This window comes from Onychostruthus taczanowskii, unplaced genomic scaffold (genome assembly GCF_017590055.1).
Source record: "Onychostruthus taczanowskii isolate IOZ18803 unplaced genomic scaffold, ASM1759005v1 scaffold59, whole genome shotgun sequence".
NCBI classification, from domain to species: domain Eukaryota; kingdom Metazoa; phylum Chordata; class Aves; order Passeriformes; family Passeridae; genus Onychostruthus; species Onychostruthus taczanowskii.
Window position 1 is genome coordinate 4,010,458 of NW_024503568.1, and position 72,089 is coordinate 4,082,546.

A 72,089-nucleotide genomic window follows, 5' to 3' on the forward strand; every position below is an offset into this window, starting at 1 on the left:
GCTGACTCTTGTCCTGTGCATCATCTGTAGTTACACTCTAAGATTATAATATTTTATGTAATATAAATACTACATAGTACTGTAATGTCCTGATAGTTCTAAGGATTCCTAATACCTTTCTGTTGGAATGAAATAAAGATGAAAAATGATGCTGTGTTTACAACCAATAGAACATGAATGTTTTCTGTTTGGTTGTAGCATAATGAAACTCCTAAATCAGGGTCTTAATTTTGCCATTGCAAGTAGAGTGAACATATTACTGTGTGATAATACTGCAAGGCATAGCTTATTCTTGACTGAATTTGACTGTGTACAGATCTGCAAAATTTTTTCTATTGTGAAAGCAAAGCAGATAGGTTTGACATGTGTATTCATAAAGTTAGGTGCTTAAATATTGTCTTGAAAACAGCTTAATCTTTAACATCTCCAAGCACTCATAGTCCATGCTGTCTGTCGTCCTTCATTCTCTTCTTCTTCTTGAGGGAAAGAAATACATCTTTGTGTCTACTGCACACATATTATGAAAAATAAACTTCCTCACTGGCAAGCAAACCCAAGAACAATGTTGCTAGCAGCTGTTGTGCTTAAAACCCAGTGGAGAACACTGTTCCCTTATGAGCTCTCAATGCTCTTCTCAACATCAGCAATCACCATGCCAGAACAATGTAGTACAAACTCAAAAGCCCAGGCCAGGAGACCACAAAAGCTCCTCTGTCTTGTGTGAGGGAACTGAAAAGAGGCTTTCACAGAGCTGGAGAATATGCTGGCAGACTGTGCCAGTTCAGAGCCCTCAGTGTCCCAGAAGATGTTTATGTACAAGAAGGACAAATCTTGTCTAATCCTTGGTTCAGAAGCTACCATAACTGTTATTTTTCAAAAATGAGAAGAATCATGTGTATGTGTTGAAGTCGACAATCAGATAATTACAGGCTGCTCAGTGGCTGAGCCATTGAAAAGGTCTTTGTGCTCCTTCCAGCAGAAGGACATCTTATCTACTCTCACAAATAAAAAGCAAGATGTATCCTTTAAAAACAAACATAAACCTATTTCCTCCTATTTTATTAAGTAGTTATCTCTGTACTCAATTATTTTTGCAAGCAAAAAGTTATAAAACCAGAGAGTTTGATTAACAACAATGGTGTTTTTTTCTTAAAGATGAAAATAACAACCTAATAAGCATCCAGTTCTTTAATTTTCACTTAGGTTTGCAATTGTCAAGTTGGTGAGAAGAGTTAAGCTTCCATTGGGTAAAATGGCACCAAAGTCAAAACAAGTACTGTGGACAAGTGGACTGCAGTGTCCATTTAAAAGGAAGCTCCCTACTTAGGTTTTCAGGAAATCTTGCTGGATGCCAGTGGAAGCACTTCCCTACAATATGTCAGAGAGAGGAGGATCAGCTTGCCATACAGAATACTGGTTTCTGTAACTTTATTTTAAATGAAATCACATTCAGATAGAGCCCAGCTACATTAGCACACATTTAAACAAATGTTTAAAGCTAACTCCTATAATTAATCTCTTAGCTTCATGATTATTTTGTCATTGATATTATGAGGTCAGACTAAATTCGCTCTTTTGCATTACCCTGATTTAAAATCCCAAGCATGTTAAAAAAATACAAAAATGTCTAAAATTTCACTTTCCAACCTAACTTACAAGAATAATAAAACTGCTGAAATGCTGTCATTATAAAGCCACATTGGTATGATTTACAGCTGTACAAACTGTTGTTTAAAACAAGCATTACTGGATAAGTGATCAAAGCAGTGCTAAAGATCTGAAGAAGTTTTCCCACTGCCCTTAAATAGATTTTCTTCTGGCTAAGTTACAAATAAAAGTACGTTTGAAAACGTACTTTTAAATTCACCAGAATAAAAAAAAAACCTCAAGTAAGTGTGCCTGAGATAAAAGAGAAGGCCATATTCTATGGTGCATACTCACATTCTAAATTCCCAGAAATGCTACTGAAACCAGGGGTTTCCTTGCTTTTGACATGCTTGATATTTATCTAACACTTGCAGATAAAATTAGAAAGACATCCTGCACCTGACAAGGTGAACAGTGCATGCTGAAGAAGAACTGAGCACTGCTGAGTAAGGCAGCTGAGGTGAAGTATGGCTTAAGAGCAATCTGGTTAAGGCAGAGTACGTGTTTTCGAAGCTGTTACTTCTAAGCACTAGTGCACTACACCGTGTTTAAGAGCTTTAGTTAGAAAGACCTGGTGGAGCTGGAGCTGGTTCAGAGATAAAGCTAAAGGAATTCATTACAATACGTTAGACAGTCCCTCAATAAAACCTCTGTCAGTTTCATTCATTCATTCTGACAGTATTCAGTGTAAAGCTCCACGCATCTAAGTATTAACAGGGTAAACAAACACATTAAGCACAGCTTTCTCCAAATATCCATCCATTATTTGCCTCCTGTGAGCTACAACTCCCACTGTGGATCAGACATTATCTGAAATTTTCAATGAGTATAGTAATAGATGGGCCGCTAACTAATTCAGGTGCAGTCCTTTCCTTGAAATGGGTAGTTTTATTCCTCCATCAGGCCAAAATCTGCACACTATTATCTTGACCTTAATCTAAAGGAATTCCTGTGGCACTAGTTTGTATTTTGAAGTGAAGATGGAATTTGGTCCATTTCAGCACATTAAAATAAACTGATCCACAGCTTCTCTTTAAAAGAATCAGTAGATTAAAGAGAAATGTATTTCTTTCTTTTAAGATTAAAGATTGGTAGCACTTTCTGTATTTACTACTAGAAGAGCCCCCCTCATCCCATTTGGCCAGTTTACAATTATCATTTATCCTTTCCAGTGCTAAGAATTTCTAGGTTATTCACAGAAACACATCAAAGCTCAGGAAAGTGTAACAATAAATGCATCATGTTGTTGCATAAGCTTATGCTTAAAAATACTAGAAAGTAGCTGGGCTCTGGTCATTCTTTGGCTTGAAGCTGGAGTCTCCTTGGAGAGATCAGTTCTTCCATTTGTTTGAGTCCCAAGCCAGGAACCAGCCTGTGAATGTGGGGGGTTCATGCCCTTGCTTCACAATTACAATGGGAGTTCCCTTATCTCTGCCAGAAGGATCTGTTTCAATATAACGTTTGGCTAAAAACAGACAGCAAATAAAACATGGCATGATTAGTTAATTCATTTGGTATAAAAAATACATTAAAAGCTACAGTGAAAGAACACAGGGCTGCTATAATACAGTATTCAATTAATTATTTCAAAGGCAATGAGATGATCAGGTAAAGGCTGATTTTTCCCAGCCGGCAGTGAAGGAATTTTCCATGAAGTTAGGACAGAGGGATTGCTTTTCTGAGCAGTTTGTTGCCATACAACTGGGTTTTGGCTCTTAAACAGGAGAAAGCACTTGCTGGTGCTGTGAGGATGCACAGGCTTCGTTCCCAATTTGTCCATGTAAAAGCCAGTGAGTGTAGTTTCCCTTGACATCTCAACATGACATCAATACATATGGAAACACAGCCAGGTAACCCCAGCTGCTCCAGGGAAACACATGCAAGGGCTTTCAGCATGCACTTTAGAAGTTTGCCAAAATAGCTCAGCTATATTAAGTCACACTAGGGATGACACATGATTTTTCATGGAGGTACGTGCACATAAATTGTCTTGATTTGTTCTGTTTGTTCTGTAATTGGAATTTCCTCCTGCAAATTTAACTGATGAAGGATGGCACTATAAGGACTTGCTGGCAATCCTTTCTCTAGATACATTATTGAGTGTGCAAGTCAGTAGGGACCTCCTTTTAAATTCCTTCTCTTTTCAGTGCATTTACTTTTCTTAGGGCTCTCCCACATATTATTTAAAAAGCTCTGCAGCCCAATAACTGTATCTTGATTAATTTTATCCTTCATAAACTTACATGTACATTTCACGTACATTTAAAGGTGAAAATAGTCATCTTCTGTATGAAATCCTAATAAGCTCACTAACACTTTGAGACACTGTAAACATAACTAGATTTCTTCTCCATCATATTTTCCTCTTTGTTAAGTAATACTGATGCTATTTCACTCAGAAATCTGCCAAATTGATTTGATTTACCCGATTTAACGGATTCCTGTCGCTCAGTTTCATTTGCGTCCTTCCCAATCCAGATGAAAACCTGCAAACAAAGGAAAGACTTAACTCCCCTGGCATTAAAAGGATGTTGTGTACAGCTGGTAAAGTACAAAATAGTTCATTCCTCTAGGAGAAAGAATATATGCTATGAAAAGACTGCAGAGATACAGAACTCTCACAAACCACAACTGATGGTTTTTTTCTCCCTTGTGAGAAAGTTTAGTTATGCCCTCTGAAATCTCACTGCTCTCTGTGACACTGGAAGGCCAGACCTTTATTAATTCTGATTAAAGGATCTCTAATTACCTTTTCCATAGGTATCTTTTACACTTTTACAAGGAAATTTCTTTTTGGGTGCAGGTAGTAATACTGTCCTTGGTTTGAGCCCTGTGTGCACATCAACACTTGTGCCCTGTGACATGTGCTACCCTGGGTGCCTGCTAGATAGCCAATTGAAAAACCCAGCAACCAGAGCCTTGATCTGCAATATCCCACACCCTTTTTTTTTTTTTTTCTCTCCAGGATTTGCTTGGGAACCAGCTACACGTCCCAAGACTTCTTACCTGAGTCACTGTGTCCCAACTACTTTCCATCCAGCTCTTCCCCACCACCCCCCATCACTCCTTTTCACATGAACCATGGACATTCCTTCTATTTCCAAAAACCTCAGCCTTTTGTTCCTTAAGGGTTAGGCTGAAGAAGACAAATAGGTGTGGGCCTTCTCCTCTTTCCCTCGAAGAGAAGAGGAAGGGTAGAGAGAATATACTGTGAGAAACAGATGTGTTCTCTAAATCTGCAGTGAGTTTTCCTGTCATTCACAAAGCTCTCCACATTTTCAGTTTTCAGTGAACTGGGTAATGATGGAGATTATTTCTGTCACTCTCCATTCACTTTCTATTATGAAGAAATTTTTGTAAGGGTCTATCCAGTGCTGGTCCCTTTTTCTACTAGGACTTTTTGTAGGTGGCTCCTGCTACAAGGGTTTAGTGGATTCTAAATACATTTAATGAAGTAACTTTTTAAAAAATTAATAAATTTTTGTGATGAAGTCAAAACACTATTGAGAACCTTTCCAGAACATTGCTGGGGCTTATACTCTTGCAGCCTCCATTGGTTTAAATAAGAAGTGCCTGCCATGGTCTCACATGCTTGGCAATTCAATGGTATGTGTGAACACCAGCACATCATACAGCTCAAAAAGTATAGCTCCTTTTGGTATAATTTAAAGAAAACAAAACATCTGTCAAGATGATTATTCCCATCTTACGAACCAAGTGATTAAGAATAACTTATCCTTACTATCACAAAAAGCAGTGATACACAGCTCACCTGCTCCCAAACATCCAGCAACATGACATCATCTTCAGCCAAATCATCCTGAGTGAATTCTCCTGGGACCTCTTCAATCTAGAAAGGATAACACGTTTTGAGGGTGTTTTTTTTGTTTTTAATGATTCATCAAGGCACACAATTTTGCAAAGATCTAACCTATTTTTATAAGGTTAAGAGCAGAGGTTGATGAACACTTCTTTTGGCTCCCAAAAGGATCAAACCCATAAACTGATTTGATGAATGTGTTAAAGGTGTTTCTTGCAAACAAAACAAAGCACATAATGGCATGTCCTCTAAAATCAGCTCTTGGACTTTCAGAGGAGAGGCAAAGATCTACATTATAATTGTTGACGATTATTAAGCTGGGACTGAGGTCTGCCAGGAACCTTGAACCAACCAAGCTGATTACATTCATGCAGCTTACATTCATTAGTTAGGAAAAGAAACTGCTTTGGTTTGCAGTGGGTGAGCTCAGAGATGAAATACACACCCAACCAAGCTTCTCAGTCACTTGACAATGGGACATTACAGTTGACTAAGCCATTGAGGATTCGTCCCCAAAGAAAAGGCAGACTTCTTACTTCTTCCAAGGACATGCAGGAAGATAGAAAGCAGTTTAATATTATTCTGTATGAGAAGGAGAGATAATAATGGAGCTAATGGTTCCTACTTTTAAAGGATTGTCAAGGGTTTGACTATGTGTGGTCATGTGGGAGTGCTAAAGGGATGATAACCAGATGGTGAAAAAGACATTCCTTTTCCCCACCCTGTGTTACGGCGGCCAGAAGGTCAGAGTGGTCTCACCTGCCTCTTCTGGGACCTCTAATGGTGGTGATTCAGTTACTAGAGAAAGGCTACAGGAAAGAGGGGATTTTACAGAATTTGGAGGGAACTCAAAACAAAAAGTAAATCCATAGCTCCCAGCAGACTACTGCATAGAGTTTGGTTCCTATTACTGTATTTCCCAGAAGTATTTTAGAAGCTTGTTAGAAGAATACACTTTCCTATTCTCTTAAGATTTTGAAGTCCTTATTAAAGGATCCTATTTGTTTTATCCCTCTCCAAATGACTGGGCTGTGCCTTAAGGAGACTGCCAGCTATGTCCCTTACCTAAAAATGAGTGTGTCCTTGCCAACTGGTGACACAGCATTGCCCTCCAGAACACAGTAAGTAATTAAGCCTGAATCACAGACTTAATACCCAGTACATAGCTCTGGGCATTTCTGCCACGGAAGTAGGTCTTCCTACCTCCCTGAGCACAGGCCAACACCTTAAAGGCATAATTACACATCTTAAATCTCTGTGGAAACTTTCAGACAGCTAGGGATTTTTGGCAAGCAACATTTATTTTCCTCGCCACCACTGTCAAACACGTAAGGGGCAAGGCACTGACCTGCTCTTTCTCAGCAAACTGATAGCAATCTGGTGATGCTTGCAAGAATTACACTGCTTTTGACTAGGCAAATTTTGCATCTGTGAGCCTCTATTTCCAGGCTGGAGCAGGTTCTGGATGCAAACTTCTGCAGTAATAATTCTGTTCATCCATTGTATTTGGTTAGCTTAAAGCATCAAACATCCACTCTCTAGTTCATGCCAAGGCTGGCTAACTAAGCCAGATCCCCAAATTCATTTAATGACCACTGATTTCCAAGGCAAAATATACCAGAAACTGTATACTTAAACAGAAGGTATCCATAATATACTCACAATAAATCTGCCTGTCTTATTAGAACAACCATACAAGCGAGGGGGATGATCTTCAGCCTTTGTCAATAGTTGGGATGAAGTCTGGTAATTTTTTTTACCTCCAAGTGCTTTCCAGAATTCCTCTAAAATACATAATATATAATTTATCCACCAGCTGATTTAACATTTGATGTTTTAGCTTTTTAGATAGTGTTTCAGAAATCCCCAAAACATCTCTGCTGTCTCAAAGATTAATGACTTTTCTTAACAGTACTTCCTGCAGTTTGTCAAAATATCAATATCAATTGCATACCTAGGAAGAATCATAGAGTTGGAAGGGACCTTAAAAATCATCTAGTTCCAATGCCCCTGCCATGGGCAGGGACACCTTTCAGTACATCAGGTTGCACAGAGCTCCATCCAAACCCGCCTTCAACACTTCCAGGGATGAGGCATCCACCACTTCTCTGGGCAACCTGTTCCAGTGCCTCACCACCCTCACAGTAAAGATTTTTTCCCTAATATCTAATCTAAACCAACTGTCTCCATGCAGTGCTGTGTATTCTCAGCTGTCTATTAGTAGCCATGTGGCCTCATACAAACCTGGCTCCTGGCCTTCATTAATCTTAGCAGTCTGGCATTTGAGAACATTGGCAATGTACTGAGCTCCTTGTTCCTCTTCTTTACTTGCTCCTTTTCCTATCCATGTGTAACCAGAGTTGTTTGGTAGTTTCAGAACAAAGACATCATTAGAGTTTAGTGACACTGCGTCAACATCAACCTAGATAAAAAAAGAAATTGTTTTATTCTTCAGATCTTCAATAATGTAACTACTATTTTGCATATTTATACATAAAATGTGTAGACATGTTAATCTGCTATGCTTTTGGTCTTCAGTTTTTCCCTAGTTTTATACTGACACAAATTAGAGAAGGATTTAAGACAGGGAGCTGACTTGCAGGGCAAAACTTAGGACTGTTTGCAGTAGGGAAAGACCATCTCATACTGTTCACTGTGTGTATTCTTACAGCTCCTCTGAATGATACAGACTGATTCCAGCCAGCTACAGCATATTCTCTTTGCTTTATTGGATGGTTTCATCAAATAGAGCAGTGGGTTGGATTTGGAGTTCTGTGTTCCTGCCAGATATGACTACCCAACAAGATTACTCAGGGAAGCTCACAGCAGCTCTCTCATTTCCCATTGGGAATGGCTGCTTTACTTAGCAGGTGACCTTACCTCTGCAATCCTAGTAATGGATGCCAGGTTCCTGCGGATTTGGAAGAGTCGCGTCGGTGGAGCAGGTTTCTGACCTTCCTTCTTGGATGTCCCATCCTTGTAGACTATAAGTGGTTTGTTTTTGAACAAGCTCAGTAAATGTGCAGGCTCTTTGCCTTGACTGACTCGGATCTGTACATATGTAAAGAAATGCAGTAAAATAAACAAAAGGACACAAGTGGTTATTTTTGGTCTTTGCCGAATAGCTATGGGGATCTTAGCCAACAATGCTAAGTGTGTTAGCAAAAATGAGAAATGGCAAGTTGAAAAGATCTAAAAATATACCTTCAGACATACAGAGTTAGAGCATTTGTGAGATTTTTTTTTTTGTCAATCATGGTGACACAAAGACAAGATTCAAACTTCCAACACAATATTTAGCTGATTAAAATGGCTGCTATAAAAATCACTCATTTTCAAAAGAACTGTCATTTCATAGTGTTTTATAGAATGACTTAATTCTCCTGAAAAACTGTCTTGGAAGTTTAAGTGGCCTGTATTTAAGCAGAAGAGAATGGTTGTTCATTTTATTCATTATTTCTATATGTATTTTATCTGCAAGAGGATGAAAAAGACTAGCATGAATTTCTCATCCAGAGCATAACATGGATGATGAAAATGGAACTTCCATTACAGATGTAAAAGATGCTACTGCCATCTAAAGAAACCACACTGCACTACGATGAATGACTATTATAAAGTTAATGTATGATAGAAGTTATTATTTGTATGCAACCATTTAATTTTCCTTTATAACAGTACCATTGGCCAAGGTAGAGAGCTGCAAGTCCTTGCCTTTCATTCCCAGAAAGAAAGGGAGAAGAGGGAATGAGACATGCTGTGTAGCCAGCAGAGGAGAAGTGGAGAGACCTCAGTCCTCAGTGAGGCCTGGGGCAGCTGAGAGCTGGGGTGCCAAGGGGTAGCTGCAGGTGGGCAGAAGCAGGTGCTTTTACTTATTTCACAGGTAGATAGATGTTGCAGTTATCTAAGGATAACCTAGGACACATACGCTTGTAAGGGACAAAGTGCAGCAGGATTTTTCAAATGGGAAAACAAAAACCCCGAACCACAAAAAGACTCCCAAAAAAACAACCCAAATAAACTCAAAAAACCCCAAATGACCCAAACGGCACAGTGAAACATATTCTTGCAAGCCCAACCTTTTAATAGTCACTTGTACTGTCGTGCCATCTAGTGATCACACAAAATAGCACACTTAAAGCTTCCCAATAATGCTGACAGACATGTTAGGCACAGGTAATATATTCTGTTTGCATAGAAATGCACACATATGCACACATATGTGCATATATATACACATATGAATACATACAGATATATATATATTCCTAAACTCATTACAGGCTGAAAGTACTTTTAAAGTATCACGTCTACTGCAGTGAAATGGAACTTCAGCTTTAATAAAAACACTTTTTAAGCACCTCAATTGCAGCAGTAATATTGTTAACAATGGTAGTAATATTGTTATTACTTTAAGATTAACATTAGCCTTAGGTATGAGGCAGGACCACATTGGGCTGGACAAGGTCTAAATATAGAGCACTTGTTAGGAATATTTCAAGCAGTAATTATCTAAACGTGTTCTAATCCTTCCTTAGTATAATTTCAATCAGAAACCATAACTGATTAGTGGCTAAAGTATGGGCTGCCGACTGAATTAACTCTATCTTGGTGGCTAGAGGAAGCCTTTTGCTTTTGTAATTAAGAAATAGAAATCACAGAACTATCTTCTGCTGCATAGAAAATCTCTGCTTGTCCCTTGTCATCTTACAGCTCACTCTCAGGACTTTACCTACCTGCCCCTTCTCAGTAGTGATATAAGGAGAACACACCCGATCAAGCTAAGGACTAGCTTATCTACTCACACCCAGTTTCCAGTTTAGTTGCTTTGCACATCTCATTTCTGCATGTGAGGATGTGCATCCTGCTTTCATGGAGCTGCAAGCACTATGGGATGGGAAAGCCCAAGCTATGTTTCTCAACAAGGCAAGACCCTGTTGCACAATTCCAGCAGGCTTTCCTCTTCTGTCTTTCGTGTGGCTTTCAGTTCTCCCAGTTTTGGCCCTCTAAAAGTCAGGAGTCTTGTCTCGGCTAAATATCACAACTTCCTCCACAATCAAAAGGAGACAGGGGAGCTCCCACATGGCTGTTGACCTGCCACACTATTGACCTGTTTGGAGTGAGTTGCCCCGGGACAGTCTTATCATTCAGTCTTCACTGGCTATGCACAGGGTTTGTAAGTCCTAGCAGGATTGAAACCTAATTTTAAAACAGTGGAAATCAAAGGAAACAAAAAGGCAGTTTTAAGTTCTGGCATATCTGTGTTCTTTTGGACAACTGCATACAGAAAGGACAATTCAAATGGGCAATCTCTGACAACTTTAACAGGATCCCATGGTGCTTGGCTTGATACAGACCTGAACAATTGGCATTTCCAGTCTTTAAATGCTAGCTCCTCCTTTCAATTCTCATCAAAATTTGCAAGTATCACATGCTCTGTTGGATTTTATCCAAAAGAGACTAACCTGCACAGCCTGATCATTTAATGACCGATCTAGCTGAACAGTCAGAAATGCAGAAGCAGTCAGTTCATCTTTTGTAGCATGGGCTCCTTGCCTGAGGAAGACAAGGAGAAAGACAATGGTTAAATTTAGCTTCAAAGTAACCCAGAGCTTGTGCTGTATGACAAACTCACAGTGAACAACCTTATATTTACATATGTTCTACTCAAAAGGACATAAAGTCAACATAAAATAATATCCACACACTGCAGGTCTGTGCAAAGGCAACCAAACATACCACGTGTAGATGATCTTCCCTCTAGGGTAAGTGTAGAGGATAATGTAACAGTCACCCCCATAGAACTGTCCGTATGTCTCAGGTCCCACAGGAACTCGGCCACTGCTTTCCACACGCCAGATCTGGGGAAACAGGGAAATCACTGGAGATTGCTGAACTCCATCCTGAGACTCTTCACAAAGTGTTTTACTGTCTTATCCCTTGAGTGTCCTTTCTGTTCCCAAGTGTTATTGAACAGAAACACGGAGGATTATTCATGAAGTAGGCAAATACACTCTGTGCTCACTGAATTAATGAGAACCATCAACAAGGGGCTGCAATACACTTCTCTTTGTCTTGATGCTGTTTTCACACATGATCACAACACCATGCTGAACTTTCTTAACACCTAAAGGTAACAATATGACATGGCACAACATTATGATCCATCATTAAACTAACATATCATTTTGGAGATGCACACTGCAGTCAGATAATGTGGTGTTAAGCAGATTTCTTCCTATTTCATTCACTACAGCCCAGTTCAGCTAACAGTTGGCTGCTCAAGCCTATGTACCATTCCAAGTGTGAGGTCAGAAACCTAGAAAATACACTGATGAGACTGTAGGTATTCATCCCTTCTTTTTCTTCCAGAAGCCCAACATGCAATTTGCATTCAACAGGCCATGTTGATACAATGCCATGCCAGCCCTGTGTAGTCCAAAGATAGTCCTGAAGTGGGATATGGAAAGGTCTAGAAAGACTGTGCAGTCTTCTTTTTCTCTCCAAGTCCAGGCTACCTGAGAGACACACTAGGGACAAAGGTTCCTCTAGAAACCAGATTGGATACCTACATAAAGACAAAGAATGGATTTCTGATTCCAAGTGCAAGTCTTCCCATTCCAGACTTCAAGCTGATATGAGCTTGAAGGTTTTCCTTTAGACTAAGAATCTATTTAAAGTAAATATTTACAAGGTATTGTGTAAAGAGGTAATATTTCTGGTGTTTGATTTCTCTTGATGACTGTCATAAGCACCAAAAGACACAACCCAGCATACAGCTGATATTCACCTCCCAAAGCATCTTTTGTGATGGTAGAACTACTATAGTGCCAATCTAAACAACAGTATAAACATTAAAACACAAAGTAGCAGTTTAGCCCACTACAAATAGCAGAATACATTAGTTAAATAAGATAAAATTTATTACAACATTAAAATTACCTCTACTTTCCCTGAACCATCATCTATCATGTTATGCTGGGCAGCCATTTGTGGAGACTCATGTAATTTGGTAGCATCAAATTCAATCTGCTCAATTTTAGCCACTCTCTCTGTAACATAGACTTTGCCAAAGCCATCACTTTGATCTTTATCCTTCCAGTCTTTGAAAAACTGTTTGAACATTGGTGTTTCACCTCCTTCGGGAAGGACTTGAATCTGAAATGAAGGAAGACACGTGAAACAGAAGGAAAACAGAACTGCCACAGTTACCCAAACAGAAACTTTTCTATATTATATGTGAAATACTGCCCTTAAGTTTTATAAGCCCTTAATATTATTTTTTCTGCTGACTTAAACCAAATGTTTTTAACAGAGCTCAGGCTCTCCTGGTACCACCTCCATAAATAGATCGCACCTGTGTGTTGGCAGGATAATTCATCTGCTGTATGAATTGTTCAGCATTCTTCATGGCAGCTCTTCTCTCTTGAGGGTTAGCATTTTTGCCTGATTAAAACAGAAGGATAATAGTACATGGGAAAGGGCAATAAGCTCACAGAACCTTCAAAAACGAATAGTCCTCAAGCCAGGTTCTCTTTGACATTGCTCTTCCCTCAGTCTTGAATAAACACAAATGCTGGACATGGCATGAGCAAGAAGATTCTCCTGAAGTTGAGTGGCCAAAACAGTACTTTGGTAGCTTTGGAAACAGTTAATTTAAAGGGAAAAAATAGAAAGAGAGAGAAAAAGGGGGCATTTTGTTTTACTTACTGTTTCTATAAAAATAAAAACCAGTTAATAATACCGGCTTGGCTCACAGTACCCTGGGTCTTTTCTCTGACTCTTTCTTTGCTAGGTTGCAATATGGTCAATAAAGCTGAACTGCCTCCACTTTTTCAGGCAGTGCAAAAGAGTAAAAAAAACTCCTGTTTTGTCTGGTTGGGCTTTGCAATTCATCCATTTCCCTATCCACTGCTCCTTGTCCAGCCTTGTTCAGCTTAGATGAAACGTCTGTGGGATTGACACTGTCCACAGGGTCTGTGTCCCAGCAGGCTGCAGTGACTGCATTCCAAACCTCACAGTCTGATCACGTGCTCCGATAAGGTATTCATTTGTATCCCACTTTGAATGAGACCATTTCTGAAGTAATTCACACTTCTCAGCTTAGCGGCCTGAAAGTTTCCTGCAGAGATGATAGCTGCAGTCTCCCGTGCAAGGTTGAGACTCACAGTCTAATGGGGGTTTTCCACACATTATTTTTACCAGCAGTAGCAAAGTGAGGATACCTAAATCATATTTTATTTATTTTATGCCTGACCCTGTTGGCTTGGTTCTTCTAGGAGCTGTCATACAGAATGACAACTGGAAATCAGGGAGACAGGCAGACACAGGCCATCTGAGCACAATGCCCCCCAAGTGTTTTCACACAAAATGTTTACAATGCCTCCTGGACTGACTTGAGAGACTTGACAATTGCATAACGTAATTATTTAGTGTTGCACAAGGTAAAACAAAATAAAAATGCCAAAGAATAATTAACAAGCTGTCTCAGAGCAGAAAAAAACACCCAAAAAAAAAAAAAAAAGATACTCAGCACTGGCACTGGATTTAAGGGCAGCACTACAGCAATCCAGCGACAAGGTGTCAAGACCTAATTCCACAGTAGTAGTATTCTCCAGGGAAACATTCAGACAAAGCAATTGCCAACAGATGATACCTCAGAGAAGTATTTGCAAGAAAAAAAAGAGATATCAAAAGTATTTGCAAGCTCATGCTTTTAGTTTAAGCCCTGGACACACACCTTTCAATTTCACACCTCTGTGGAGACACTTACCCAAATGTGTTCAGTGTCCAGATCTTGTCCCAGGAGATAGGGATTTGATGACAGTATACAGAACTCATAGAATTATTTATGTTTGCTTTGTACTTGCCATTTAGTTAAGCATTTCATCACCCAAGCTTAACAGATATAGGGTCCTTAGACAAGATTCGGTCTTGAGGTCCTTGCACAAGTGAGCAATCCTTGTCCACAGCCCATACAAGGGAAGAGCTGTGTGCAGGATACAGTGTCCAGCCAGTATTAAATTCTCGCTAGTGTCCCAAGGGTGTTGTGTCAATTTCTTAGGGATCTCTGTGTAGCTTCTGCATGTGCAGGACAGGTGACCTCTTACCTTTCCACACAAAGATCTTCCTGGCAGCACCATTGTCCAAAATGAAGCACTCCTCAGACAAAAGCATAGCCATAGAGAAGGGGTTTTCCTCTGCTACCACAGACACCTTCATGGATCCACTTGCATCTGACACCTAAGAAAACAGTAATTTCAAATTTAGATCAACTCTGGCTTTTATAGACAAATTAATTTCTGCTTCTGAAATTATATAAAAACCAGCTACCATTCCTATATAACTGGCTATATGAGATTTGTGTAATGCTGGGAAGTAAAGTAGGCTAATGATTATTATTTTTTGTTTCAATTCATTTTACATCCAATAGAGGGAGATGTAGTGTTAATTTTAGGGAGTTTGTTGGATCCTTGTCTCACAACTTCTTAAAATAAATCCGTTTCTCTTCCACTGGTATGGTCCCTGCTGCCAAGCAACTCACACTGGAGCCAAAGGTACATGTACACGCAGAACAACAGCATTTGGAACCACAATAAAATAGTCCTACACTGACACTAACAGGTGAATTGCCTACATCTATAACCTGCTTTAACTGGAAACTCTAATGTACGACCTGTTCCAGAATCTGCTTTGTAACCTCTACCACCACTGTAAGACCTTTAAAACTTTTTTAAAATCACTCCTGTATAGCTGAAAAGACTAGTTATTACTACTGAAAATAGATTATTACTATTGTAATTACTTTTCTATCAGTATTTCCTTTCATGATTAAACATTTATTTTAAACACATCATTGCATCTTGCATTTTATATTATGGAAGTACAAAGAGGAAATTACCACTGCACAAAACAAATAAAAATCAATCATACCTATTTTGAGGGTTCAACATAGACCTGTTTCCTGCCTTTGACACTCACTGTTATAGTGCAACACATTTAAATCTAGCTAACAGAGCTCTGTTAGCAGGACCTGTGTACTTACACTAATTTATCAGATACCCACTGAAATTTCTGAGAGTCTTTAGGATTCAAAATTCACTTTCCCTTCTCTAGTTATGTTTTACTTCAATGGTCCTGATCATATATGCAGGCCTTCTGTGTGGTTCATAGGCCGTGCTTAATTTGTTTCCTGAGCATACAGAAATGTAATCCATTTTTTTCCCTCAAATTACCCTGACTGTCGTGATTGGCATCCTTTGAGAAACTTGTTCATTGGCTGCAAATAAACTAAAATAAGAGCAGTTCTGTAAATGAAGCCAGAACTCCATCTATGAGGAAGGAATGAATAAAAGCATGACTACTGTTGAGCATACCTAATTATAAGTAAATAAATAAACAACTTACCATATATAGTTTAGCACTTCTCCTGTTTGTGATATCAGCCAGCTCATCGTCATCATCATCACACTCAGGAAGCTCTGGCTTGTTCCCTAAAACCTGTATAAGAGAATAACAAAGTCAATGCAGAGAGAGAGTAGGTGCTGCAGCATAAATATCTGTGACAATACACTGATGTATTGTCACAGAAATCAAATAATTTGGATCATCTTTATATATAAGACAATCTAAAGCCAAACTCATAACTAACACAACATACAGTTTTTAAAAACTGTGTCAGATCTCCAGTAACTTTATACCCACATTATGTCTTTTCCTCAGGTCAATTTGCTGGTTGTCTATACACTACAAAATACACATAGAAAGGTGTATGTGATCCTATTCTCTGTGTGCATTTACCGGTCTTCCTTTTTTCTTCCCAGTAACTTCTGAACTGTTGTCAAGCACACCTTGTAATTTTTGGAATGGCATTACTCTTAAAATGTTTAACAATACTAAAATTAAAACTGACAGAATTAAATAGATTAGCTGAAATTATAAAGTAATTCAATTAGCAATATAAAATATCATATGATGAGTTCATTCATCTTAAAAAATATAGATTCTTAATCCCATTTTAAGGGGAAAATTTAGCTAGGGTCTTGAAAATAATTTATGGTGTGAGAAAAACATTTTCTTGCTCTACCACTAGAATATCAATTTAATTTACTGTGATAGTTTTACACCATGGGCAATATTATAACAACTATGGCTATAAGAAATTTACAGAGGTTCATCAAGAATATGTTAAGTCAGGTAGTCATTATTAAGTCCTAGTTACCCTTTCTTGACGATCTTTTTCTAATGACTCATATATGTGGACGGATCCAAAGGTTGCATATGGAATATTATGGATTCCTATGAAATTATGTCCCAGAGTGAAGGTAGTAATTGATATGTCCGAGAGACTAAATATTAACACGAAGTACAAGGGCAGTACCAGCCTTCCTGTGAACTTGTGCATTAGCTGTATAAAATGCTGTGCAACATAATGTGTAATCACAGGAAAAAGCCTTGTAAATAATTCATAACAGGTAAGCCCAACAAAGCATACAGCTGCAAACAATTTGGAAAGAAAAACAATACAGAATAAATATTTAATATAAATCTGCCATCTGTGCAGTTTTCTTACCTGGTAAGGTCAGTAAAATAGTAAAGTAAAATAAAATAAACTAAAAATAGCCTTTTCAAGTGTGATTGTTGCAGTTTAAGCTAGAAAAATTTTATCTGTGATTCACTGAAGACAAGAAAACAATGTCCTGTTTAAGAAATATGTTACCCATAGCTCTTCAGTAGCTATCAGTCAGCATTTCTTGATTTACACTACATGGCTGCAGATTTACTGTTCTATAGGCCAAGCTGGGCTCCGTGCCCACAACAGAGTGCCACCTGGTGAACAGCCACAACAGTGGGCATATGCACTGTTTATTGGCACCAGGTTTCTAAAAATGTTTCCCTTCCTACCTGTCTTTGTAATGCTAGGGTCACAACATGCCAAATAACAAACATACATCTTTACCTGAACAGACACTGAACAAGTCCGAGGGTTCTGTAACATCTGACTTTCAGTAACCAATAAGAGAGTAAAAGAATCCTGTTAACAAAACTCTCAGAAGTCTGTACTCACTAGTGCTCTGCTTAATTAGGCATTTACAGTAAAAGAAAAAAAAAAAACCCAAACAATCCCAAAACCCCAAAAAACCTCCAAAACAAACAAAAAAAAAGACCCAAAAAAACCCATTAAAATCTTGGCTTCTGACACAGTTAAAGTCAGTGTTTTCCCTTGCTGTGCCTATAGAATACCTGTGGCACCACAATTATTTTGCAGCATCTTTGTAAGTCATGCATGTTGATAAAAAATCCCTTTTTCTTTTAACTATGCAAGTATCATACTGAACATTTCAAAGCAAATAGTGCCTGTTAGTGTTTGTGAAAGCATCCTGACAGAGCAGCCTCTATTTATAGCTAGGTCTGGGTGCTGCATTCTGGTGGCAATTAAAGTAAGCAGCCCCTATAATTTAAAAATTGGGTTTTAAATTGGGGCCCAGCACAGGTTAGATTGCTGGCCTGACCTGTTGCTGTCTTAAAACCAAACGCAGAAATGTTTTTCTGAAGTAGATAGAGAATTATTGTCAAACTCACAAAGCTGGTCTTAGGAAATCTCAGTTCATGGGTACTGACACAGGGAGAGGGTTTAGAACCCTCTTTGTGCAGGTGCAGTTAGAGATAGGAGACTTTCTGGTTCCAGCGAAACCCCTCCATAACTCATTCATTGCACAGCAGCTTCTCTGGCCAAAGAGAGCTTCTCTGCCTAGCTTCTCAGGCCCTGTGCTTCAGCACAGGAAAACAGAAAATACAAATTATTTCTGTAACTCTTTTTCTCAGAAGAACCCAAAAACAAATGGAGAAGGGCCTTGAGAGTGTCCCCTTCTCCTGCATTTTAAGCCACAGTTGCTTGTAGATCCTGGCATTGTGGTGACCCTTGTTAAGGACATAACATGCTTATCCTCCCTCCAGGTGAGAAAAGCCAGGACTTGTGAGGAGGGCTGTGCAGCCAACACAGCTGTCAGAAAATGCCTTGAGCTGAATCAGTAGCGGTACCTGCACGTGTTGGTATCAAAATCGGAAGATGATACAAGGTTAAATGACCTAAGGCCTGTGAAGACACCCACTGTGGAGACATGTAGCATACATACATATAGATATATACTCACTACACAAAGTGGTATTGTATGAAATATATATAGTCAGTACACATCTCTATTGCTAGGAACAGTTTATGCCGCTTCCAACATGCATTTATTTGTTGCCAGTTTGTCTTATAGCCTGGAGGATTAGACAGATTATGGAAGGAAAAACTCCATACTTAAACACAAAGCATGAAAAAATGCTGAAATAATGTTCTTTCCCAAAGAAATGTCTTCCAGAGAAGTTGTCTTTACTCCCCCTAAGGCAGACTCCCATGCTACGGCTCCACATGTATATGTCTGCATGTTATGAAAATTACTAGTTTTATCAGTAAGATTACAACAGTATTGAAACAACAACTGCTATGCTGAAACTGGCTTGTATCATTACATAAGCACCTGCTGGCTAAGTTGTAGCTCTCTGGGGCACCTTCCTTTTTACAGATAATTCCCACGTGGTGGATCAAAAAGAAAACAAATCACTCTAGCTGAGACTGCAGTCACAGGCTCCCAAAGCTTTGCAGCAAGGTACCCCAATGAAATGAAATGAAACCAACAGACCATTTGAAGGACACTGGGTCTTCTGATACTCATATACATACACTCCCAGTTTCACACAAATCCTGTGGCAGTGATTTACACAGGACTATGCTCATATAATCCTTTCTGCACAGCCAAGGCTGCTCCTCTGGATCCTGACACCGTATGCTGACATTTGACTTCCAGTGACCAATAAGAGAGTAAAAGAATCCTGTTAACAAAACTCTCAGAAGTTTGTACTCACTAGTGCTCTGCTTAATCAGGCATTTACAGTAAAGGGAAAAAACCTCCAAAAAACAAAAAGCTTCCAAAACCATTTTGATGCACAAACAACACCGTGTGCTGACAGCCCCAGGCTGGCTCTCCTGCGTGCTCTGAGGTGCGAGACCCTGACTCACAAACATGCTAAGAACTCAGAGCCAAAAATCCACCATAGCAATGCTCTCTTGGATACACACAAGATAACCCAGCCACACTGCTCCCCAGATGTCCAACCATCCTGGCAAACTTTACACCTTACACCTCATAAATGTACAGCTGCACACACAGGCCTTGAAACCGCTTTTTAAATCATCATTATTATTATTATGTTTATCACATTATCATTATTTATTACTACAGTAACAGCAATAGAAAGAGTAATCAGGGGCCCTGAAAGCATATCCATGCCCCACCTTCTTCATTCTTTGGGCTTAGCATTGTTTTAGCAGAAGTATTCATTAACTCCATACCTTTAGATCTTGTCTGAAGGCATATAACAGGAAGTCAGTCTGCATTAATCTTAAAATGTTGGGGTTTTTAAGTTCTGTTAGACTTCTATGTTGACACTCTTAGGTTAGTACAAGACTACCATTATGCAAACCAACAGAACATCAGTTTCTCTACAATTGCCCAAGTTCACTTGTGGTAAATGCAATGTAGCTTATCCTGCCTGCAAAACCTGTTTCATATTTGCATGTGCACAAGCTCTTCTCTGTAAATATCTGCACCCCTCAGATAAGTGCAATATGAGCCAATGCTTTTACTCAGAAGTGAAACTGCACCCTTAAAAAAAAGAAATACAGACAAGAAGTTTTTCATCGGAAGGAATGTGACAAGGTAAATAATTTAAAATAATTAAAAGAAATTGGCAAATATTTTCTTCATATCTGGAGAAGCCAGCTCTGCATCATAAAATAGTTGATATTGATTTAATGGGAGCAAGAAGTTTAAGGAGTTCAGTGAGGCTGAAAATCCACCTAGGAAAACAATACCTGAACAGCATGTCAAGTGAAGGTCAATTAAGAAAGAAAACCAGTTTTATACAGTTTAACTTGTGTACACTAGCATTGTGTTTGATTTTCTTCTTCATATACACACTTTGGGTTAGGTTTCTGGGTCTGAAATTGAACTGTTTGTTGTGGCTGTGATCCTGAAGATCAGATCTCAAAACCACTCAAACTCCCACCTTTATATGCTAACAGCAGTAGAAAGAAAAGCAAGAAATTGACACAGCTTAAAGCTGCCTAAATGACATTTTATTACTTAATACTTCTGGAAAAGAGTCCGGGTAGTAGCTCATAATTTACTTTCCTCTATGCTTTGACACATGCAAGTATGTCCTGGTCCACAAATTCAAGGTACACGTGTAGGTTGTGGCAGAGAATAAAGCCACTGTACAGGACTACAGGTCTGAAAAACAGCCACAGTATGAGCTCATTGGTAGATAAAGGTTTAGATTTCTATTAACCTTCAAAGCAGAGAAGAATATTACAAGGAACATCTCTCTGAAGTAAGTATTCTCTCAAATAGGTACTTAAGCAGGAAAAAAAATCCATCAGAGAAAGGAAGGGTTGACCATGACGCAGGCTAGTAACCACCTGGCTGACCCTGGGTACCAGCACAGAGGATTTTCAGGCAAAGGTGGCTTTAGGGCCTCTCTGCTGAAGTAAATAGCCACAGTTTAACTTCTAATTGTTTGGGGTTACTGGTTCCTCTGACAGAGCACAACCACTACTGAGGACATTCTGCACCAGACAAAAATGACTTTTGACACTTGTCAGATAATGAATAACCAAATAGGCTTATTTTACTGGTTATTGTAACCTGGAACTCTTCCCATCAATTTGAACAAATATGCATTGTCTTACAAAAAATTACACTCCCAACAGGAAAAACTTATCCCTTCACTGAACTGCTCACTGGGTTTCTGCCTGAAATGGTCTCTCACTAGCAATTCCAGCAACAACAGATCTCATTACATGCTCACCTTGAGCGGGCAACCTCCCACCCTCCTGAACACAGAATGAAAATAAGATAGAAACAGCCATAATGCACTGAGAAATGGGCAAAAGGATGGTTTATGTTAACATATAATTCTGGCATGCTGTTAGTTTCTGGGCATTTACCATGTAATTTATCAAAAGGACTTTCTGGCATTAAGGTCTAAATCTGTTCTGTGGGACTTCAGATTGCTATAAAACAGCAAAACACATCAGCTGCTCATGGCACTTTTGATGCACAAATTATGGCCTACATTTTTAGCCAGTTTGTCTCAGGAATTTCAAATGCAAATCATAATTTTTTCAAAGCTTTGTGCTTAACTGCTTAAAAATAGGGCATTAGGCTTTGGCAGCTTTTAATAAAATATTTGCAACTTCGCATATCTGTCTGGGATAATGTGAATATAAAGCCTTTACTCACATGATAAGAATATTCTAACATTGTCTGTTCTCTGAAACTGGCCATGGATAACATGTTCACAAAAAGGTGTCTAGATCAGTCTTGAGAGTACAAGTTTGATTTTTTTTTTTTTTTTTTTTTTTTTGATAGTTTGGCTGCAAGGTAGAACAGGCGGCTTTCTGTCCTGCTGGCACTGCACAGCTGGCAGTATCTAAGCTAGTTATTTACTTGAAGACTGGGTGTGCATGAAATGAGGAAATCCCCAGCCTACATTATCTTCAAATATCTGGCTTTTAGGATGTCTCCAAGATGAACAATGATCCTGTGCCAAAGAAACCAGGAGGGTGAAAGGCAGTAACTATGAAATGCAGCAGTCTTTTTCTAATCATTACTGCTGCTGAAGGAACACAGGGAATTGAGCTATTCAGCACCTGCCAAACTGCAGCATAATTAAAAATGAACTAGACAATCACCTCCACATCTTTTTGCATTTATACTAATTCTTTCTTCCTAAATTTTTAATCTCACTCCTTTGTTGACATCATCCTCTGATACCAGAAGTAGTATTAAATACGGGACCCAAAGCCTGTAGACACTCACACATGTACTTGAGTTTCCCATTTTTCCTGCTTTATTGGAACATAAATTGAGATACACACTGAAGCCTTTGCAGCTTTGCAGATCTCTGTTTGAAGGCCTTGTAGATAAAATATCTTATGTGCTACGTGACAGTGCATGCTTATGTGTTGGATAATAATGAAATAAATCAGTAACTAATGCCAACAGGGAGCCTCAGCCATAAAGAATATTTATCTGACAAAATCCACAACACTCAGCTTTTCATTCTTTAAGTGCCTCCAGTTTTGCAGCTGGTCCCAAGGCTGTGGCTGGACCATACCAATATGGGAGTGAAAAGAGAGCAGCTAACACTCCATAAAGCTCGAGCTGGAGGCAGCAGCCCACGATTGGCAGGCAGAGACCCTGCCAGGAAATCAGTGTTCCCCAGGGATGCACAGCAGTTGGAAGAGCAGCAGGCAGCTGTGACACACAGCACATCAGGGTGAGAGAGGAGCTGCAGCAAGGTGTTTCAGCACATAGACCATCAGTGGGGAAGATGGAAAAAGCTACTCAAGGCATTGGAATATTTTTGGAGAGCAACGCTGGCTGTATTCACAGGCTCAGCGTTTCCAGTCCCATACAGCAAACAGACCACATATGCCAGGGGATCCTCCCTGGTAGGAAACCAAACTCTTTGGTCCAAGACAGAGCACAGACTGGGCTCTAATGTTTAAGAAAGCAATTCAGAGAGTATTTTGACAGATATTCTCTAATGACTCCTGCTGATGCTTGAAATAAATTAAATATTTATTAGCACAGAGAGAGCAAGAAAGTTCCTTTCACCTGGTTGTCTAGGAGATATATCCTGCTTAGCTCTTTGAAAATAATTTCCTCCTGCTAGTTTAGGTGCCCTCCACTAAATGATTTATGTCTTTAAGTTCCTACATGTCCTAAAATTCTGTGTAAAGGAGCCAAAATGTTCAGCTATGATTTACAGTTCTTCAGAGTTAGAAGCTGCTGCACTCATTATTGCAGTATTTAAATCCATCTTAGTTTACCTATCTTTTATTTTTAAAGGTAAAGCCAGACAGTACAAAGTTACAGTTGTGTAAGCAGAAGACCTGTCCTAACATAGCCTGCTCTGAAGTACCTGCAATAATTATATTTACAGATTTCTTCAGCATCACACACTGCAGTGGTGAAAATAATGAACTGATCCCCCAACACATGGGATGCTTTCTTCTGTACAGCTGTGCTTCATTCTGGCCCAAATATGAGAGGACTCTTATTCCAGTTTTACATGGCCTGGATGGGGAACAGCAATCTGTGCACATGTGGAGTACTTTTAAAAAACCCAACAAAACTATTACAAAGTTTCTCCTCCCTGAGCTCTTCCTGCACTACAGAACTCTCACTAAGGAAAATTCAAAGGCAACCTTGCACACAGATCCCAGGTGCTCTCCAAGGGGCTGGGAGGAGACAAACCTACAGGAAAAAAAAAACCAGTAAAAAACAAAACCCTTCAAGGTGCATTTCTGTTAGGGAGATGCAGGATTCCAGGAAGAAACTATTTCAGAGCTTTTTATACCGCAAAGAAAATCTACCCTTTCAGGTCTTCTCCATGAAATTCCCCCGCTGCAAGGAAGTACCTTGAAATAAGAGCTAACAATCCCATGTGGAGATAAGTGCTAACATCTCTTGTCTTTGGCCTTCTCTTAATTATGCTCATTTAATAAGTGAAAATTATAATACCTTTTCACCAATAGATTTCTCGATAGTATAGCACAGAAAGGAAAAAAGCCATTACAAACTCTATTCATATTCTAACATGTAATTATGAGATTATAATTGACTTATGTGCTAGCCCTGCAAGCGCTGCAGCTGCTAAAGAAGGAAACATAACAAAGATGAGTAGTTTTCTCATCCACAAGAATGCAAACGAGACACATTTGATCACAAGCACTTCTAGAAAATCATTAAGATCTTAGAAATTCCCTAGAATACCTAGTTTAGAAGCAACTTTCCCAGCATAAAAAATTAGGTTTTCAACCACCTGCTAATAGAGTTGTTCATAAAGAATTTAGCTCATGCCATGCAGTATGATACACCTGAACATTTTTTTTCTGAAATTAAATTTCTAATGCAGGCATTGAAATCCATATTTAGAGACTTAATTAGAAGCCTGGTTTACAGATGTGTTTGGCACCTGCAGCTCCTATTCAGTTCCCTGTCATTTAAGTACCTGGCTTCAGGCAGCCAAGACTGAAAACTGCAGCTTGAAGAATACTATGGGAAACTCCCAACCTTTAGGAAGATTCCTCCTTACCAGCTTCTGCCATTCTCTGGCCAAACTCCTCTTGATCTTCTACATGGGTCTGGGAAAAACGCTGTGCCAAATGCTCAGCTGGTGCAAAGCAGCTAAGATGTACTGGAACCCAGGCCATGCAAGTTTTTGTCTGAGTTGTGTATTTTAGTCATTTAAATGTAAATTTGCATCAAGAAAAGGGACTGTCCTTAATGAAGGAGACAGGCTCCAATACTGTAAAGAACTCCTGGTTTTGACAGTTTGAAACTGGCACCCTGAAGGGCAAGGGGTTTGCACTTTGTACCCATTTTCACAGCCATCATAAAGCTTAATTAAACACTGGAATGTTTGGTGAACTGCCACTCCTCAGACTGAACAGGTGTTGCTATGAAAGGCGCACAGTCATGTGTAAGATTTTTATCCCTGCAGGTTTATTCTCCTGGACTATTTTGAGTTGTATTCAACAAACTGATCAAAATGACAGGACCCAAATTCTAACTGGCACCTACCTATACCCAAAATCACTCCAGTGAAGCAGCATATTCCTGTTCCTGGGGGGTAAATTTGACCCATAATTTCAAAGCAGCCTGGGAAAGCTGTCTGTTCATTTGAGTAGCCAATACAACTACTAATAGAAACGACATCTAGTAGTTCTGCTATTTTCTGCACATCAGCTTTCTTAAGTCTTTGTATTCTCATTAAAATGCAGTTGACTGCTCTGTGTGCCTGGGTTACTAAGGCTGCACTGGGGTCTGGTACAACTTCCATTGTTCTCATCCCTCTCTCAATGCATTAATTTTCCTTTGTACGTGACTGTTCAATATTGCCTCTACCCTGGGACTGAAATTCCTTTCTAGTATTTATTTCACTAAATCCCTTGCAATAATGTCTATTTTTTCCAGTTGTCTCAATTTAGATAATAAAAGACATTACTTTGCTTTACATATTTCCAAAGCCATAGATAGGACTTCATTACTTTTCACACTGGGCATTTTTTTGGTTGCGAACAGATCAGGCTGAGCCTGAGAGTTACATGCAGTTCAGAGTTGATGAACATGGACCATTTGATTAAAACTGCGTACAAGCTACATGATTAAACAATTGTTTAATCCCTAACAAATGCCTGGAATTTGTAGTCCACAGAAAGTTAGAATAGAGTACTGTTCTAAAAAGTTACCCCTCTTCCTCCTCTTGCATCACCCATTCCACTGTTCCTTCACTCCTCTGTATTCAAAACAAACCAACCTGCCCTTAGCATGACTTGAGCTCATAATACAACCAAAAGCAAGGGAACAAGAAGGAACACAAATGTTGAGAGTACAAGGGCAGTTTTTTGCTTTTGCAGAGCTGTGATGACAGATCCTGCTCTTGCTGGCTCTGGGAAAGGAGCAGGTACCAAACCGGTATCTTCACCAGTGGGGCACGTGCTGCTCTTCCAGCCTTACGTAAGGATCCATGTGACAGGCCAGGGACTGCAGGAACCTGCACAGCTCCTTCAGAGCAACATGTCCTTGCACTCTCACACCCACTTACATGTCAAGGCAAGCCTCACTTCTCCCCAGCTACCTCACTGTTCTCCATGCTGTCCTTGGAAATTATCTTTCATTTGTAATAAATAATTTTTAAGGGCTTGAATTTAATAAGAAAGGAAGAAGTGATCCTGCTCTTCTCTCCATATGGGCAGACATATATCCAATTAATTCAAGGACTACTGGAGCTTCATGTTTTCAACATGTTTGCATTATTTGGGTCTTTAGAGTCTAGAGCCTCTGTAATTTGCATTTGCAATGCAATCTCTTTATTGTCTGTGCACTTGGGATTCTATTCACAGGGCTGAGTTAGCACTGCACAGTGCTGCCAGTCCCTTTCCAGCTACAAAGGTAGGAAGGTGTGACTGGCTGTAATATGATCAGACCATTCACTGTAGTATTTATTCACACCATCGGCAAAAACAATAATCACTGAATACAATGGCACTCAGCAATTCTCATGTTTAACCATTGCTTAGGGGCTTTAAAGAAAAAGCAGGGAGAAGAAAGGCTGCTTTACCAGCAAGGAGGAAGAGGTCTCCCTGTTGCTCGGTATTTACACCAGCTGAATCTTTACACAAGTATTTTATGAGATTTTTGCACCTGTTCATAAGGGCTCTAGAATGCTGACAAAAACAGGCACATGACTACTGCAAATGCTGAGTACATAAAAGTGGCAGAGCTTTATGTTTAAAGGCAGAGGAGTGATTCCAAAGATGCATGCTAACAAGATGATTCATTTTCTTGTGGTTTTGAACCCCAGCTGTCACATTTCTCTGGTTTCATTGTTTTCAGTCATGAAAATCAAAAACCTTTACAAAACCACAACAAAAAGTCTCAGCAGTAAAACCCACAGCAATCATATAGTATCAAGAGTTGCAGTTTTAAGGGAGTCGTGTAAGGGAACAATAAATTCTATGAATCAGGCTCAGAGAAAACAGAAGCATCTTGAAAAGCGTTAGCTGAACATGACATATCAAGTAGAGGGGGCAGATGCAGGCTTAACATTTAGTTTAGGTAGAACTCAGTCTATCCTACTTTTTCATTGGCTCTTATACCCTGCAGACTGACACAGCTGCCCAACGTACTTGAAATGTACCACAGAGAGATGAGTCTATGTAGAGAGAAAGTACTGTCAACATAAACATATTTTAGGGTGTCTAATATTTCAAATTACACAATAGAGGAAAACAAATATGCTAAGACTTTCCCCTCCTCTCTACTTCATCTCTAGAATTATGATGCCAGATCAAGGGATTGCTGCACAAAAAATGGAGGATTAGGTGCCTTTTCCTTGAGTGACTCAGAACTGAACGCTTCTATGCTTCCTGTATTACTACAAGCATGTTTAGCTTGCTGGCTGACTAGAAAACTTCACAAATACACTAATTTCTGATTACTTGTTTTTCTAGTTTGCCATTACTCCACAATATTAAATAACAACATTATGGGAAACTTTTTAAAATACAACTTCTCCAATTTTGTCATCTCTTCAAAATTAGAGCAGAAAATTGCCTGTCCTGAGCATGCCTTCCAATTACTTTGCCTGCTCTCAGTCCTCAGTGATCTTTTGGGCAACTAAAAGTAGTGCTGTGAGATCTCTGCTTACCACTGCAAGCAGTGAGAAGGATAAGTATCAGTGTCAGCACAGGCAGCAGCTACCACACTGTGTCAAGCATTGCTAAGATCTGGTTTTGGATTGGTCCCATGGAAGTAAAAAAAAATTTCTGTAACACAATTCCAACATTCAAGTGTAAGATTCAGCAGAATGGGTAACTATTCAGCTGTTTACATGTGAAAAGCAGCACAGAGTTGGCATCTGGTGATTTTTTAATGTTCTGTTTAGACTGGTGGCCAGTCACAGCAACAGCAGCAATTTGTCCAAGGTGGTCTGTTTCTTTTTTAGTTTTCCAAGGTAGCAACCCTATACAACACTGCTTCTTTAAACCGGCCATCTTCCAAACATGGAGGTGAAGCCAGATACATAAATATCTCTGATGTGCATGCACAGAAAGCTTCTGCCTTGTCTTCACAGTCAGAGTTCTAGTGATCCCTGAAGCATCACGTGAGAACTGCTGCACACCTGCTGCAAGTCTGAGCTTTCCAGAGTGTCTGTCAGACTGTTTCCAGAGTGCAAGCACAGGATGGTCACTGTGTGGCCTGTGGTGGCAGATGAAAAAGGGCTTGCTGCTGTCAAAACTGCTCACATACCCAGGTTCTAGTAATGCTCCTTTCCCAGGGCAAGTGAGCTGTGTCTTGCTGGTCTGCCACAGCAATTCATCCAGTCCTAGAGCAGCTCCAGACAGTTCTCTCCCATGGGCCAACTGGGGCAGTGCAGCCTGTTCCCACTGTTAAAAACGGTAGCTGGGAGCAGTAACTGCCCTTATCAGACAAGTTCACCTCACCCACAGCACCACAGCTCCCAGCAGGACAGTGGGCTGGCTGGGAAACATCTCCTCATCACAGCACTGCTGCCTCTGCTAATCCTGCAGCAGGACAGAAGCGTGGCAGGGCTAGTTCAGCCAGCCTGTGTCTTGCCTTTGTGGTGGGGTGCAGGCACAGAAGTCCTGCTTTTCTGTAGGGAGTCACAGCTCTGTGCTTATGGAGCAGGAATGAGATCAGTACTGGCTCTTTCTGCTGATACTCATGGTGGGTATGCAAGCCCCTGCCTGAAGCTTCTACTGGCACTGCATGACCAAGTTTGGCCACTAATATGGAAACAGATTTCTAGCTCACAGGAAGAGGAATCATTCCTGACATTTGTCAGAGGAGATAATTTTAGGAAATCTCCTTCTGATTTCAGTGGCGTACTGGATGACAAAATGAATATTTAAAGTATGTAATTCTTTTCCCTAGAAAATAAATCAAGCTTTTTCTAAGAAAGCTGGAGATGCCAAAGATCCACCCATCCTGATGTAGAGGGAAGAAACAAACACAATGTTAGCTCAACAGCAGTTAGCCTGGGAGAGTATAACAGCAAGTTAAGAGACAATTTTGTGGAAGGAAGGAGAAATCTAAACAAAGAGTACTAGGAACTGGAAACAATTTGAGCAGGAGTAAGGATTAATAAATTTTACATGTTTGTGAGGTTAACTACCCTCCTGACTTCTTAGCAGCACATTTCAGAGCGGACTGGGACAGCCACAACTGAGCTGCAGACTGTGTTATGGAACCAGCACTTATAAAACAAGGCTAGCACGATGCAGAAGAGAAAATAAACCCTGCAGACACACTCACTCAAACTGGGCTCATCACAGTGGCAGCAATAAAAGCAGTTAATCTAATTGCCTTGAACTACCCATTTCTGTTCCCTCCATATTCAGAATCCTAAAAGAAAAGCAGAAACTTCTTCATACACTGCTGTGCAAATGAAGAAAAAATTTATTCCCTGATACAATAACAATGCAGTACAGGATAAAAATGCCACCTTGGTGTTTTCCTGCTCTTACTCATGTGTCAAGGTTGCTACAAAACAACAGTTGCACACAAATGGAAGTCTGGCAAAGAGGTGCAGGGGCAAGAGCAGCATATCCCTTCCCCTCAGAGCCTATGGAGGGGGATGACAGGGAAGCAGCCTGCAGCTGGCCCGTACCCTCATTGGGGTAGCACAAAAGTCCAACCTATCTGCACCTGCACCACAAAAGAAGCAAAGGGAGCTGTTCTGATCAATGCTCCCAAGTCACTCATGAGTGTACCAGAAGCTCTGTTCAAGCCTCCAGAGGTAACCCCAGGATGGGCTTGGCAGCAGCAGCCGTGGCCAGGGCAGGGTCCCAGTGCCATCCAGACACAGCTGCAGCAGGATGCAACCCAATGCTGTGATTCAAATCAGGAACAGGAGGTTGCTCTCCAATTGTCAATCTGTGCTCTTTTCAAAAGAGTTATACATGTTAAATATGTGCCACATCAGAGCCAGTGTGGAAAGTCTGTACAAGGAAGTTAAAAAACAGTCAGAGGATTGTTTGCTTGGATTTTTTCCCTCTTCAAAAACCTCCAGTACACTGTGTGCCACCTCCCCTCCTTCTGAGCACAGCCACATCTGTACTCACACCCACAGCAGAAAAGGTCTTTGCAAGGATATGGACAGTCCACCCAAAGGGGTCCCCACAGCCAGCACGGCCACGGGCTGGTGGCTCAGCACCTGTTTTGCTCTCAGGCAGTAACCAGTTATGCTGCATATGACCACACTGAATGAAAGCAACACAAAAAATAACTGCACTCCTGCATGCACCATTAGCTTTACTTCCTGAACCTAATATGGAGTGCAAGACAATGTCCTAGCTGCACATATTCCATTTTATTGAAGGACTGCTTGCTTCCCTCTTCCTTCTCTTTAGAGAATGAATGGAAGAGCTTTATTTAAGACACAAATACCAAGTGCCAATGCTTTTATTAGTAGACCACCTGTAACAACACATGGGTGTTTGTTAATTTTTCAAGATCTGAAAAATCCATAATTTGGGAATTTTTCTCCCACTCTACTTTGATCAGCTCAGTTACGATATCTGAAATCTGGGGATTTTAAACAAATTGTTAAACTTTCCAAACATATGAGGAAGGGGCTCACTGGGGTTACTAGAGGCCAGGGGCCTAGGATCTTGAAATAGAAGCAGAAGTATGCAAAGCAGTGTGCTTGGCCCCTAACCAAATCAATAAACAATTTGCCACATTATTTTACTTTCTACACACAGTAATTCTGTATCTTTCATTGTTTGGTGCTGTCCCACATGGATGTTCCTTCCTTACACAGAGCTGATGGTGTGCTCTGGTGTGAGCCACAGTGTTAATTCAGTCACTGTACAGCAAACTCAATAAAGCAAACATTTGTTCTTGTAAAAGTATTCTCAGATGATCAATTATCTCAGACTGTAATGCCCAATTAACGTAACACTGCCTGGATAAGGAAGGAAGGAAAAGGTATAAACTGGCCTACTACACCCTTTATCTAGCATCACTCCTAACATCAGCCCAATCTGATTTAGCTGCTGAGGTGCAAAAACTTTTTATTCACAGCTATGTCAGCAACAGGTTTGCACATCACAATACCTCTATGAGCCGGTCTGGCTCACTCCCTTCTTCCACAGTAATTAATTTGGACCTTCCATTTCGTTCGTTGTCCCGAATGCCAACAGCAACCTGTGTAGCCTTCAGCCTCTCGTACTTATTGCATGATGAGCCACACCACTGATAGATCTCCTGAAATAATGAAAAGGACACACACTTTAGCAATAGGATTCAACACAGCAAAATTATACAATTAATTTCATTAATAATTATCCTATTAGATCTAAACCACCAGAACATCAGTGAATCTACATCTTTCAGAAGTACGTTCTAGAAGAGAGTTGCTCAGTCACATAGATACTTGCAGTATCAATGCCCTAGTCTTGAACTGCACCAGGAGAGATTTAGGTTGGATATTAGAAGAAATTTCTTCATGGAAAAGGTGAATAAACATTGGAGTGAGCTGCCCAGGGAGGTGGTGGAGTCACACCCTTGGAGGTGTTTAAGAAAAGACAGGATGGGGCATTTAGTGCTGTGGTCTTGTTGACAAGATGGTGTTCAGTCAAAGGCTGGACTCAGTGATCTCAGAGGTTTTTTCCAACCTATTTCATTCTGTGATGCTGTAATATGCAAGATATTTACATAATATAATTTAGCTTCCACATAACTAGGAGATCACTAGAGCTCAGAATAGTCAGAATTTTGGTTTGACTGAGTTTTATCCCAATTACATATAGGGCTTTAGCTAATTAAAGAACCAGGAACTCCTAAATTTGCTACTACGATTTTTATACATGTCAGTTCCTCTTCTGTGGTACTTCTGCAGTGCTGGTACTCACCTGTGTCAAGAAACAAACTCATTTCAAAATCTCCAGTAAGATCCAGATTGTATGTGTTACTAAAGCACAGTTAGACCTTTCAATCCAGATTTTATTTGCTGACCTTTTGCAGAATGCAGCATGTTCCCAGGGCATCTCTCAGGAAAGGGAGACACCAGAACCAGCCTAAGAAATGTCACCTGATTCAGCCACACAGACCAAGGGACCCCACTTTTGGCAATCCCTATTACTCATCCCGAACTTGAAGCATTTCAGAATAAAGAATTTAGATTTTGGTCTTGATGAAAAGTACTAATGAAAGGCATAACATAAGCTGCAGGGATGCTAGAGGCTGGGCTGGAAGGAACCAGTCCAAGGAAATTACTCATTTTGGCTGGTTGCTTCCCCCACCTTCTCCTGGAAGAAGGTAATTTGATTCTTCACATGATTCTGTCAAATAGTTCAAATAGACCAGCAATAAAGGGACACAGTCCTTTTCAGTTTTAATAAGGTTCAATTGGTTTGTGTTCATCTGCAATGCAAATTTTAATCTGAGCCCTTACTGAATAAATTACTTGGGCTTAGTTTTATGCTGTATATACAAGTGTATAAGACAGATTTGAGATGAAAATCTGTTCCATAAAAAAAAAAATCAAGTTATTTCTGCTGACCACTGTTAGTCTTTAACAGTACTTGAAAGGGTGGTTTGAGACAAGTGAGGGATGAAGCACAGCTTCTCCGTACTAGCAGACGCAAATTTTTAGAAGACAACATTCATGGCATCTGCATACAAAACAGAGCTCGTAACTTCCAACAATTACTTTTCACCAGTGTGGACACGAAACCCCCCCACAGTGAGATCTTAGTGATCTCACTGCTCTCTTCCAACCTCCCTTCCCCCTTCAAAAGCATCTCTTCAAAGTTTTAAGGATTACACCACAGAGTCACAGAACTCTATCCCTTTCAACTTGCAGATGTTATGCAATGAAAGCTGTGAGGTTTTCAGCTCGCCTTCAGCAACTTGACTGTAGGGTTAAATTAAAAAACTGCTTCTAAGTTCTGGTTTAAATACTGTCAGTTTACCAAGCATCCAGAATCTGGAGACATACCTGGTGTCAGGTCTTAAACCCAACTTTCTACATTTCCCCAGGAAAACAAAACGTCTGTTCATACTTAGGGAAACATTTTTCTAAAGACCTGAATGTGCAGAAAGTAAAACGTTCCAATCTGAGCAGATTTTTAATATATTTGTTATTGCCAGGCACTGCATCAGCCCTTTTCTACCAAATTAATGAAGGCTTTCCACAACACAGACTCCTTAGCATTATTCTCATCTTGGCCTACATCCGACTAATTGAGCTGATTTGCAATTATGTGAGAAAACAGGAGTCACTAGAGATACTGCAGCACTAAACAGGAATTCTTTATTTCCCATAGGAAACAGGGAAAGAGGTAAGGCAGCTATTGCCTTATCTCAGTGTTGATGTGGCAATTGGTGGAGATTGCTCATTCAGAAAAATTGGCAGCACAGCTCCAGCTGTACTGATTGACCTTCTCTTGGTTTTTTGGTAACTGGTGATGGAACTTCAAACAAGTAGTTGTATCTACAAAATCAGTATTTTTGCTGTACTGACCACAAAGGATATTGTGAGACTTGAACTGCCACTGCAAAGTACAAAGACCTTTACTTCTTGGACAATAAATTCACATTTTCTTTTCTTAGCATCTCCTAAAGACCCCACTGCACCCAAGTTACTCCACATTCATAGTTTATTCTCCCTGTCTGCCTTCAGCCAGCAAGTGACTAAACTGAGCTCTCCTACAGTTCACAGGCTCTAGGCTTCAAATGAGCTTGGGGAAGGAGAAGGACCTTTAGAAATCTACAGTAATGGATTTCAGATTTTTAAATTTGCAGGTTTCGTTATTTTCCTTAAAAATAATGTTCCAGGTTTTCTTCTACTACATAAACCACCACTTGAATCAACAAGGAGTGTCTGAAAACATTATTGATCTGAAGATTTATAAGCTCTATTTTACATGGTTATTTGAAAAATACTGATTTTAAAAGCTAGAGAAATGACAATCTGCTTCTTTTTAACACTAGGGAATAGAGACGCTATTCTTTATTAAAAGCCTGAAAGTTAAACTTCATGTACTGCATAATCAAATAGAAGGACATAAGCAGCCATAGGCCATGAAAATGTCCCAAAATATATAACATGGTAATGTATTTGCTATGATCACTAAAATATCGTAAGCATTCAGTGCTAGGCGCTTTCAGGAGCTTGTATTTAATTAAGTTTTCTGAACTCAAATAATCTCATTTTCAATGTATCTAATTTTGAGGCCTCACAGTAAAGAAGATTAACACCTACAAGTTTGCCTTCCTGATATAACCTACCCATTTCAACCTCTAGGCAGATTCGTTTTTCAACAATTTGAAACCAGAAGAGTTTTAGAAGTTAAAGCTACTTCTTGAGAAGGCTAATATTTAGATCTGGATTTACCTGAAATATAGTCAGTTAGTTATCTAACCATATCCAACAACTCAATGAGCTTTTGGGTTGTATTTTGTTATTCATGTATTTATTTTTTAGATATATAAACTAGGGGCAAAAGAAGATATTTAGCTTTAGCTCACTCACTACTTTCAGACTTTCCTAGCTGTACTACACCTTCACTATTTTTAGGTTTGTTTTGCTAACTTTATTTGGAATTGGCAAGTTGACAAAAAAATGTTTCCATTAAAATGAAAACAGACTTCAAGTGTTCACTCCCCTCAAACTAAAAGGGCTTCATTCATCAGTAATTCCTGTACCAAGCCCAGTTTATTTTCAGAAGTTTGCACTAGTAGTATTTACTTTTTTAAACCTCTTAAACAGAATTTTGAGAGAGATACCCTGTATTAATATATGTTGGTATCAATATAGTTACCATGTTGAGACAATTAACAGCTGAGGGCGAGAAAACATTATCATGAATAATGTTGTAATTAAACTAGCATTTTAATGAACATAATATATTGAGTAATATTGAATAAATATAATATAATATAATGAGTAGCATTGTAATGAATTTAACCTTATAATGAAAAATGTTATATCAAATAACAGCAACAACCCTAGAGTTCCTGAGTGAGGCTGGGAAGGCAAGCTGGGTACGTGCCATGCACACCATGGTCAGAATGAGCTCTCTCCTCAACTGCACATTTTGGGGAAACAGTTTGGTCTTCCACCCACAGAGAGTCAGAATCCACTGCTCTTACTGCAAATAGCTTCTGGCCTGCAGAGTAACCTTGTGCAAGTCACATGAGATTTCTACAGCACATTAAAAATGACTGAACATTTAGCTTCTACACAGAGGTTGTGCGTCAGGATGACTATGCATGGCTCATGTGTAACCCTGAGCAGGAGCACCTTGGCACTTTTCCCTGTATGGAGGGGGACTGTGAAACACCTCCTGTTTCCTGCTCCAGCCCCAAATGGCATGCAGAGCAAGAGAAGGAAAAACAAACAAAAAAAAATCACTTATTTCAGAAGTGACATAAAAAACAATTTTTTCCCTTCCCACACATAGCCACCTCTGTATTCAACTGGCAGCCTCCTTAGTCTGGAGGCACATGAAAATATACTCTCTTTTCTGGATCTTTTGTGGTCATTTCTGTTGATCTTAGCCAGGACAACAACAGGAAAAGCCAAGAAGCTTAAATCCATAAAGCTGTTTTTCTCTAGTCAAACATGCCCTAAACATACAAGTGTTTCAAACCTGTATGTCTATCGAAATATCTACTAATTTCCAGGCCTCTACTGTAATTGCTGATTTGCATTCTCTTATATGAAGAGATATTAAAAAGCTAAGCAAATTAAATAGGTTTCAAAACTCTAATTAGAAATAATTTGTGGTGAAACTTTCATTTAGGTAGAAAATAACAGTGAAATGTTAAAAGTCTCATTAACCTTAAAATACTGAAATAAACTTTAAACTTTTTAAATTAAGAACTTAAGCCAAGCATCACAAGCTGGCATACGTCTATTCTTTGTTTGGAGGCCCTGATACACCTTAAACCTGTCGACCTTTGCCCACATAAGAAGAAAGGCTGATGAGGCTTGTCAGGACAGGTGGGTCAGGAGGAGAAGAGCTGTGCTGTAGGAAGCCCCAAAAGAGCCAGCACTCCTAAGTACTCACCTCCTGAAGGAAGTAGAAAAAAAAGCCCAGCAATGCTAGAGACAGATGCAACACACATGAATATTGGCAAAGCTTTATACCCACCTTATCATGCCACTATCAAAATAATAGGTAGGCATTCAGCTGAGACTCTCCACAGTTATTAGTGAACAGCTGCTCTGATAAGGCCTGAGTTCCTTTTAGCTTGTTAAAAGTCCAGCTCTGTAATTAAACTTAGTATGTTCAAAGAAGAAATGCCAATACAAAATAGAAATAAATTGGGAAAAAAGTATGAACTGCAAACAACAGAAATACTTCTAATGTCTTTAATTCTAAGTATTTGTAAAACACTGGCATATTACGTTGGTATTTGTATTTCAAACACAAAGGTTTTGGAAATAAAAAGGAGAGCCCTAAAGCAAGAGTGTGGAGCCTTTTTTTTATGTTTCTGTTTTCCTTTTTTAAGTCCTGAAAAGTGCTAAATCAAATAAACAAAATCCACATGGTAGGGAAAATAACTGAACAAAAACAACTGAATGCAGTGCTTTTTGTCAGTTTACTGACATCCAGGTTTTCTTAAGGAACTAACAATATGTATGTATTAAAAGGATTAAACACTTGACACAGGCAAGGAAAAAAAACCCTCTCATTTCACATATCCATAAAATCTAAATTTGTTGAAACTGCAATACAGTGAACCATTGAAAGTTGTGGAGTTTTGATAATCCAAAACAACCTCCAAATTCTTTCAGCCAGAACACCTCTGAGGCCACCATGAGCTAAAAAAAACTTAAAATTACAATAGTGTCTTTGTAACCAGTCTTTGGTGTCTCCCATTTGACTCAAATGGAACAAATTTTCAGACTAAAAATAAGTCAGATATAGCAGAGTCATGTGCCTGGTACATTCATTTTTCCTTTCATACCTGTTTTGCTAGTATGCACTAGGAATAGTTTTTGCTATACCACAGTGGACTAAGGGGTCAGTACCAGGATAATCTTAATTATAAACAACAACAGCTCAAGCAGCAAAACATTTGGATTTTCTACAACATCAGGAAGAAAACTAACTTAACTGAATCCTTGTGGATACATGTGTGTCCAGTCCACCCAAAGCTTAAACAATGATCTCTGGTGCAGTGACTTTTCTGTGTACAAGTGGGGGTGAGGGGAAACTTTCCAGTCCATAGAGTATGAAGAAAAATCCATACTCTGAATACTTTAACTGAAGTAGGGGGCAAAAGGACTTTTTTTTTTTTCCCCCCTCCATCTGATGACTTTGAGACTACAGCAATTTCTAGAATGCTGGTATTTACACTGCTGGCTAACTGGTTCACAGAATTACAGAAAAATTAAGATGCTTGCTTACCAAGATACACATTTTATAGACAGAGCAACATTTTAATGCTGTTAATAAGTTAATAAAGAACCTAATCACTTTAGTTCTTCAAGCTCAGCTACTTGTTTGGCAGCTCCCTGCTGCAGCATGAGCAATAGTTTAACTCTCAGCTGGGGGAAACCAGAGAAGAGGTTAGTTGTGGGAGGAAACATGTGAATGGAAAACCTACGTGAGTCAGTTGTTAGAGCCAGGGAAAGCAACTAAATATGTACAGTGATGAATGGCAAAATGCAAGAACCTGTTCTCTCAACCCTGCTTATACCTTAACAGTGACTTTGCTTATTAAAGCAATTAATATGCCTATTGTGAGCTGCTTTATCCAATGGAAGAGAAGCAAAGTCACCTAAAAGAAGTAGTGAGGGAAGATTACAAAAACCACCAGAACAACTGTGCTTAAGGTTGCAATGTGATGCTGAATCATACCCCGTGGTTATAACCATAAAGCAAGTATCTGTTCTCTTGCTCTCTTGCTCTTTAAAAAGCAGAAGTTACTTAGAAGTTACTTTTCTTTTTGTTATCATAATTTAATCTACACCTAGTTAACAGTTGTTATGAAAAGCAGCTGTCATAAAAAGCCAGCATTTTTGCCTGATGTATTTCTTCTAGTGTCTTTGTTGAAAGGCAGCAATTTTCCTCCTTCTGACATGCTTATTATGGGTTCTATTAGGAACATACTGACCAGATACATGACGACAACAACTCTGTTCAGTCTCATACTTTTGAGTTCCAACTTCATAATTTTCATTTGGATTCATGAAGCCCTTGAGAAATACATACACAGATTGCTAGATAGCACAAGTTGTTTCTAAGAATACTGTGGACTCTTATATTTCAAACCAGCAACCTCTTGGTTGTTTATGGATCAGTTTATCAGCATCTCTATAGGAACAGGAAGAATGGACAACTGAGGACAGTTTACCTTCAAACTTCATTTCGCTTGAGCTGTAGTTATCACCTCACCCATCTGCACTCTTCTTTTGGGAGAAGGGTGATGTTCTGCCTGGAGAACTTTTATTGTACTGACAAAACTTTCCAGCTGCAATCAGGCCCAAGCTGAAACCTCAGTGGCAGCTATCACACATTGCCCTTCACGCCCTTATTTTAACAACTCTCTCTTCATTTCTTTGAGAAGGCTGAGCAGTGCACAGCTCTCTGCCTGCCCTTTGCAGTCACCTAGCTCATGGCGCTGCTGCTGTCTCCCATCAAGAGATTAATCAGACAGAGGGAGCCAAGTCTTACATTTCACAAAGTTCTATCCAAACACACATATACACAAAAGCAACCCTATTTAAGAATATTTTTGCTGGTCACTAAGGATACAACTTCAGACAGCCTTCATATAGAAGGGGCTACCCAAACTGAGTTAGGAAGCATTCAAAAAAATCAGCTGATCAGTTAATGTTGCTTTGTTTTACTGTTACTCCCATTATTTCTGCTCCATGTTTCGATAACCACCCCAATTACTGACACATCTCAACACTCCAGTTTCATAAATAACCAGCATACAGGGTTAATGTCACAATACTGACAAGCTTCCTTCCCACTTTAAACCAGGACAATTGACAAAAGATATGAAAGTCTTTAGCACATCTTCTCAGAAATATACATATATAGAGCATGTTTATATATGCATCTAAATAAATACTAAAAAATAGCCTCGGAAACTGTATGTGCATTATTAACTAAATGGCACAGTGATTTATCTCTCCCCTTGCCTTCTGTGATCATTTTCCATGTCTGCCTGCTCCTGGCTGTTTTGAGAATTGTCTTGGTGATGAAGGAAGAAAAAGGACTGTGTCTGAGGGGAGGTGGCTGGAGGATGGGGTGAAACAGGGAGAGCTGCAGCCGCAGGTGAAGGGCAGCGCAGAGCCAGGCCAGGCAGCCTGAGGCCACCAAGAGCTGTCAAACCCATCCTGGTGCCTCTCAGGTGGGATACCAGCAATAGTTGAGGACAGGATTGGAAGGGCCTTGAGGAGAAGCTGTGTGAGGATCAGCTGAGGTCATTTGGTCAATTCAGCATGGAGAAGGGAGATGGAGGGAAGACCTCACTGCAGTCTACAATTTCCTCCTGACAGGAAGAGGCAGGGCAGACACTGAGCTCTTCTCTCTGGGATCCAGTGACAGGACCTGAGGGAGTGGCCTGAAATTGTATCAGAAGAGTACAGATTGGGTATTAGAAAAAGGTTCTTCATCCACATGGTGGCTGGGCACTGGAATGGGCTCCTCAGGAACATGGTTGCAGCACCAAGCCTGAGAGAGTTCAAGAGGAATTTGGATGATGCTCTCCGGCATATAGTTTGACTCTTGGGGCTGTCCTGTGTGGGACTAAGAGTTTGATTTCATGATCCTTGTAGGTCCTTTCCAACTTAGCATATTCTGTGATTGTGTGGCAGAAAATAGCAGCTCCTGGGAGGCCTGGAGCAGGCCACTTTGCATAGAAGACCCAAATCATCTATTCCCTCCCAGAGTGAACCCATGGGAGATGGAAGGTCTGGAACTATGCAACAGGAAGGTGTGCTCCACTCCAGGCCCTCTCAGCAAATGCCCTGCACTTGTCTTGCCTGCCTAAAGGTTCCCTTACAGAGAGATTCCCAGGTTCACCAAAGAGGTGCCATGGAAATCCCATGCAGAAAAAACACCTCAACTTAAACCGGGGTCTGGGATGCCAGCACTCTCCTGGATCACTCCCTCTAAGGAAGATCAGTACAGTCACAGCTCATGGTGTTACAGAAGACTGCTTGAGTGAAAGATCTTCACACATTTCCCACAGATAACCATCCCTCTGATAGCACAGACAGCGCTTTCTCTGCCTTCTGCAGCTATTTTCTCTTCCAGCCAAGAGAGTTCAAGGGAGGCAAGATGAGATATCGGCAGGGTATTTCAAGTGCTGTAATGTGGTTTAGTAACAGATGAGCCAAGGTGCTGTGTGGGCTGTACACATGGAACAGGATCCCATGGGATCCCAACCACTTTTAACAAAGAGAGAGACTGTCAGGAGGCAGCCAGTTACAATACTATTTTTTGATCTTATTTCCAGCCAGGGTTTGACTCCAGTAACTTAGAAGACTGGATCAAGATGGAACAACCTTCGTTCAAGGTCAGGCTGAAGAGGGCTCCGAGCAACCTCAGCTTGTTGAAGATGTCCCTGCTCATTGCAGGGGGAGTTGACCTAGATGACCTTTAAAGGTCCATTCCAATCAAAACTGTTCTATGATCCAGGTATGCGATACACATCAGAACTTGAACTGTAAATATGTGAACCTAGCTTGAAATGCCCACACACCCTTTTTACTTTTTCCTGTAAAGGAAATCCTAGTAGTAAGTAATGATTTTATTCCTATTCATTATTATCTTTCATAATTTTCCCTTATCTCTTCAAACCATGAGTTTAAAATACTGCAGTAATTGAGAATAACAGGAAAACTGAAATGATTTTTTATTATATTAGATAAGCAGCTTGATAAAATATAACAGGAAATGGACAGCACAAGACATTTTTCAGTGCCATAGAGACCATCCTTCTGGTTAGTGAAGAGACTGGGGAAAGTAAATCTAGGAAATTCATCTTATTTGACACACTACAATAACTTGATATTAAAAGCACTGACCATAAGCTCATTATTTCATGCAATTACTGCCCATTATTCTTAGACAATGAGTCTGCAGTGGTCTGCAATAAATACCAAGACTAAAAAGCAACCCTATTTAAGATTAACTTTATTTCAATTGTTAAGTAGAGAAATCTACTTTATTGAAAATACTTTCCTTTTTTTTCAAAGGAACCTTAAATTCAATTAAGAGCTCCTGTAAAGACTCACAAAGCCTTCCGCATTTTCAATGGGCCTTTAATCATGGAAAATTTCAATCTGAAGTACAATTATTTCAGCTTGAAATATAGTTCTTATAAAACTTGAGCAAGGTTTCTCCTGTGACATTGTATTTTCTATCACACTCCTTTATTTAGAGGTACTTGACTAGACTTGTATATCATCATCCTGAACTATGTCACCCATTTTCATTTCCCACAAGCATGGTCTGGTTTATGCAATAACCTGTGACTGTGAATATCTAGATGTTAAAACACTCTTTCCCTTAACTTGTCAGTACACCCAGAAAAATCTCTTTGTCAACTGACATGACAAGACCAAGAACTGTATTAGACGTGATTTGACTGACATTTCCCAGAGAATGGCAAAAAAAAAAAGGGATCTAGCGATTGTTCACATCTAATCTTCCTGCAAAGGCACAGGGTTCCATTGCTGCTTGACCTCTGTCTTGTCAAACAGTGAATCAGAAAGCAGTGATGTTACACTATAAAAAGGCTCCCAAAGTACATTCAGTATCAGGTAAAGACTCTAAAGCCATATTACATTTCAATTGTTTAGTGAGAGCACTCTCCTCTCACGAAAAGGGATATGCCCCAAACTACACATGTAACACTGCAACACATCAATAGTGCACTTCATCAGTGCCATTGCCATGCCTGCAGTGTGGCCCGAGCAATTACTCAAGGTCATCTGGGTAACTGCAGCATAATAAGTGTCAGAACAAGTTAAATTCATGGAGTACACCCAGTTCCACAGCATGTCCATGGGAGTTTAACTCCAGAAAACTCAAGCCCCATTACAGCCTTACTGCAAAAGCAGCATTATCTAGCAATACATAGTTCCAAACCTTCCACCTCCCATGGGTTCACTCTGGGAGGGAATAGACGATTTGGGTCTTCTGTGCAAAGTGACATTGAGAGATTACTTTGGATAGTGATCACAAGGCTGTTCCACATGATTAAACCACGCTGACATAAGGAAAGTATGATAATATTCCAAAAACACTGTTTGGTGTTCCATCTGAAGGCTGTGAAGTGTAATAAAAATCAAAGATATATTGGTATCAAGTAGCTATATTGATTATCTTCAACTGTCATACTAGGGGATACTTTCAGAGAAAAAGAAACCATGAATTTTCTTATTTCAGAGAAAATTCATACCATGAATTCAGAAGAACCCACTTTTCAATAGGTCAGAGGAATCCTGAGATCTTGAAGCAGCTGACCACTTCCTTGTGAAATACTATAGTTAAAATTAACTGCAGATAAACTATTTCCTTTCACATGCTTTCCATTTTATACATGTGAGTGTAATTTCAAATTGGTAACTAGAATCAAATTAGTGTGGACTACATCCCAGCTGCTATTCTTAGTTTCAGAAAGCATGTATTCTGAGGTGACAGTACTACATTTTAGGCCACGTGAAGCAAGCAGAATTATCTTCTCTTATGTGTTGATATTCTTCTGTGATGTCTGTACTTGTTTTCAGCAGAAAGCCTTGAGCACAGGATTGCTTCTCAAGTGATCTCTTGAAATATTCAAGTAGTTTTATAATCACTTTTGCAGCTATTTCTTTAGGGTCTACTGTAACTATCAAAGTTTGACTATGAAGAAATGCTCTGAAGAGAATGGTTGAATCTGTGTTCTGCTCTGTACTAGGACTGATCCCATTCATCTGGTAGAGAGCACCAAAGTCAGACTGGACTTAGAATGAACTGTTTAAGCTGTTCAAACACCAGTAGTGAAAAACCCCAGTGCCCTTCCTCTCTGGAAAAGAGAGCCGTTTCTTGACAGATAATCTGTGCACACTTCAGGAAACATTTAGGGCAGTTTGAAACCTTTCAAGTGGTGCAACACTAAAACAAATTTTCTAAAGCAGATTCTTTCTGCTGGTTCACATGCGTGACAAAATCAGTTTTGCATTTTAGAGATGACTCAAACCTCGGAAGGGATGCAGCTCTTTCTTTTCATGTTTTGCTCTAGAAAATACTTACATTTCCGAGGTCAATAATGAAACAATCTCCTTTGTTGAAGCTGGTCCACGCCAGGGGGACTTCTGTGGCTCTTACAACTCTCCTGCCCTTGATATGCAGCAGCCTCTGGGCACTCAGATCATTAGTAACAACATGATTAAATCCAGAGGCAACACCACCTGCCTGAATAAAACAAAACAAAGCAGTCAGCTTTATTTCAGCTTAATTTCTGCAAAGTTAGTTTTTTTGGTTTTTTTTTTTTTTTTTGCTACAGCTGAGGAGCTGCGGAAAAAATTAGTTTATGTAGTGAGAAGCAAGCAAAAGTAATGTACTGTTTAAGAGTTCTGACCACAGAGCAGACAGACATCAGTGCTGCTGAACTCTCAGGTGTGAGCCTTTAGCCAAGGGAGCAGATGGCACCGTCCTTCAAAGGGTTTTCAGATAAACAGCAAAGGTGAAAGCACAAAATTTACAGCACTCTCCTTTACAGTATTATCTCCTTCAGAAAATGAGATAATACTGAACCCCATTGTTAGGACAAAAGTCAAGGACTGAGGAAAAGCAGAGAAATACACAGCTCCTTTTGAAGTTTTTCAAACTTGAATCTCAGAGGTCCAGGTGGTTTTAGTCCCTGGTTACATGTAGATGGAGAGATAATTCCACAGCAGCTCCGCAATTTTATGAAAGGAATATTTGCAACTTAAGAGTCAACCTGGCAAGGAGTAGCAAACTAGGGGAAGTGAGAGCAAACTGTTGATTTACAATCTGTGAGTGTAAAAATAAGCATAATCTTGTAAACTGGCTTGGATGTCTGCCTCTGTGAGGCAGCATTCTCCACTCCTCTGGGAGACTCAGACCTTGTGTTGGAACAGAGAGTGGCTCTTGAAATTACAAAAAAAAACCAAAAAACCAAAAAAACCAAAAAAACAAAAAAAAACCAAACCAAAACAAAAAAATTAAAATGTAAAAGTTAGGGTGCATCACTGCCAACCTTACTTACGCAGAGTTAAAAGCTTGATTGTGTAGATAGAGAGAAGCTACAAACCTTCATAATGGGGGGAGGGAAAAGGCTGATTGAGCCATGGCTCCCAGGGCTTCTACTATGGAGACATTCTCAGGAGATCTATTACTTTATTCTTAAAAAAAACACAGTTGTTGATGGGGGGGGAAAAAAAATTACTTTTCAGCTATTCAGCTTCTGGAAGTGACACAAGGACACTGACACTATACCTTTCCAAAAGCTAAAATTTTTCAAAAAATTTTGGGAGATTGTTTTATCTACTTCAGAAAAAAAAGCCGCAGTAGGACTGCAAAAACATCATTTTTAGATTCAAATGAAGTTCTATGAAATTCTGGTATTTCCATTCTATTAATGTTTCTAACCACTTGAGCAAACTGCATTTGAACAAAAATACTTGGTCAGAAATTTTTTCTGTGACATTTAACATCTCCCAGACACAGAGTCCCTACTATGAGCTCTCTCAGACACACAAGTATGAAATTTCAGGACAGCTTTATTTTGGAGAAAAAAAATTGGGAAAGGTTTTCACATATCAGAAGAGGCACCGGCAAACAAGCTGCTGCTTTCTGTACAAACACTGGACTCCTACAGTTAAGGATGGGTGGTTCAGATCTAAACCCACAAAGCATTAATAAACTATTTTTAAAATCTCCATTTACAAAGAAAACCATTTTTATGTAGGGAAAATGTTACATACAATTTCAGAATGTATTTTTACAGACTCTTTACCTTGTATTTAATTCCTCCTTTGAAGTAACCCACAAACTCAGTAGACTCATATCCTTGAATTTCTCTACTCTGCACAGGCTTTCCTCCTAGATAGTCATCCAGTTGAACAGCAAAGATAGCTGCAGCTGTGCTTTCATCCTGGGTGCATTCTTTCCCTGAAATAAGGGGAAATATGTCAATAAAACATTAACATAATTTTGAATTCTGTTGGAGAAATTGTTTCTGCAACAATTGGACACTGCCTTCAGCAGGTTGTATAACCCATGTTTATGCAGAAACAAAGCACTGAATCACAATCTTGTTCACCACCAAATCACATGATCTTCCAGACCATTTCTTGACTACTTGTAGAACTGCATTCATAAGGAGAAAAGGGAGTAAAAAATAGAGAAGTTCATCTTCTCTTAGAATCTTCAAACAAAAGAATAATTTAACTGAGTTTAGCATGGCAAGTGTCAGCTGTAATCTTTTTTGGACTTTTAGCTGAAGTTCAAAGAAAGAAAGGCCATGTGAAAGGACTGTCCAGATGGTAAAACATATATTTATTCTAAGAACAACTCACCAAGCCATAGAGCCAGAATAATTCAAAAGAATCCTCTTGACACTATAACGTAAGCAAGATATTTTGCCTGGTACAGCTGAGAGAAAGAAAAGCAGCTTTGGGGCTCAGATATTTGCTTCATGAGGTCACACTTTGTTTTGTACCTTGTAGAAAGTAGCCTATTCCCAAGACTGTAGCAAGATAGCCTTTTGACCTAGTGTGCTGGTGCCTGCACAGGCAGAAAACAGGCTGTACAATAAACCAAAGATTTTAATACATTTTGGATGAACATTTTCAGCAGTTTTAATTGTTTCAAGAAAAGCACAAATAGAACCAAGTCTCAAAACCCAGGTTTCTCAGTAACTATAGTAGAAAAAGGAAAGGTGAGGCCTTCCATTTGGGTCCCAATTGTTCCATGATAGAACTTGCTATGTTCCAATATGCTTTTGCAGAACTGGGTACCACCTTAAAAGGCAATGGCAATGTTTTTGAGGTTTAAGGGGTGTTTTTTGTTCTTTTTCTAAATAGGGGTAATCATACCCATTAATACTAGATCTTTCTAAATTACTACTTGCAAATACATAACAGGGTTCAGGGTTAAAGAAAAACGGTTTTTGAACAGTCAGAGATAAGAACTACTATCAGACTTGGTCTCATAGCTGTTATGCAATAAAATACTCAGCAAAATCCAATTAAAAAAAAATCAAGTGAGCATCAATCCAAGCATAAGTTACTCAAGCTTGTATGAAAACCAGATTTATCTTCCAGTTTAAGGCACAAACACCTATAAATAAGCCAGAACATAAAAAGAAAAAAGAACAAGCTTTTACCAAACAGAGAACAGATCCTGGGTCACATGGACAGATCTTATGACTTCATCTCTGGGGACAAGGGTTAAAAAATAGTTTAAAAAACACCATGCATGATTTTATTAAAGATACAAAGTGGGGTATAGCCAATTTCACTTGCACAAGTGTTTTCATCCTGGCACAGTGGGTGCTATTTCCATTAAGGCCAGTTTCAAGTGCAGACAGCTTACTTAGGATTAGTACAGCTACTGAGGCATCCCTCAAGTGCCAGTAGAGACAACTGAGTCAGGATGTCTGAGCAATGTTGAAAGTAGATACAGCTGCAGCAAAACAGATACACATTGATTGGTGGGCCATGCCAACAATGTTGATGCACCCTGGTTAGCTTGCTCAGAAATTATGCAACCTCAACAGCATCTCAGTGTATGTGAGATACTTGGTAAAACACTGGCTTTCCGAAGCTTCAGCATGGCACAACAACTGTGGGGGTCACTTTACCCCACTGATGCCAGTCACAGCTGAAGACTGTCAGCACATTGAGGTCACAGACCATCCTCCCATGGTCTAGCCTTCTTTTAACCCCTTGGGTGTGCCTGAGCAAGGCAGTAGGAGGACCTTTGTCACTATGTAACAGGAAAATTTGATGTTGGGGGTCCTTTTTATGGGTCAGAATCTGTGCACACTCACAGCCACTGTACGTGGCTGCCACAATAACATACCACAGATGACAAGCAGGAGTAGGACTGCATCACCAAATGACAAGGGCCTCGTAAGTACCTAAGACCAAAGTCTGTACTGTTTCCCCCATCACAGTAATTCTTTCTTTACATCCCGAAGTCTGAGAGATAGTGACTGCTGCAGCTGTCCAGAAACACTTATGGGAAGTCTTCAGAAAGACCCTATTGTGATCTTCCTCCCCACAGATTATAAAGTCTTTGCTTACAAGGGAAAAATTTGGTGAACATAACAGCAGTGTGAACCAGTTAAAAATACCAACATTATTCTACAGTTTTTGCCCTGAGAGTGACTGGCCCTCCCAATACACCTTATTTGAAGTCCTGGTCTCCTGTTGTATTAAGTGCGCAGCAGTGTTCGAGATTACTCCACCTTGCTACTGAAATATCTAGTAAGCAGGAAGGGATTTGCCAGCAGTGAGCCTCCCTGCTGCCACCTCACCAGCTGCACAACAACAGTGGATGCCCAGATCACCTGAAGCCATTTAGACTACCTAGACAGCACCACATCAGCACAACATGTGCATCAACGTGTACAACTAAAGCTCTTTAGCTACCAGCAATGAGGTTTTAATTGCTGCAAATGTCAGTCACTGTTCTACCTTCCCTTCCCAAGAGCTGCAAACAGCCCTTACATCACTCCCTGTGATGTGTCTACAAGACCTTCACTAGGACATGAGTAGTTCCAGCTTCATTAACAAAGGTCTATAAAGCCAAACCCTGCTACTAATTAGCAGCACTGCTGACAGAAAAGTCTCTGCCAGAAATTCATTCACACTGCCATCTATGATTATACTCTTACCAGACATAGACACTAACATGCTTGCCAGCTGGAAAACTCCGAAGACATGAAAAATTCAACACTCAAACATTTAAGCAGAAACAATCCAAGCTTTATCTGCAATTATTTTTCAATGCATGCAAAAGTACAATGAGAACTGCAGCAACTCAAGCACGTTAATGTTAATACACCTACCTATCTTTATATGCGCTCATTGAGATGATTGCCTACAAACACAAACTTGGTGAAAGAAGAAAAAAGTTGTAAGTTTCAGGCAGCTAAACAGCAATCACTGTGGCAGGATCTGTCGCCAGATGGGGAAGTCACATGAAACCTCCGGGACATGAGTCACATAAAACAGAACTTTGATGAAAAGCGGGCTGGTCAAAGTGGAAGACATCAGCCCAGTTCCAATCGCAGTAGGCTGTCAGACTGATATTAACGAGGTTTTAAAGAAAACCTGGTGCCTGCATGTGATCTCTGTACCAAAGCAAAATTAATCTAGCTGGAAAAGGCACACCCAGACACAAACCAGGGCAACAACACCACAGGGAGATGGTCAAGAAGACATTTTCACCCACACAGAAACAAAGGCAACAAAATTACTCGTGAGTGAAAGCAAGATCTCACTCCAGAACCTCTGTCGGGTGCAGCCAAGATTTGCCTTTAATACTTCAGTACTTTCCCGAACTACCACCACAAAGTAAGCAAGCTTTCACCTTTCTGTCACACCCCACTGTCCCACCACTCAGTCCCTCAGCATCGGAGGAGATGACGCTTGGCACCAGCCCGATCCTCGGTAGCAGCCCCACTTCTGCCTCCACCTCGAGTACCCCTCTTGGAAGCCTCGCACCCGCAGCCTTACTGAGAAGGGCGGGGAAAGCCCAGCCCCGGCGAGATGCCCCGGAGCCCGGCGAGCCCTTCAGCAGCCGGGTGTGCCCTGCGGGCTGCCCTCGCTCCTACCGAGCCAGTAGTGCAGGCGGTAGGCGACCTTGTCCCCGCGGCGCTCCGTGCGCAGCACCAGGTACGCGTCCCCAACGAAGAAGTCGCCGTGGCGGCTCGGGGGCACCGGCACCAGCTCCAGCCGCTCGACGCGCCACACCTGCAGCCCACTCTGCTGCCCGGCCTCGGCGAACGCCGCCGGGAACCGCTCGGGAGCCATGGCTGGGAGCGGAGAAGCGGCGGAGGCTCCGCAACGCCCGTTTATAGCGCCGGGCGGGCGGGGCCGGCCCGGGCGGGTGCGGAGCGATGCGCCTGTCCCACCCCTTCCAGCAGCGCCCGGGGCCGGCTCGGCTCTCCTTAAATTAATAATTTTTAACACGCCTGTTAAACAAACTCACCCGGAATCCCTTTGGCGTCTGTTGCCCAGCGCCGTAGAGGGGTGTTATAAAGAAATCAGCCACCCTCACTACAAACGTTTCTCTAGTCTAAAATAATAGGATAAAACCCCCAAAAAGACAAGAAAGAAAAGTACAAGAGGGCTAATCCAGTGTCTGCAGGTGTCGTAGCATTGTGCTGTTTGCTTCTGTAATTATCACATTTGCCTTGTATGAACTGCTCATACCAGAATACAGAGTTTCTATAGCTTGCACTTGCAGTGGAGCGCTTTTTCATCCCCGGCTGGAATGGCAGAGCACAGCTCTCATTGACCCAGTAATCTCATTTCTTTTGTTCAATACTGATAGGAATCTTTCGGGGGCCGGGGGCATCTGGGATTCCAGATGAAGCCCAGAATTTATATCAATTTCCCCTTCTCAGAAAATTAAAAGAGTTCTGCTGGTGTTTTTTCCAAAACTGTGCAGCAGCCCAAAAGGTTTTAAACCCACTTCCTACTTGTCTGTCTCCTTTAGAAATCGTTGGTACATCAACATGGAAATTGCAGTTTTCATTGCAATATGAAAATTATAGCAAATCACTGTTTTCCATCTAATATTGATAGGCAGATCCGCCTGGGTACAATACAAGCAGATGCAGTGCAAGCTGTCAGTACATCAAAATATACATTTCAGAAAGGGTTTTGTTTAGCTAAATCATCTTACCCACCTGGATGAGTTTCGAAGCTCCTAATTTCCCCACTGGGTTGCTATGTCAAGTTAATACAAGAAGAGTGCAAGTATCCACCCACAGGCAGATCGGGCTCCCTCAGCAAGTGGGAGAGGCAATGCTAAGTGCAACAAAGCATCTTTGCTGGGGAGGGGGGGTGGGGGTGAGTAAGTTAAAAAAAGAACATCACAATTAAGAAACTTGTGTAACTGTCTTCCCATCTTCTCTTCATCCTGTTTTGAGGCGAAAGAGGACCTTGCATTGTGTGTACCCACTATCATCTCCCATTTTGGTGGGCACCCTGTCACAGATAGAGGTGCACAGGCACCCTCAGCTTTATCTTCACTGTTTAAAAAGGTAAAGTCTATGTGCTCTGTTTTGTCTAAGGTCCAGCTGAACGTGGTGCAGCTCACCTTCATAAGTTCACAGCCAAGCATTTTATCCCTCATTCTGCCAGTGTGCCTGCTTGACAACAGTGTAATTACCAAATGAAATAGCTTTCTCAAGATGTTCATCATGTGAACAAGGAAAAAAAAAAAAGGAAGAGCACCCAAAAATTCCAGCAGTTCTAGTTTCATTATGGTATCAGAAATGTTTTGAAATATTCAAAAGTGATTTCTCAAATTTGTCCTCACATTTATGCCAGTTGTTCTTCTGTTCATTTTACTCAATTACACTAAGAGTTTTTCTAATTGCATGCCTTTTTGCATTGTTGTGCATTGGTTTGCTTCAGTCAGCAATGGTAGAACTTACCACATACTCTATAATTGTATGGGTTTACTGTTTCTTCTGAAGTTGTCCAGGTGAACTTGCTTTGCAATTGTGCTGTTTTGCCCACACAGGAGCTCAAACCAGCCCAGTGTTACACAGTTTCATGTCTCCTTGTTCTACTGTTCTACTTGTCTTGCCAAGATAAAATTGTTCGTGCACAGATTGTACAGAATAGGTTGGTTAAATTTATATCTCCTTATTACAGCTTTAAATTTTAAATCTACTAATGCTCTAAGTAGAATGCCTCTTGCTGGTATGAGATGCATGCTGTTTGTTTAGCATTGACCATTCCCAGTGGCACACACCAATGGACAAAGGTTAAAGACACAAGAACAGTTTAATTGCTTTGTCTCAGTGTCTGTGGCACAATTCAGACAGAAAGGATGTTAGTACTGACAGCAGAGTTTTCTCATGCCTGAGTTTGTCTTACTAGGATTATGTAATCACATACTGGCTGCTGGCAAAGAAAAACTTGGATTGAAGTTTGTATCCTAAGTGCCAGGATACTTGTTTGTACTCTCCAGTATTAATTTTTGACTGTTTGCAAATCTTGCTTTTGCAATCTCACTTCTAATGAAAGTTGTACTGTCTCCTGTTGTGATCCATCCTTTTTTGGTAGCAAAAGTAAGAACTAACATTGTTAACATGACAGATTTTCATAAATTTTTAAATAATCAAGAACTTTTTAACATGGTTAATCAAAAGTGAAATTTTAGAGAAATTTTGGAATATCTTAAAAGTTGCACATTCAGAAAGAATACTTATAATTACTTTTTATGTGCTTTTGCATGCCCTTTGACATAGTAATTGAAGTGGAGAGGACTAAAAATAACATTGTTTTTGTGACTCAGAAGTCCTTGGTCAAACAGTAATTACTACACTCATTAGAAAAAAAATTCCACTGTAATGGAATTTTAGACTACCTTAAGATTTCAAAGAACTTTTTTCTAATTGACTAAAAATCATATCTTGCTGATAAACTATGGCTTTCTCAGAAGGATGGCAAAGGCCTAGAGCTGTTTTAGCTTTGTAGTAGCAAAGAGAAATAATTTTGTGTCACACCTTTTCCTCAGGGGGAAGGCCAGATGCAGTTGGCTGCTGGCACAGCCCAGGAACACAGTTATGGGGTAAAGATGGAGCTTTCTCCCTGCTCAACTGCACTGTTTGAGGTATGGCCATCTTTAAATGCCTATCTTTTTCCCAAGTCCTGATAGATCTCACAGGAGTGTTAGAAGATGTCCATGCTTCTCATCTAGTCCTTGAAAAAGCAGATTCAAATATATTGAATTTAAAGCTTTGGTATGACTCAGAGAATTTAAGGATTTATAAAAAAACTTTGCCCATTTAATTTTGCTCCCTAATTTCCTAAGTAAGGGAGTAAGGGATCTTTTTCCCTCAAAGTATTGTTGTCATATACTGCATATATGCAGAGTACGTATGCATACACCAGAATACCAGAATGCAATGTCCTGAGTTCTGGTTTTTACCGCAGTCAGGGGAAAGGTTCAAAAAAACACAAAGTGATGTTTCTAGGGGACATACACAAGGAACCTAAAAGGGCTCTCAGAAGTTAAGTCCCAGCATCTTTCCCAGCAGGAATAACTTTCAGTTTATATAGTCTAAGGTTTAAATTCTTCTACAAAGCCTGACTTACAGTTCCAGGAGCTAACAATGGAAGGAATGAAAAGGAATGAAAGTGGAGAGAATATTTTGAAATGTTTTATGTGTTTCCTTCAACAAAGCTTATTTCTTCTTCACCACAATTGGCAAATGCCCTCCTGACCTCTACAACCCTACCTAAACAAGGGGATTACAGATGTTTGGTTTTGCCTCTAGTTTCACATGACAAAGTTTGCTGTACATGGAGTATGTGTCAAAAGCACACTCTTGTCCAAACAGTCACAGAAGTCAACCTCTCTTCTCATCTGTTCTGGTGCTGAATTACAAATCAATAGTTATTTCAGATTTACCCTAAATACAGTAAGTCAGTTCAAAAATCTGAGCTAAATTTTTATTCCAATATTCATCTAAAAAATAATGATTACTGATAACATAAGAGCTGAAGGAGAATTTGACTGTACACCTTTAAATGCCATGTTATCAAAACAAGCTGTAGAATTACATTACCACTTGCTAATTCTCTCCACTCTCTCATCATCCTTCCATCCTGTGTGGTTAACTCAGCTTCAACTGGAGAGAACATGCTGAAGAAAGACTGAAACCTAACTTTCCTCCTTATTGGCAAGGTTTGAGTTATGAGGCTGCCAGATAAGAGGTATGAAAAACCTGGCATGAAAGAATGAAGTCCTCCTTTATCTTCAAGACAGAAATCTAGTTTTAAACCTTCAAGTCCAGAGCAAATAGAAGGCCTTAGTGTGTAGCTTTGAGGCAAGTGTTTAAGGCATAGAGAGGGCAGGATCACAGCTACACTGTGTGCACCACTTGGCTCCTACCTGCTTAGTGAGCACTGTCACTAAAGAAGTGGCCTGTCATGGACGGGCCATGAGGGGCTCTTCAATTCATCCAAATTCCAAATTCATCCTTCAGCAATGGGACTAAGTAGGGCACGTAGAGAAAGCTATCTGAGTGCTGGCTTCAGTCAGAGAATCTAGGCAAACATATTTGACACTGAAATAGTGAGAAGTGTTAGTTACGAAGTATGTTACAGCTCCCTGAATTTTCCTTATGATCTTCCCTTGAAATATTCAATAAGCAGCATAAATGTTTAACCAATAAATTCTGATCTTATGTTAATCTCAAGCCAGTATTATAGCATTATATTATAGCATTATATTGTATATTTCCAGAAGTCAGAGAGAGGGAATTGAAGCACTCCTTCAAAAATCACCTATTTTCCAAAGGACAGAAGGTCTCCTTTATCACATGACATTTCATGTGATGATCATAAGATTTAGAAAAAGATATTCTCAGGCTCATTATTTTACTTATCTTGACTATCTCTATAGAGAAATGTTGCCATGATTCCCATCAATGATTAATCATCCTGTCCACATTACATGTTCATTTGGGCTACCAAAGGAATAAATCATGCTGTTCTCTATGTGGATTAGTGACTTTCACCAAGACCATCCACTGATCCTTAAGTCTGCTTTCTTATGTTTAGATACAGTGGTCTCAACTTTCATGGGAAAAATATCTAGCCCTTTTCAAAAAGTACAAATTTTAGTGAATCTGTGTATGCTTATTTAAACTAGAAAAAATGGAAAGGCCATTCTTTATTGAGAAATAGTCAGAAGTACTGACCAGAAGGTATTAGTGACAAAGACTTGTATATTTGTATAATTAAAACAAGACTATTTTATATCAGGTGATACCTTTGGTTATTGCTACAAAGCCTCTTTCACATGCTTCTATCAATTTCCACAGTATTGCTGGGACTCAGGTGCACACTGCTTTGTGAGAAAAATATTGCAATGGATAGATGGGAATCAAACCCTGACTTATATATTTATTTAATTATTTACAAAAGTTCAAATAGTCTAAAGAGGGCTACTAGAAGGTAGTAACAGAATTTGTCTGCATAGACTGATATTCTGTAAATGTCAAAGAGTATGATCATCCATTTTCAAATTGAAAATACTGTAAACTTGGTCTGACTATGATTTCCTAATTATATTTTTGTGTGTTAAGAAGTGATAATGGAAGCTTTTTACTTCTGTATTGCAGCTACAGGTTTGGATGGCTTAATTTATTTTTGAACACTTGAAAAAGAGGGACAAGGAAACAGGCACACTTCCATTTACCATCAGTGCAGTAATTAAAGTTAAAAGCATCTAAGTAAAATTGAGGAAGAGAGAAGAGGAAGAGTTTTACTCAGAAACACAAATTCAAGATCAATTTGAAGAGAGCACAGTCATCTTCTCGACCCATTTATTAAATATGCAACATCCACTAAAGTCAAACTCTCCAACAAGAGGTCTTTAAATCTGTTGCCTGAAATAAGAGTGCCTGAAATATTGGATATGGCAGTATGGAGAGTGCAGAGAACCCAGGGAAAAGAATCTTCTCCATCTGTATAAACCAGTGGCTCTTATAGAAGTCTACTTACAAAGAGGGAAGGGGTAACAATCAAATCTATAGAAAAGTGGTAATAAGCAAAACTGCTGGTAGTTATCTAAACTGAGGGAAGAATTCAGTTTCATTTATTTCACTGCATTATTAAATAGTAGAATAGTGTTTGCCTCATTATTTCCTGGATACTAACTTGTCTGAGAAGTTTACTGAAATTAATATAAAAGGAACAACCATTGTGCAATGTTAAACTAAGATCCTCAGGATAGGATATATTTTTATAAGTTTCTAGTTGCAGGTGTGTTTTGAAATAAAGTTGTTCTGAGATAGCTTTTTCTCTTGCATGAAGACTATGTCAATGCCTTTATTCATTTAAAGGTGCTGGGTGTGAAAAGCAGAGTACTCACAGCATGTGCATCCTCTACCCCTGTTTAGCAAGTAGTGACTCTGAATTCTCACAGAAGGAATAAGGTCATTCATTGTAGCTGATTGCAGTGATAGATATCCATGAAATAGGCCAGATTCTCTATTCCAGGCAAAACAGTTGTAAGATTATTTAAGCTTACTTGAGTTTTTAAAAATTTCAGAATAACACAGTTCACTATTTTCTAAATACAGAGTAGCTCCTCATTTTCATCAAATCTCATAAACTTATCCTGGATTTGGAAACCATGTATTGAAACTAATTTTTTTAAAACATTCATTAACATTCACATACAATTTGAAACAACTTCTAAAAGTTTGCATCAGTTTTTAATTCACTGACCATGAACACTTACCTAAGTCACTAGAATATCTGAAGCAGAAAAGAAGGGGAGGAAAACAGGAAGAATTTCTCTTTTCTGACTTGGAGCAAAAGGTCTTTTTGAAGGTTTTTTGGATTTAGTACACCAGCTTGAAAAAAAGAAACATTTTCTGGACTGTTCGAAACATCCAGTTCTCACCAAATTCATATAGGAAAGTGGTCATGCCTCACATTTATTTTTTTAAGCACAAGTGTACTGTTATACTTTCATTAACGAAAGTGGTTTTAAACTCTCCAAGAATAACACATTTGAGAATTATGAACTTTGTTACTGTGTGTCAGCATTTATGCATTAGCCAAGTTGCCAACACAACACCAAGATCACTAACAAAGTCCTGTCACAGCATTTCAGAGCTAATAGTCTCAGGAATATTCATTAGCTAACCCTACTTCAGTTTCAACAGGGCAGGAAAGCTTCACTGATCAGCCTTCCCCCAATAAAATGAGTAGTTTCTCAGATTACCGACATTTATGGGGGATCAGCCCATTGAATCTAACAGATCTGAAAGCAAAGTTCTCTGAAGAACAAAGGCAACCAAACATCCGTTTCTACATCGGGGCACCAGGTTTATAAAATTAACTTCTTCCTTTTCTCTGAGGTATTGAAAGTATATGAGTTTCCCCAAAAGCTGATGACATTTGCAATCCTGCTGAAGGCAGCTTCTAAAATAATTATCTCATGGTAGCCCACGTTCAAGATGGGATAGTGATATTGCTCAAGACGTCTATGGAAAGATCTATTTTAAATCAAATTCCTGTTTCAAGAGTCTGAGACATACTTACTGGAAAAGGACCCAACCTCTTTGTTTTCTGATTAGCACTATACCAAGAAAGCATGTAGGTGCCTTGACATTGTGTTGATCTGCCAACACAACATTTATTTTGAAGTTGTTTTCGTAAGTCTAAGTGACAAGAAAAGGCATGGAGGAATATATTGTTAGGCTTTTTTTCCACTCATCAGGAACAAGAGAGAAAGTCTGAAGAACACACATTTCCTATCAACTGAAGTCTGATAAGTAAATCATACATGTCCCTCAGCCTTAGTGCCAATGCAAAAGTTAGTCTTATAGGAATCAATACACTTTCTTAGTGCCTTGTTTTAAGGAGCCTATTATCCTAGAGAAGGCATGTCCACAGGGACACAGTGCATTATCTTTTCAGACCCTGTTCTCCTGATTCCTCTTCCTATTTGATTGTCCACTGACAAAAGGCAGATACCAAATAAAATAAAACAGGGTAAAATGCATAAGTGATTTGAAGCAGTGAAATGTGCAGTTTATTTACACACTCTCAATCCAAGATAGCATTACACATAACTCCCAGAATAAATTAATTTTCTCACTAAAAACAGACTTCAAACCTTATGTCTTTGATATTTGTCATCTCCTTATTTCGTTCATGTTAATTATATGTGAGAGACTGGAATGCTAATGGTAATGACTCAAAACAATTGGCCATTTGCAAAAGCCACAGAATGCTCTGCTGACCTGGTGCAAAGTAACACCCACTTACAGAGGGGGTGCAGCTCCACCACGGGGGCAACAAGCTGGGGTTTGAGCCAGCTAAAGGAAGAGGCCAATAACAAGCAGATCCTGCAAGGTGAGATAGTGCTTTTATCATGCCAGTGTTCTCTCTTAGATAATTGGCTCAGACATGAAAACTCCTCTCTGGGGAAGTACGGGGACATTCACACATAGGCCATAATTCACTCAGCTGTGCTGGTGAGAGGCATGTCTTAGAAGGCATCATAAATCATCCAAGACTCCCAAAGTGCCCCATGGTCCACAGTGTTACATCATACAGTGTAAAACTCCTCACCCCAAGAGGAGGTACCTGGGCATTCCCACCAAACCTTAGAGTATGTTAACCCATTCAACTTTGTGTTTTGTGGGCTTTTCCCATCCCCAATGGATCAGGACTGCCACCATCACTCATCAAAATTGCAACCAAGTCTTGCTGCTGGATCCACAGATGGCAACCATGTATCTTTCTACTCTTATCCTTTCTTTCTTTTCCCTTATACATTTTCTTAAGTGGTTTTTTTATGCCCTTTTTATTATAGATAATACCCAAAATGTCTACATAGTGCTTTCCAAAGCACTATGCCACCAAATTGTTCTAAAATAAACCCTTCAGATTTATATATTTGTAAATATTGGTCATTCAGTGTCATTTCCCTCTAATATATCCCAAGGGATCTATTACCAAGTACCTGGCTTACCTTCCCCTTCTGGGGCAGGTTATAACAAATACTGTATATACCTATGCTCCCAAACACATCTGCAGCATTCACTACTTCCAGAATAAAACTGTTGAACAGATACCAAGCAGCCTTTAGCTTTTCTTCCAGATCAGTAGTTTAGATCTTTTTCCTGGGTCTTCCATTTATCCTGCTGACTTAAATCCCATCCCACCCACTCTGTGCAATGCTCTGAGGTCTCTGACATTTTCCTGTCCCATGCTTCCAAGCCTTCTTAACTAGACCTGCTAGAAGCCAAACATAAATGTTATCTGTATCCCAACCATTCCCCCTTCCTATATGACTTCTGAGACTACATTTCTCAAATTTCTATTTCTAAAAATAAAATCCTAAACAGTACCACAAAAGAATGGGTGATACCCAGTCTTACAAGACCTACTTTGTTGTGAAACTGTGATATACTGTGTGATGCTAGGAAAAAAAGAAACCAAAACAAACAAAATAAACAAACAAAACCCCCCCAAACCCCATCACAATAAAGTTAATAAATGAGTTTATAAATGTTGGGCTCTTTTTTGTTCAATGACATCGCAACAGAAAACTATGCATGGACAGTGTACTTGAAATTGCAGATATGGAAGGCACTTAAGGCTTTGTCCTTCCTGGATTTGAGAGAAGTATTTTACTTGGTCAATCCAAGGCAGCCAACGTGATACGCTTACACAGCTCCTGCATGTTAGGATTCACATTTTGCATAGGCCATGCCAGCCAGCTTTTAAAGGCATAATCAGAGGACATAATCAGAAGGACAGGTGCATACTTTAACATTTGTTCCAGTACAGGCCATTATATCCCCCTTCCTTCCTTGCCTTTTCCACAAGGTCAGAAAACTTCCTCTGTTGGGAACAGAAAAGTCCCTTTGTTATCCTTTGACTTTCTCTGTTTTTAGTTATTTTCACTAGTAACATTTTGTTATTTACTTTCAAAAGTACATAACCATCAACAAGAACAATTATAACCACAGGAAAAACACACAGGAACACAGCTTTTTATGGCTCCCATGTTTTGACATTCCACTGGCTGTCAGGCGATTGCTGTTTTCCTATCCATCTTTTGAAGTGAACATTGAAGAAATAACCATCACTGCTTGACTACCATTTTCTCCAAATAAGCAAGTAAGAAGCAAGTGAAAATAACCTGTTTCTCTTTACGAAGTAAAAAATGACAGGGAGAGTCAGCTGAAGAACACATTATTACAGATAAGTTTATTTTCCAAAGCATAATTTTAGTAGAACCTGCATGACAGACACTTCCTTGATTTACTTTTTTCAGCTAAGAAAAGGCCTCTGTGGAGGAAAACTAGCACTCCAATGTTATAAAGTTTTATGTTTTAAGCAGTTATAGAATAGAGTTTCTGTGTTTCACACACTGTCTGTTGGTTTGTAACTTGAGGAAATCCCAGGGTACTAAAACTAAACTGACTCTTTATGAAAAGAACCATGTACAGGCAGCCTGCAGCCACAGCTGCCTTTGCAGCTATGCACATCCCACTGCCTCTTCCAAAGCCCTCTCCTCATGACTCCACAGCTCCCTCTTCTTTTCCCAGTCTCATCCCTGCTTGTTGGTGCACCCTCACAATGTTGTGCACAAAATTCACCCAGAACAGTCCCAGCACTTCCTGAGCTGTTACAGCAGTTGGTGTCAAATGAAAAGAGGGCATTATTCTCATCTAAGTGAAAGGAGGAATCCCATAGTATTTTTCATTTGGCTTCATTCCTTTATTTAGCATTGCACAGGTCTCTGTGTGTCTTTTGGGATACAGTCAGTGCCTTATTAAAGACAGTCCCTTATTTGAAACAAATGAATATCTTTCTTCCTTATATGAACTAAATAGTGCAGTGTTAGCTAACTGCAGTTGTGTTATTAAGGTAATAAAATTACCCCACTGTTATCAGCACAACATGATAAGGTATAATTGCTCAAAGCAATACTCAATGGAGCAGAGAAGTATCTAACAGAAAATTATTTTTTCAGTTTTTTCCAGTACATTAATTTTAATTGCAGTCAATACAAGATTTATTTTATTACAAACCAACATGCTGTCTTTACTATCTTTTGTAAATCAGGTCTCAGAAAGATTTTAATAAATAATTCTTCAAATGTAAGATTTTTAGTACTTTGTTCAGTCCATTATTTCATGTCTTTTTATTATTTTGTTCCACATTAAAGGCATTAAATTTGGTATTTCAAAGGCTCAGTGTGACAAAGATATTATCACTTTCAACAGTACTTAAAATTTGATGACCACCTGATTACTCTGGGTGCATGTGCTAACATTTTCAAAGACATGGGTTTGTCATGGAGGAAGGATATAGAAAAGTGTATTTTAGTTGAACTTGGGCATAAATTCATGGCAAAGAATGTAATCAAAGTTACAGAAGTATTGACAGACCTTAGATTAGAATTAGGAGTCACAGGAACACAGAATCAACTAGGCTGGAAAAGAACTTTGAGATCATCAAGTCCAACCTACGACCTAACACCACCTTGGAAACTAGACCATGGCCCTAAGTGCCACATCCAGTCTTTTCTTAAAGTCCTGGGTGCAATTCAAACACTAATTTTACCCTGAATGGTAATCATTCATGAGTTCCAGAAATCACAGCAGACACGGTTAAATCTAACCCAAAGTACAACAGTTTTAGAAATACCATTGAATTTTAAGTATATGGGGAATGGCAGAGAATGTCCTGAGCAGAGACCTTGAAATCTGTTTTATTATAAAGTTTGTTTTATAATAAAGATATATAAGTTCTATACATATGCAAAATACTAGTATTAACTTACAGAATCTACTGTTTTGTCTTTATAGAATCAGTATGTGTGGGTGACAGATCTGAACATACTTTTGTGTAACACTTGGTCCTTCTGGTCATTTATGAAATCACAGTATTTACAGTTAACCTGTAAATCTGCTTCTTCCTTTCAGGATTTCAGAAAGTATCCACATTCTCTCTGCTTCTATATTAGCTGTAGAGGTTTTCCTAAAGCAGTTTCTAAAGGAACAATCTCATAGTGCTGCCTAAAACAAAATAATTCACCTCCATTAAGCCTGTTTCAAAGTACATTGAAGGTAATGGAAAAATACCCACTGACTGGAGCCGATTTTAGATGAGTGACATTTTTTGGTAATGGCTACTGTGCATTACTCATATACTGGGCTAAGAGGTGTTCACACTGAAGTTGGCTGTGTGCCCAAAGTCTGACATAGCTGTCAGCAGCACTTACAGTGCATTTTCACCCCCACAATGAGCATGCAAAAGTAAAAAGAATGAAGAGATTTTGCCTGTATCTCTAACTGCTGAGGCATGAGAACATCACTTTAGCCAGCCCTTGATACAAAAACCACACTCCGCCTCCTCTGAAGTTTAAGAATTTTGCAAAGTGTGTCAGAGGAGATGGAGGTCATCCTGAATAGCAAACATCTCTGCAGGGCAGTCTCAGGCCCCTTTGGACTCTGAGTTTGAGTGTGTAACAGGGACACAAGTCGCTGCTAATCTGAGGCCAACATGAAGAGCTGTCAGAGCGCTCTGCTTGGGTGCTGCACTTTTTTCACATGTACCTATAAAAGATGCAACAGGCAGTGATGCAGAGATATAGCAGAATGCCAGTGACACTGCTCGCCTGCTGGGCTCTGCTGGATGCTGCTGCCATGCACCAAGCCAACACTGCAGTGCAAGCAGAACTGCTCTCTGGAGAGCCTCTCAATCTCCACGTTCTAAAGCAGCAGCATCAGCAGTTTCCCATCCAGCCACTGCACTACTGTATTGGTAAGCCTGGGTGCATAACGGGGGCTTCGGTCTGCACAGCTGGGTATCAGCACTGCAGCTGCCTTTCACAACAGCTACAGCTGAGTGTCACACCCCTGTAGGAATTTGGAAGCAAGGAATCTGTCCTGCCAGTAGCAGTAATACTCTTAAAGCTGCTTTCTTGCAAGGATGTGCTCTTGGAAGAAAAGAAAACTTTATACTTCTTCACAGTGCTCTTAACAGGAATAATTTGGTTTGTCTTATATATATATGGTAAAGGTATTTAGCATAAACAAAGCAAGTAAACAAAACAAGCCAGCATTTTCAAAAAACCCTATGTTCATATTCTTAGGATATTTCTTATTCTGTATTTGGGAGTAAAGAGTATCCATGCACACATTTACTGTAGGTACCTTTGTTTCCATAGTAATCTCTGTACCCCAGGGTCTCAGCTCTGTGTTTTTTTCCTGACTCTTCTAAGTGAAAGAGTGAAGTTGCCTAAGCCAGGAAATGAGTGTCTGTAACATTTCCATGTCTCACTCTAGTGGGCATTTCCATGTGTGCTAGTCTAATGGGCAGACTAGAACAAGGGGCTACCTCCATCTTGTTCGTCATAATGAAGACACCAGCATTTTTAAAGATGAGGTGCCATGCACAGAGGTTAAAGACAGATTCATTCCTCTTTTCCTCAGGAGCACTAGAAATGCCTCCATATGTGTTATAAGAGATCAAATTTACTTGCAGGAGTTTGTCTGAAATTGACTCTTCCCTCAGGCTTTTGAGGCAATTAATTTACCTGCTCTATGCCTCCTTTTCTCCATCTGTCAAGAGACCAAGTCAAAATCATTCGTTTGAAGGCCTTCCATGTGTGTCATTGGATTATACCATCACTCCTATCACTGTGGGGAGGTCCAGCTAAAACTTTATCATAATCCATGATTAGTACAGATACAATACTATTATCTTATGGTTATGTCTACCAAGTTCCAACAAGAGCTCCAGATCCTAACAACCTCTGAATTTTAATTTGTCCCAAACCTTTCATTTGCCATGCACAGACAAATCACCTTTTACTAGGCTGGGTTTGTGTGGCATTCAGGAAATGAGTAATTTACAAGCAGACTGGTGGCTTTATCCTTTCCAGACTGAAATTTGGGGAACTGCAAATTTCAAACATGTCTGGAGATTCATTGCAATTGACAGAAAGCTCTCTTGAACAAAAAATAGGCATGTTTTTATTGTCAATATCTTGCACAATTTTTATTTTCAAGTGCTGCATCTGGGAAATCCTGGAGAAATGCCAACCTCCACAGCAGTGCACACAGGGCCAGAAGACCCTCGTGTAAAGGATTCTTACTAGTGTCCCTAGCCTATCCACAGTGCTATACAGCTCACTGTCTTTGGAAAAGGAAAAATGATCCAATATGCAATTTTCTATGCTAAATCAGCTCCTGAGGTGCATTTACCATGCAACTTACACACAGTTTAAGCCTAGAGATTTGTGTCCAAGCACGGCTCTGGATATACCTCCAAAGCCCTCAACAATGCAGACTATGACTAAAAAGTGTTTCCCACTGTTGCACACAACACCCACACACTGCTTAGAAAAGGAATTGAAACTATCTGATTGCATGGAGCTTTCAGCAGTCCATTCCCAGTAATCAGAGTCAAAGCAAAGCAGATGTGTCTATTGAAGGAAGAAGGAAGGTATGAGGGCTTATTTTGGCACAGTCTGCTGATCCCCAGCTCCTGGGTGCAGAGGACAGGCAGTTTCCAAAGCAAGCTCATGATGGCACTCCGCGTCTGTAGCTACCAGGAGCTCGATGGGCTATGCCCTTTCTTTTATCCCCAGATAACTGAGGGGCTGGTTAGGGAAAATAATTAGTCATTTAGATGTGTTGTAAGTAATTTTTAGCAATAGTGAGGGGAATTAGAGGGGAATTTGTTAAGTAGAAAGATGAAATAATATTGATTTCCATGCTACTTCAGAAATTGGAGCCTAAGGCAAAGAGGTAAAATACTCACTAATATACCAGACAAAGTGTGTTTCTGCTCCATGCTGGCATTTACAATTATATAAATATATGTTATTTTCCTCTCAATTCTCTATTTGTTAAGTGATGCAAACTGGAGCTGTTTTATAAGCAAAGGTATTCTGTATTTACAGTTATATAAATATATGTTATTTTCCCCTCAATTCTCTATTTGTTAATCTTCAGTGATGCAAACTGGAGCTGTTTTATAAGCAAAGGTATTCTGGTTTGGAGATCTCCACATTTAAGAGTTTCACGTGTATATATAAACCATAAAAACATCCATCCAGCATCTGCTTATTCTGAAATAGTCAGTGTCTTTGAACAGTCTAATATGGACACCTTGATTCCTAAAATTAATTACCACATGCAGTACTGTGTAATTTTCTGCTAAAGGCTGAAATAAGAAAATGTTCTACAACAGACTATCTTTCCAACTCCATCAAAGCTCTCAACAAGAGCTAGAAAAAGAATCACACTCTTGAAAAGCTAGACTAAATGAATAGTCTAGATCTCCAGTACAGTGACATTTCCCTTAGGATATGCCAGATATCCTCTCAAGACTGGTGATTCAAAATATTCTGAAATTAATATAACTATTATTTTGTTACTGTTTTTTCAAAATATTTTGATGCAGAGAAAAGCAAAAAGTTGTCTTTTAATTTCACTAACCGGTAATGAAGCAGATTTAGGTGGCCAGGGACTACTTGGCAGTAGCAGCTGTGGATCCCACTTGTTTTCATAAGGCTTGTATATAAGAAATCTCCTGTCAGAGTGCAGAGGTTCAAATTCAGGATCTGAAAATATTAAGCAAACAGTATTTATAAGCTATAAGAAAAACTGTCTGGATTCTAGGATTTAAAAAGCTATGCTTTTTTATGGTTAATCAGCTAGGATCCAAAAAAAGGAGCACTCAGACATATATAACAAACATTATAAGCAAAAAATATTCTGCCCATGGCCTTGCTGTGAACAAAGCCTTGCCTGTGCCTTTGTCTACAAAGAAAGTAGTGTTTTATGCTACATGGTATGTATGTGTGTGTACTTTAATTTATGTGTAGTTAATTATTTTCAAAGAAGATGTCCTTACAGGAGGTCAAGTTATAGAAACACTAGAGAGCAGGCATCCCATTCTGGACCATCCACCACAGTAGGAGTGCACATATGGTCTATTGTATCTACAATGAGTACAGCAGACATTGGACTTGAATCAGTTGCCTGGGAATAACCTGCAACACAAGGCTGAAATTGCAGTCTTATCAGAAAAATCAACATTAACAAGCAGTTTTCAGCAAGTAATGCTGCTTGTATCAGGTGTCCTTGGATCAAAGTGTCTTTGCATGAGTGAACTATTTTCTGTGAAATGAGTCTGTTATTTACTACTTGGAAGTGGAATTTCTCTGATATTGCAACTTAGGGGAAAAACTACACTTTGGTCTTCAAGTTTCACCTAAGGCCACTTAAGACAGGTTTGAGGGTGCTGTTCCCTTATTCCTGCTCCCTACTGTTGAAGTAGTGTTCCTAAATTCTCTAACGCAATAAATGTGCACGTTAAGACTCACCTATGCTATGTCAAATGCTGTAGTTTACGTTGTGAAAGACTCACCTATGCTATGTCAAATGCTGTAGTTTTAACTTCAGATTGCAACGACCTCTGTGTAACCTGCCACAGAATGTGGTAAATTAGCTTCACACTGCATTTGGAAAGGAAAATACATTTTAACATCAGAAAAGCCACCATGCCTGGAACCAAGACCATTGAAGTGAGCTGTAAAATAATCTTTACATGTTGCTTTTATTTTGTAAAAATACACCAGCCCTAACCACACATGGGCACCACCACGAAGGATGCCACTTTAGGGTTAGGATTAGGGGGTAGGGTTCTGTCTGTGGAGAATTTCCATTCTTGAAAGGAAATATAATCTTGCAATAAGTGCAGGAAGTCAAACAAATAGTCTGGAAAGGACATATGATAAAATCAAATGCAATTGGGGAAAAGAAAGAAAGAAAATATGGAAAATTAATCACTACAACCAAATTGGGTGGGATGAAATGAGGTGGAGTGAAAAGGACTGAAATTTGCCGAAATTATACTCAATGAAATCTCAAAATCAGGAACCCAAGTGAAGTGAAGAGACAAAAGAAATCAAAGAAATGAAACACCATTAAAAAAATCTTGAAACAAAGTAAAAGCAATGCAATGGAAAGGAATGACATGAAGTGCAGGGAAATGGACCAAACCTTATCAAATTCATACTAATTGAAATCACAAGGTTTCATTTTCTTTCATGAAATGAAAGGAAATTAAATCTTCAAATCAGAGAACAAAGTGTAACAAACACTCTGGAATGGAGATACAATAAAATCAAATGCAATTTTTAAAAAAAGGAAATTTGGAAATGGAGTTAATAAATTGACATGGATTGGGATAACATGGAGTGCAGTGAGATGGACCAAACCTTGCCAAATGAATTCTTATTGAAATCACAAGATTGAAATTCTTCATTTCATCAAAGGAAATAAAATCTTGAAATCACAGAACAAAGTGTAACAGCTTTGTGGAAAGGAGATAGAATAAAATCAAATGCAATTAAAAAAAGAAAGCAAATTTGCAAATAGAGTGAATATGAGGAAATGGACTGGGATGACATCAGGTCCTATTCCAAGCACTGAAACTTGCCAAAATGATGCTCATTGAAATCTCAAAATCAGGAAACCAAGTGAAATGAAGAAACAGGAGAAGAAATTGAAGAAATGAAATGCCATTAAAAAAAAAGAAGAAGAATCAGAGTGAAACCAATGAAATAGAATAGGATGACATGAGGTGGAACGAAACTTACTGATAAAGAAAGACAAGTGTTCCTACTGAAGGGGTATAGAACAGGCTGCAGAGAGGGGAAAACGAGAGATGGAGAGAGAAGACAAGGACAGCGTTACCGCTGCACCTCGGGGCGCCCAGAGGTCGGGCAGATGGATCGAGTGTACTGCGAGCAGCGATGAGCCTGCACGGCGCTGGTGGGCAGCGGGGCGCGATTCCCGAGCGGCGGCGAGCAGCCTGCCCGGCGGCTGAGGGCTGGCCCCGGGCAGCGCCGGGAGCGCCGCGGCGGCGGCGGCGGCGCCTGGGCCCAGGCCGCGACCGCCCCGTCGGGGAACGAGCCGAGCGCGGGGTTGTGGCGGCGACGAGCCACCTCGGGGAAGCGGGGAAGAAGGAGAGGAACGGTGCCGACAGGATAGGACAGGACAGGACAGACGGCCAGGGAAGAGGCAGCACTGCAGGGAGAAAAAGGCGAGGAGGGGGTAGAGCTGACGCTCCAGGCGAGCTCCTGCTTCGTCCAAGGAAAGCAGAAAATGGCAGCCCCAGGAGTGTGGTGCTGGTAACTGCTTTTATGTACTACGGCTCCTCATAAAAGTCCAATTTACCTGGCGTTTTCTCCTGGGAAGGTGGTGATCTACCCCATCTGCAAGGGGGAGGCCCTTGAGGCCAGATCGTGGAAGTTTCTCTCCCCTCATTTTTTGTCACACGAAGTTGCTCGAGGACTGGGCTTCCTATCGTGTCAGTACAGCACCTAAAGAAAGTTTGCACATCATATATAAAAAATGCTGAGGCATAAATAAAAATCAGGTTAGTCCCTCCATACATGGGTGGTGCCAAGGAACAAGGTGTGGAGGGAGCAGTGTTAGCAGTGCCATGCTCCCCTTTTGTAGTGTCGATGTCCCTGGAGCTCTGGGCTTTGTGCTTTTCTGAACCTTAACCCTAAGGAGAGCAGTAAAAGCTGCCTGTGGCTGAGGCCAAGATGAGGCCAAACACATGGGTGTTGCTAAGGAAAAAGGTGTGGAGGGAGCAATGTTGGGGCAGTGCTGTACCCCCTTGGCATGCCTTTTGTAGTGTCATTGTCCCTGAAACCCTTGGGTTTGTGGTTTTCTCAACCCTAACCCTAAGTTCAGCTCTGGCATGGCTGTGGCTGAAAGAACCTCAGAGGTTCTTTTCGGCCCTTTCTTTCAGTTCCTCATTTTCCTTTCCTTGTGGCTTCTGAAGAAATTTGGATGACTTACAGAGCTGGTGTCTAAAATCAGGAGGTTGTTTCAGCCATAAATCTGCATTGGCTTTAGATTGCTTCACTGCTGTTTGTTGTTATAAGAAAGGGCAGTGAAGGCTTGCAGAAAATTTTCCTTGAATTTCAAAGAAAAATTTTCTCTCTTCTTGGTGGAGGATGAACATAATGGCCTGACGATTAATTTTTTCATCTGAAATATGGCAGCCCCTGGGAAAAAAAAAAAAAAAAACAAACCCAACCCACACACACATATAGAACAGTACATTTATTACTGATTGCTACTTTCACTCTAACTATACTTGTCTGCACAACCCAGCACTTTCACTAAAGATGTGGTTGTACTTTAATATTATTTTGTACCTGTGCTTAGCTGAAGAAGCTTTTTGGTTCTGTCTTTCACTTCTGCAAAGTAACCTGATGAAGGAAACTCCTGAGCATAGAGAAAACCCATCTGAAGTCAAATGCATGGATGTTAGGAATTTACACACTGATACCAGCCTGTAGGAACAGCAGCTCTGAATTTTATTTTACCTGAAATACTCATCACTATGTAACAATCAGTGTGTAAATTCAACAGCAGCTCTGAATTTTATTTTACCTGAAACACTCATCACTATGTAACAACATAAATACAACCCTTTTTCATATTTTAATTCTTGTCTCATTAAGCAGTACGTCCCTCACAGGAGGCTAAACCTGTGCACATGCAGGGCAGCACAGCTGGGTTTTAGGGTTATAGTGGGGCACAACTGGGTGCACACTAGTCTCACTTTGTACAAGTAGAAGTGACAAAAAGAACCTCAAAAGAAGATAATATTGAAGCTCTGGTCTCCATTAATCCTGAGGCATTTTCATCTTTCTCTGCATTCCTGGGCACACTCGGACACAGTGTTAATTAGAGCTACCCCATTGCTATATACCCCCTATATACCCTAACATGTGGTGTTGTGTCCTGCCGTGGGCTTTCACCCACCCTAACATGTGGTGTTGTGTCCTGCCGTGGGCTTTCTGGTCAGCCAGTGCCATGAGCTTCATTATTTTACCTAGAAACAGAGGAAGGCCCTTTCCCAAAGGTGCCTCTGGGCAGGATGAAGGACCATTGGAGCAGCATTAATACCCTAAATAGGCACTAAAGTATTTAGCTCTGTGCACAAACTATCTAGGCAGGAGCATTATGCTGACCATTGGAGCAGCATTAATACCCTAAATAGGCACTAAAGTATTTAGCTCTGTGCACAAACTGGACACAGATACTACCCTATCCATGTTTTCTGTTTTATCTCCGTCATCTAAAAGGCACTCCCAGACTGTTATCTTTCTTACACAAGAGCTCCTTTTATGCCCTGAAAATCTGAAAGAAAGACATGGATCGTAAGGGTATTGCAGCAGGCCCAAACACAATAAAACCAATTTTTTCCTACTCTAATACTTAATGCTCAGGAAAGCTGAAGGAAAACTCTAACATTACAACTTTCTTTTCTTTGTGCTTATTCATTCTGAGAACAGAATGGGTTTTTTCCTAAAAGAAGGTCATGGTCCATTGAAGGATAAGGGCATATGGAAGTATGTCCTTACCAACAAAACTGTGTTTCTGAATAAGGATTTGAGTGGGCAGCTTACTGGAGATAAATCAAGTACCCACACATTACTTCTGAAAGGTCACATTTCTGTGCTCTTTTTTTCAGGTGATTTTGGTTCCCAGGTCATGTTCAGCTGTGCTGTGCTGCCAGGACAGGTTCCTTCCAGCCCAGGACCACACGGCTGGAACACTTGCAGTTGCAGCTGATCCCTGCTGCAGGACAGCCTTTGGGAATGGGCCAAAACTCAGTCTCTACTTCACAGATTATACTCAGGCTATCCAAAGAGTGAAGCACAACCTGGCCCCGTTCCAGCTTAGGAGGAGGTGAGTAGGCTTGAGTGGGCTCTTTGCTTCTGTGTTCTGGGGTGGCCCAGGCTTCCCATCAAGTGTGTGTGGACAGTCTACAGGCAAACCAGCTGTCCCACCATAGGCAGCTGCTGTGTTTACCTCATCATATAATGAATTTTGGAAATAATTTGACAGCTGATTCTTTATACATGCAAAGCAGCCTTTTCTTGTTTTGCAACTAAACTGAGATATTGGCAGACTGACTAGGCCAGCTTTAGGTCCAGGTGAAACAGGTACATGCCAAGGTCAGTGGGATGAAGAGCATAAGTGCTTCTGTTCTTCTACTCTGTGCTAAAATTGTACTGAGATTTTGCATTGCTGCTGTTGCCATCATGAAAAGATGATGTATGCCCTTGTTCCTCCATCAGGCATCAGAAGCAGAAATGTTCAGCTCTGCAGAACTGTGTGTCCTTCTCTTCCCCCATTCCTCTCCCTTGTACTCCTCCTTCTCCATGGAAATGTTAGTCCCACAGTCTGGAGGCAGCAAAATTCAGAATTTGCCTATGTTCCCAAAAATACTCAAAACTGCCTAACACTTTGCAGGGCTTGTGTTGAAAGGATAACTTCTCCCTTTCAAACACAGATAACAGACTTCTAAGATGTCAGTTGCATGAATGCACATTTCCTCCTTACCTCTTAGTCACTATCTATTTTCTCTAGCCCTAATTTCCTTCCTAAAACCAAGGGTTTGCACCCAGAGTTTCTAAAGCTATGCAATTCTATGACTCTCCATTAATTTCACCAGAGCAAAAAGTCTGTGTACTTTCACACATGCCATCTCTGCCAGCTTTGTTACCATTGGTTTTTGATGCCTCTGTTTGTATCTTTTAACTGAAACTCACTGATCCAAAGTACCTACAGATCCATATGCACAGCAGTTAATAAAGATCCCAGAGAGATACAGAGAACAGAAAAAATAGAGATATGACTCACCACTCTGCAGAGACAGGGACTTCCAGACAAACTTCATCTGCTGTACCACAGAAGGCTTCCCTTTCCTCTTTTCTCTGGGAAATTAAGTGAAGCAATGGACTTGCAGCATACACTTATTCAGGGAATTGTTTATTCTTCCACTGTACAAAAGAGATGGAATATACAGTCTACCCATCTGTGTTGCTAAGAAACAGGGGCCTGTTGCCTTGGGACTTGATTCAGAATTCAAAAAAGAAAAGAATGTCTCAGTAGACTGCATAAGTGCAGCTTGAAACCTAGCAACAAGGCCAGAAGTTCAATATGCTTCTCTTATATGCTAGAAAACAAGGGTATTAGAAGGAAAATATATGACTGAGAAAAATAAAACAGTAATTTGAAAATAAAACAGTGGTGTTCTATCACCAGTTATCCTAATGAATGAAACAATGTTTTACTAAACATACTTTTATGACCTGTAAGATCTGATGGTGCTCTGTGCTTTGGGCATGCTCATATTTACTAAAATAACTGAATAGAAAGGAGCAACAGTATTTACCCCAGTATTTCCTAAATATTCATCTTGTTCAGTATAAGTGACAACAAAAGAGTCAGGATAGCAGAATTAATTTCCATTTGTATTTCAGTTTTCGAGCATTCTGCCAACAGAACAGTGTAATAGTTGCTATACAGACCTTGAAATGGTCACTTAAAATGGCCTGGATTGTATAATTGTGTGTGATTACTTAGCCACATACACATAGACTGTTTCTCTGTTTGCTTATGTGCAAATCAAAAATACATTATACACCCTTTCCCTTTAACAAATCATCATTATGTGCTATTGGAAATTACTTTGGTTCAACCAGGTATTTCACTGTAAAACCCGTTCTCTCAGGTTGCAGAATGTCACTACACCACTGAAACTTTGGCCAGCACTCCAGCAGGGAAGGCCAAGTTTGAACTGAGTTATGGTTCTCAGCTGATTAAACAGAGCTCGCTTGGGTTTTTTTTTTTTTCCTATCTGATGTTCCATTGTGAAATTATAAAGAGATATTCTTCAGACGAGATGACTGTATGCATAATGGATTTAACTGGAGATGAAGAAGGAAGCAAAATTCAGAAGTACAAATCACCTAGAGCCACCCAACAGTTATCACATTTGTTCCCTTTTCTTCTTATAAAATATACTACTTCAAAAACAAAGAAGAACAAAAGCTTTCATCCTTAAATATTTCTAAGTTTACAGCACTTCCATGCAGGTCCTTCAACATGTATGTTTTTAAATTTTTCAGAGTCAGGACCAAAAGACTGTCTGGGAAAATACATTTTTGTTTGGTTGGTTTTAAAGAACATTAAAAATCCTTTGAGAGGGTACACCTTTTTCTCTGTCTTTAAGGAAATTTAGATTTTTTTCAGGCTTTTAGCTGAAAGGGAGTTTTGGAGGTTGTAGTTGAGCTTTGTGATAGGACTTTGTAACTGTTCAAGTAAGAAGGATTTCACAGGGATCCTGAAGTAAATTA

The 72,089-nt window shown here is 39.9% G+C and overlaps 1 protein-coding gene across 1 annotated transcript; it reads right to left on the minus strand.

Annotated features, from left to right (window-relative positions):
- Positions 1 to 1,465: 1,465 nt before the first annotated feature.
- On the minus strand, positions 1,466 to 49,153 carry SCIN (scinderin). Its single transcript, XM_041418229.1, has 16 exons — positions 48,946 to 49,153; positions 45,118 to 45,272; positions 43,389 to 43,550; positions 31,231 to 31,380; positions 15,875 to 15,967; positions 14,578 to 14,710; positions 12,825 to 12,913; positions 12,410 to 12,625; positions 11,207 to 11,328; positions 10,933 to 11,023; positions 8,348 to 8,518; positions 7,712 to 7,889; positions 7,130 to 7,251; positions 5,420 to 5,497; positions 4,073 to 4,133; positions 1,466 to 3,112 (listed from the first exon to the last, which is right to left on the minus strand). The coding sequence occupies exons 1-16, from the start codon at positions 49,142 to 49,144 to the stop codon at positions 2,979 to 2,981; spliced, it is 2,154 nt and encodes a 717-aa protein (XP_041274163.1). The 5' UTR covers positions 49,145 to 49,153; the 3' UTR covers positions 1,466 to 2,978.
- Between the last annotated feature and the right edge of the window lie 22,936 nt (positions 49,154 to 72,089).

Bases quoted from the DNA above. Each gene is read 5' to 3' on its own strand.
- SCIN (XM_041418229.1), bottom strand. From the start codon at position 49,144: ATGGCTCCCGAGCGGTTCCCGGCGGCGTTCGCCGAGGCCGGGCAGCAG. The intron at 12,914-14,577 runs GTAAGAGGTCAC...TGTTTTAATCAG, and splicing joins GAAGATCTTTGTGTGGAAAG to GCAAAAATGCTAACCCTCAA. The intron at 11,329-12,409 runs GTAATTTTAATG...CTGTTTCCCCAG, and splicing joins ATGGTTCAGGGAAAGTAGAG to ATCTGGCGTGTGGAAAGCAG.